Below are 72,089 nucleotides of genomic sequence, written 5' to 3'. Positions count from 1 at the left end.
AGACAGGAACTGAGGCTTCCTGTGATGCTATCACTTCATTTAAACCCCAGGACATCAGTTCCCAGAATTTGTCTTCCTTCAAGAGACCCTTTGCAGTTGCTCCAATTAGGGCATTAAAATTCCCACAAAGAAGTATAAATGCTGCAGGAAATTTATGACTGAAGTGCTCCAATTGTGATGTTAGATCTAACCATAGCTTGGTGGTCAGTGGCAGACTATTAGTAGGGGGAAGATAAATGTTTATACAGAAAAGAAAGATTCCTACTTCAGTTTTGATTTGCACCAGGAAAATATAATTATTTTGAATTCAAAAAAATCTATCCAAACTTCCCCTGCCAAATCAAGTGATGTAAACAGCTTTTAACAGCTGGCTGGCGAAAAGAGTTATAACTCTGTAAGTGTAGGGAGGTTTAAGTTTGTGAAGCCAAGTCTCTTGCAAATATATCAAATAGCCTAACCCACCAGGTTCCAGGAAAGAATGTTAATACCTTTCTGGATGTTTTCTAGTCAGTTATGGTAACTTAAGAGCTAAAGATATTGTAATTTGCATACGATGCAGGAATTCAAGCCATTGTAGGGGCTTCCCTGGATTTTAGGAAATGGTTTACATTGAATTCCTACTTACAATTCAGATTCTATTTTCATTTTTCCACTGGATTTCTTCACTAGCCAGATATGAATGTCCACCTGTGGAACATCTGGAGAGATCTTTCTAGATTTGAATTTGGATTTCCCCTCTCATTCCCTATCTTTCAAAGTATGTTTATTAATTCACCATTCACTGCATTTTCCTCCCATCTGCACTGTAGGACAGGAAACAGCGAGGGCCCACACGAAACCCCCAAAGTTCCATCAAGAGACACTAGTTTGGGGCTTGAACAAATCCAGTTAGGTGACAGGCTGAGATCATGGGTTATCGGCATCCTCCTCCGCTATCCAGTAACCTTAGTGGTTAAGTTAAGAATGGAGAGTGATCCACATGACAGCTAATAATATAAATATAATTCAAGACAATTACGAAAAAACCTGGAAAGAGATCAAAAGGAAAATGGAAACGTGGACTAAGTTAAAAATTTCGCTGTTAGGTAGGATCTCCATTATTAAAATGAGTGTGTTACAAACGATGATGTTTTTATTTCAAAACCTACCAATTTTGGGAGGGTCTAAATGCTTCGATATTTGGAAAAAAGATATCAGTAAATTTATCTGGGATGGGAAGAAGCCGAGGATTAGATATAAAGTACTAATTGATAAAAAGGAAAGAGGTGGATTAAATTTACCTGATTTTAAATTATACCATGATGCGGCTGCCCTGTTCTGGCTAAAAGAATGGATTGAGCTAAAAGACAGTGAAGTTCTGAAGTTCTGGATCTGGAGGGTGCTGGACTGGGGTTCGGCTGGCACTGGCACTTATCAAGAGAAAAATTGAAAGTACATAATGCCTTATGGAATAATATCATTAGGAAATCAATTTATAAAACATGGGTAAAATATAGGGGGATATTGGAGCCAAAGACACCACGGTGGATATCACCTAAAGAAATAATATCAGTTAAAAGAATAAATATGGAAAGCAATTGGCCGATATATAATGAATTATTAGAGGAGGTGGATGGATATTTAAAATTAAAGGATTATAATGAAATTAGAAGATATTGCAATGTGTGGTTACAATATTTTGAAATTAATGAAAGATTTAAAAAAATAAGATAATCGGTTTTGAAAAGGAAATGTCTAAATTTGGAAAAATAATATTGGAAGGGGGAAATAAATTTATAAAAAAATAAATATGAATTGATTTTGGAATGGGAAACCAAAGATGAATTAACAAAAGATGTAATGGTTAAATGGGCGCAGGATGTGGGCAAACCAATAATGTATGAAAGCTGGGAAAAACTGTGGTTAAGGGACATTAAAATGATCACTAGTTACGATTTGAAGGAAAACATTTATAAAATGCAATTTAGGTGGTATCTAACCCTTTGCGTCTGGCAAAGATATACAAAGGAAACAATAATACCTGTTGGAGGTGTAAGGAAGAGATCGGAACATTTATACATGTCTGGTGGTGGTGTAAGAAAATAAGAAATTTTTGGGACGAGGTATATAAGGGGCTAAAAAAGATAGTTAAAACATCATTTAAGAAAGAACCGGAGATATTTCTTTTGAGTATGGTAAGCGAAGAAATCAAGGCCAAAGACAGATGCATGGTAATGTATAGGTGCTAGAACTCTAATCACACAAAATTGGAAAAGTGACAAAATTCCAAATATTAAAGATTGGCTGATGAAACTAGTGGGATATAAAAATTTGGCTATTCGAAACGGGATATCAAAAGGATTGGGTAGGGGAAAAGTGGGCAAAAACTGGGAATCCTTTGAATCATACATGAAAAATAAGGCAAAATAAGCGATGCATCAAGGTCTTTTCTAAGGATTCTTCTCTTCTCATGAGGTGGCCAAAGTATTGGAGCCTCAGCTTCACGATCTGTCCTTCCAGTGAGCACTCAGGGCTGATTTCCTTCAGAATGGATAGGTTTGATCTTCTTGCAGTCCATGGGACTCTCAAGAGTCTCCTCCAGCACCAGAATTCAAAAGCATCAATTCTTCGGCGATCAGCCGCCTTTATGGTCCAGCTCTCACTTCCATACATCATTACTGGGAAAACCATAGCTTTAACTATACGGACCTTTGTCGGCAAGGTGATCTCTCTCTCTTTTTTTCTAAGCATAGGTCTGGGCTTTTCAGGTCCATGTCTGAACACTCTTCTTTTTGCCCTGGCACTTCCCCTGTGAAAACCCATTCTTGGCTGCGAAATTGGAGCAAACAAATTGGCCTAACTATACAATAAGTCATTAAACACATCTGCATCTTTAAAAATGATGTATGGCAGCATGAGTGGGGAGAACACCTGATTCATGCCAGAACCCAGTGGAGGAGAATTTGACTAATGTATTTTAATGTATTTTTAATATTTTGTTGAAAGCCGCCCAGAGTGGCTGGGGAAACCGAGCCAGATGGGTGGGGTATAAATAAATTATTATTATTATTATTATTATTTGCAGAAAACCCAAATTGCCATTTGTTCTGATTCAGTGTTGAAGAGCAGGTTTTCCTGGGGAAAGTGGCAAAAAAAAGCAGCACTTGACTGTGGACTGCAAAAGTGTGGACCTGGGCCTAGAAATCACAGGGCAAAAGGTAAGAGTGGATGAGCCTTCAGTCTCTGTTATGCCGAGTCTATTATGCCAAGATTGTTATTACACACAGTTGAGGTTTCATTGCCTGGGAGCATATATATCAGCTCCTAACAAGTCCGGATCAATTGACCAGTTAGCTAAGCTTTCATTAGAGGAATATGTAGCAAAACCTCTTGCTTGTGACAAGACATCTCCAGCCCCAGTATTTGCACACTCACCATGTAAAGGACCTGGGCTTTCCTTGTAAGACATATTAATGACATCTTGCCACAATAGCATTGCAGTTATCTCTGCCTCCCTTGTTCCAGCTGCTGAGCCAGTATATAAATATTTTAATAAATAAATGTCCTTCCCTGGTGCATGAGCAAAGGTACAGCCTGCATTTCAGACTCTTGATGCTTCCTCCATTTGAGTCTATTTCTTGCTGGATTGCTTCTTTCATCCCCATTTTATCTGGTGAAATGTCTGTGCCATTCAATCTTATCTCTATCCATTAGTTTCCAGTCAACTTTCAATCTAGAGCTGTGCCAACCTTTCAAGAGCTCTTTCCATTTCCCTCCTCCCTTCCCTCCCTCCCGTCCGCCACCCGCAGGACACTCTGCAACAAATTCTATAATCCAAATTCTATAATACAGTTATGCAGTACTAATATCAAATTCTGCAGTGCACTGAAAGAAGCTTAAAGAGCCAAGTGGGCTTACTATTAGATTAAGTAGCAAAGGGTAAACTATAGCTGATTGCATTATTTAATAAAATCCACCTTTTATTTAGCGTTGCTATGGAGTTTAGTCTCCTGTACTGGAGAGCTAAGGAACGATGGGCTCTCGCTGAATAGTATAGTTCAGATATGCTGTTGCCAATGCAAGACTTTCTGTGTAGGAATAGAAGAAGGATAATTGCAGCACAAATATCCATTATAGAGCTCTGAAGAGGTGCCTCAAGAGAGGGATTATTCTAACTGCTCTCCTAATAACTTCTTTCTACATGCAGTCAATTAAAGCCATGAGAAATGCAAGAAATGCAAAGCAAGCAAACGATGGCTCAGTGGTAGAGCATCTGCCTTGCATGCTGAAGCTCTTGGGTTCAAACCTCCAGCTAGGGCTGGGAAAGACGCCTGAAAAGCGGCTGCTGGTCAGAGTGGACAACACTGAATTTAGTTCCTATGAGACATTGCTATAGCAAGCCAATGTTTTGAACATGAACAAATGACTGATCCCCAATTTATGGTCTGCACTATCACATTCACAGCACTCAGGATGGGGCATAAGCTCATCATATTGAGCATTAGTGATTTCAGTTCTGTGAGTGCCATTGCTAATGTAGCCAAAGTAGCATGAGCCATATAAGAAGGATTTCTCAGCAGGTTTGGGGGAAGTTCAAAATTTGGAGAAGTACACACAATTTATATTCATCTTCTTCATCATCATCATCTTGCTCTGCCCTTCCTTTCATGAAAGCAGAAGAACCCCTAAGGGATGGGGGATCCTAAAAACATTCCAGTGAGGGTGGAATGTGCTCATTGGCTATGAAATTCTAACAGACTATTGGATTCAAGATGGCTATGGTGATGGAGGGGGGGGCAAAAGGAGGGGGGGAATGGAATGGACCATCTTGAATCCCGAACAGCAGCACTTCACACTGCAGCACTCTGTTGTGCTTTCCATTTGTCAAGATCGGTTGTTCAACACAAGCTGGACTGAAAGTGAGTATTGCAGAATGTGATGTGATGATGAAAGACACCACAGTTAATCCTGATGGATGCCAGTCTTTCAACATCTTCCTGCCTGCAAACCTCCGTCATTGTTCAGTGCCAGCATTAGCCCAGAGGGCTGAATTGTTTCTCAGCATGATCACATGGTCACTTTCTAGAATGCCAGCAAGAGATCACTCTTTCAAGGTTCTGAGTTGAAAGGCATCTATCTCCCTAGTAATTTAACTTGTGATCTTTCGAATGAGGATCCCCCCTTCACACATGCTTATGCGGTTGGCACATAGCTGCCAAGTTATCCCTTTTTAAAGGGAAATTCCCTTATGCTGAATAGGCTTCCTCGTGAGAAAAGGGAAAACTTGGCAGCTATGGGTTGGCAGGCTTTTTTAAAAGCAAGTGTCTAATGGATCTGGCTGGAGGGAAGCTTATTAATGCAAGCAGCAGTTTTGTCATTTTCTGGATACCTTTGTACCAACTTTGTACAATAACTGATACTCTATAGTATAATTGAGGTGTAATATATTCCAATTAACATGGTTAGTTCTATATATCAGGCAAAAACGTGCAGCCATTTAAATGATGGATAATGATGAATACTTTTACCTGCAAACATTTTTTTAAGTCAGTGTAATATAATTTTATTTAAATAAACCTTAACTCGATTGTGTTATTCAGATATGGTGCCCCACCGCATACGGTTTGTGAATGCACAAGCTTTTCATTAGCTATGCCCCTTCTCTATGTGGAGGTGGGACTTGTTAGCTCTAGTAAACCACTAGAGAAAATCACTGTTGCCACTTTTAGATATCTCCCCCCACCACCCCCTGAAGGAGCCTCAGTTGTCATGCCATTGAAACTACTTATTATAATATTTCAGGCATGCAGGCTAAACCAAAATGGGTTTTGAGGTGCTGCACATGGAAATGATTACCAGACTCATTCCATCCTCAAAACTGGGAAATCGGATCCTCCCTAACAAGAGGGCATGTGTTGCGGTGTGACCTGGCAACCCAACCCTGTGTTGTGGGTGGGAACGTTTGGATGGCCACAACACCCTATTGGAGGTCCCTCGATGCTGGGTGCAATTAGACCAATGGGATGCCAGCTAAAGTCCATCGAGGGACCTCTATTTAAGCCCAAGCACATGTCCCTGAACTTCCTCTTTTGGGCCAGTGCATCGGAACACCCACCCACCTCTCCCTATATTTAGGGTTTGCACGCATGACCTTGCTATGCCATCGTGTGTCGGCTGTCGTTGGGACAGGGGCACGGCAGGAATTTTCCCCACTTGGCTGATTGGCTCATGCCATTTGGGTTTCGCCTGCCGCATAGCAAATTGTGACAACTTGTAAGGTTGCGGATAGGCTCTGGTTCAGGTAGATAGGGGTGGCAGAGCGGCCTGGCCATCCCTATGCGATGGGTATTCCGTTAAAGGAATCCTCAGACTCTTTGGTTGGTCAACCCTGAGAGGGGTTCAGAGTCCAGGGGGGCATCTGGCTGGTGGACTGGCTTGACCCCGCCTTCCACTTTGCCCGGTGTTCACCCAAGGCTGACCTATGGTGTGCCCTGGGTCAGCGCTGCCTGCAAACGTGCAGGGAGCTAGTCGAACCAGAGCCTATGCAACCACTCACTTGATTGTAATCAATGAAGTTGTGGCCTAAATTCTGCCAAAAACCAAACCAAAAATATGAGTCTTGTCTGAATTTATTTTGGGCTGGTTAAAAGGTCTACACATGCAAAACAGGGAAAATATTATAATGCAATAGCAATAACTGTATTTTGAGTGTGCCCAGTAGTTGGCTAGAAAGGTGTTTTGTTCTTTTAGAGGTAAAGTACGTTTCCAGTACGTTTCCGAGCATAGTTCAAAGTGTTGGTGCTGACCTTTAAAGCCCTAAATGGCCTCGGTCCAGTATACCTGAAGGAGCGTCTCCACCCCCATCGTTCTGCCCGGACACTGAGGTCCAGTACCAAGGGCCTTCTGACGGTTCCCTCGTTGCGAGAAGCCAAGTTGCAGGGAACCAGGCAGAGGGCCTTCTCGGTGGTGGCGCCCGCCCTGTGGAACGCCCTCCCAGCAGATGTCAAAGAGAAAAACAGCTACCAGATTTTTAGAAGACATCTGAAGGCAGCCCTGTTTAGGGAGGCTTTTAATGTTTAATTGTTTTATTTCATTTTTCTGTTGTAAGCCGCCCAGAGTGGCTGGGGACACCCAGCCAGATGGCCGGGGTATAAATAATAAATTATTATTATTATTATTATTATTATTATTATTATTATAAAAGTAAAGGGACCCCTGACCATTAGGTCCAGTCACGGACGATTCTGGTGTTGCGACGCTCATCTCGCGTTATTGGCTGAGGGAGCCCGTGTACAGCTTCCAGGTCATGTGGCCAGCATGACTAAGCCACTGCTGGCGAACCAGAGCAGCGCACAGAAACACTGTTTACCTTCCCACCGGAACGGTACCTATTTATCTACTTGCACTTTGACATGCTTTCGAACTGCTAGGTGTCAGGAGCAGGGACCGAACAATGGGAGCTCACCCCGTCGCAGGGATTCGAACCACCGACCTTCTGATCAGCAAGCCCTAGGCTCTGTGGTTTAGGCCACAGCACCACCTTCTTTTAGAGGGGTTGCTATTAAATCAATGTCAGTTTTATCAGCTTTATTACACACACATGGGGCCAGATTAAACTCACCAGCCAGCTAGCAGATGCCTGCTCAATGACTTCTGCTAATACAGTGGGTCTTTCTACCCCTCCATGTGTGACCCCTTCCCCCAGTGCATAGCAAGGTCAGGTGGTACCCGGTGCGGAAAATTTCTTGTCACCCCACCACGTTGACTTGACTTTATTCCACATTTTGGGGGGAGCCAGAGTTGTTTAGCTTTTTGGGGGGAGTCAGAGTTGATGAGCTGTTTTTGCAGAAATTGTGTGCCTTGCAACGAGGAGCCTGCCTACCGCCCTACAGCAGGTGGACCGTTTTGGCAGCAGGAAGCCTGTGTGCCACACAACATTTTGTCACGCCCCCCCCCCCTGGAGGTGACACCCGGGGCAGACTGCATCTACTGCACCCACCTTGCTCCGCCCCTGCCCCCCCATCAGTGCAGGTTGAGAATGGGAGGAGAAGGGAGGTTATTCCATCAGGCAAGCAAAGATGCTCGTGCAGATGGAAGAATCTCCTTAGCACTACGTTGAATTCCTCCATTTTGTCTAACCATCTTATACACAGCTTCTATTTTACCTTTTTTCAATGTTGCAGGTGAAATAGTTCTGACCCACTCTGCTGGTGAAATCCTTGACCATGTCAGCTCAAAATGCCGATCTAACCACTACCACTGCTTGTATTGTTGCCCCCAAGAAACAGTCATGTATTTGGTTCTAAACATTAATTTGCCTGGTCACTCTGTTTTGAGACTTCGAGCAGCTCCAGATTTTATGTGTCACTTATATTTTTTTCCTACAAATTCACTGGTATAAAACTAGTCCTTCCTGCAACAGACATGCAAAAGGTAAAAATCACACATCCTAAAAAATACATTTTTTGCCCAGACAGGTGCATGATGCCACATCCTTTAAAATACATTTTTTTCCTCATGTGAGCATAATCGGTGCTCCCAGCCCTATGTATTTGAGTGTCAATCATACTTTATGCATGTGTACTGTGGAGCTAATGGTCAACTTCAGTGTTTCTGTGGCCAACGCCATTACTCTCTAACACAGTGATTGCAAACCTTTTAGAGACTGAGTTCCCAAACTGCAACCCAAAACCCACTTATTTATTGCAAAGTGCCAATATGGCAATTTAACCTGTATATCTCATTTTTTTCTGTGGGTTTCATGTTTCTTCTTTATGATTGCTGTAATAAATAATCCTTCATAAAAGTTATTGCATTACATTTTTCATTAAATTATCTTTCTATTGATATATAATTTTGTGGTATGTTGTTGTTTAGTCGTTTAGTCGTGTCCGACTCTTCGTGACCCCATGGACCAGAGCATGCCAGGCACTCCTGTCTTCCACTGCCTCCCACAGTTTGGTCAAACTCAGGTTGGTAGCTTCGAGAACACTGTCGTCCCCTTCTACTCCATCTTTCCCAACATCAGGGTCTTTTCCAGGGAGTCTTCTCTTCTCATGAGGTGGCCAGAGTATTTTGTGGTATAACTCAGTGCTTTTCTTAATAATAATAATAATAATAATAATAATAATAATAATAATAAAATTAGGGGCGCCATCATTTTGACTCAAGAAAGTCACCACCGGGGAAAAATAAATACAGTGAATTTCTTCTCCCGTTAAATTCACAAAATGTTTAAGGGTCTGCGTCCCCACAGAAAAAAAGCACTGGTATTACTCCAAAACAAAGTGGTGTTAAGAGCCATCAAACCTCAGAAATACATTTTTTTCAGAAGGTCCAACAATTCTGGCCACTTGTGTACACTGGAGGGCTGTACTAAGAGCCACCCTCTCCCAATTTTTAATATGAGATAATAACAATTGCGTGTGCACATACAAATAAATATCAATCAATCAATCAATAAATGAACCCAGCTAGATGGACGGGATATAAATTTATTATTATTATTATTATTATTATTATTATTATTATTATTATTATTAATTTTGCCGTTTCTTCAGCTGCCATTTGATTGCAGCCTCCACGGAATGAATTTCTCTGTTGGCTTCCCTGGGAAAGCCCAGTGAACATGTAAACCCAGCAGCCCCTTCTTAGGTTGCTGTATTTATATGCTTATTAAGCCCTGCTGAACTCAAGGCGTCTTACTCCTGAGTAAGAAAAAGAGACTGACGGGAGGCCCTGGCGCATCAAAGGTCAATGCCTGCTCAGCCCCTTGATGCTCTCCAGGCCCTGGTGGCGCAGGCTTTGGACAGCACGCACGAGCCCTCCTCTCCTCTCCTCTCCCCGCCCCCTACCCCCAGCTATGGCCCTGCTGGGACGAAGGCACGCATGTCCACAGTGAGGACTCTGAGTGCCCTCTCTGGCATGTTTGCCATAGGTTCGCCACCACAATCAGCTCATACCAATGCAATTGGAAAAAGTAGAGTGTTATCCTAGAAGTATTTTTAAAATGCTCTCCGACATTGGTCTCAGCCTAGCTTAATTTACCAGTTATTGTCTGCATCAATCATATTTCCTGCAGCAACTTAAAATAAATTTTGAATCAACACTCCTTCATGTAGCAAACTCTCCTTTTTCAGTTTTTCCTCTTGGGATGAATTCGCCGTCTTCCTGTGGTGGCAGAATATCAGTCAAGTCTTGAGTACATCGTGCAGAAACGTCATTTGAGATGACAAGGATTATTCCTTTTAAATAAACTTTTCAATTCTATATGTGGAATTGAAAGAGCAGCAACATGTTTCCCACCTCGATTTATCACATACCAGAAAGTAATAATTTGTGTCTCTCTTCCTGACTTTCTTCCTATTGTTTATTGTTATGATTTGGGTCTGATTTAAATATTAGCCCCCTCTAGTGGTACAACCTCAAATATAAGCACATGAGATACATCAATTTGTTTCCCACAAGTCTCTCAGAATCTATATTTCCCCTTCAGTTTTCTTATTGGGCTCCTGTTAGCAAACTTGGAGGGGCAAAGTTTTAATTACCAATACATTTTCCAAATAATTGTGATTGTGTGAAGCAGATCAATAAAAAGTACCCATTCTAAATAGCATGACATATTGGGTAGAGAAGCTTGAATATAAACCTGTTAAAAATAAAAATATAAACATACCACCATGAAGTATCAAGGGCAAAAATTTGAGTAATAAATGCTGGTGTGTTTGTGTTCCCCTCCCTTCCCTTTTCTTCCATATTTCCATATTTTGCCGCCTTTGTAATATGTAAGCTGCTATGGGAGTATTTCTGGCTGGGGAACAGAGTAAAATAATTTTAAAATTCCAATTAATATCAATGGGATTTATTTCCGAATAATTACGCTTATGAGCAAAACATAAGCTCTACCCAAAGCAGAATGTTTTGGCTACCTTTTGACTTCAATAGGAGTTGGTGGAGGCTACCTTTTGCTGGGTTGTGCCCCAAATGTGGATATAACTTATTTCCACTGAAATAAGTTGAATTTCTGAATCCCCTTACTCTCTGAGCCTATATTATCCATTTCTACCCCAACTTTTGTGTCAGTCTACAAAAATTAAAAGCACTGATCACATGTAAAAAGTGATTCAGTAGTCCATGAATAGCTCTTAAGAATTTTTCACTGGGGGGGGGGGTGTTGCATACATGCAAAATATGATCTATGGCTCTTCTAGAACAGATCAATTCTAGATTGGACCTTGCTGTAAATGAAAGAAGTGGCAACATCTGGAATTAAATAATTTAATAACCAACTTGTTATTAAACTTGAGCTTGTTGCATTTTTTTGCAAGGCATCACCATATATTTTCAACATGCACTGTGAAACAAGAAAATTTTACAAAGGACAAAAACAAGGTGTGCAGTTCAGACATTGAAACATTCCTGCCAACAGGGCCCTGAGCCACATTAGTGCCATTGTTTGACAGCACAGACCCTGGAGAAAGACCACAAGGGGTTATCCATTTAGCGTCTGCTCTCTCCTGTTCTATTAGGAGGTTCAAAGCCTTGTGATCTTTTCAAATGTTTTGTCAGCACAGGCACTAATGACAGCAAGGATGGAGTCAATGAGTTTAACAGACGCCTCGTGATGAGCGATGCCCTGAGAGAAAGCCCTGGGCTCAAGCAGTATTACTCAAGCACTCTTTCCCAAGAGGTGGACCTCCAGGGTTACACAGGTGACAAACCTACACGGTTCTGTCCACTTTTCACCTTTCCCCAAGTGAAGTTCTATTTCATTACAACAGTAGTAGCGGCAGAGAAAACTGCTTATTTTTCAAAACTATTTTTTTCTTACACATCAATTCTAAAGTGTATTTACTCAGAATTGAGTCCTATTGGTTTATTTAAAGAGGTGGGGTGGGAAAAAGAAAGGACAGTGAAGAATTAGAACTACACAACTCATGAGGGTCCAAATTCTTTACCTGTTGTGGGCACTTCCAGCCTGTCCCAATTTTGAGGTGAGATTCAGTGACATGCTGGAAATTCAGATTGCAGAGTTATTGTTGACTGGATGGTCTTGTGAAACCCTTCTGCTTCCCCAGAAGACTGGACTGATTGCAATAAGGACAGTGAAAGGAAAATGAACCAGAAAGTGTGGGGTAACATTTGATTCGATGCCACATTACCTAACCCTGCAACAAATCAGAATGAATAATCATTAAACAGTAAACATCATCTAATCTCAGTGCAAACAGATCAGGAGGAATATTAAATACACAGGCCTTCCAAATAGCAGAGATGGGAGAAATACCAAATATTTTAGACCCAAGGTTCATAAGCATTATTCTCATTTCACTGAAACCAAGGCAACCAGGGACAAAAGATAAAGGATCTATTTGGAAAAATATGGAAAGCATTTATTTATTAACACACTGAGGGAGAGTGGGTGGGAGGCTGGCAATGTCAATGCCAAAGCCATGGACTGGACAGAATTTACATGCCTGGTGTGGACCAGAAGGAGCAAGTCTCCTAGATGGCAGCACCCAGGCACTGCCCTTGGGAGCCAACTGAGGCCTTTGATTGGCTCTCAGGTCTGGGCAGAGACTAGTGTGGCGGCAGCACCAACCAACCAAGCAGCCAGATTGCTCCCTCCCACCCGTTTGTGCTGCTTGTGAAGGCTAGCAAGCTTGCAATGGTTATCATAGGCTCTGCATCAAGTGAGCAGACAGACATCTTACAAACATACAGAACAGATAACTTGAGAAATTGAGCTAAAGAACAGATTGTGTAATCTATGTGAAATTAATTGTAAATAATTAAGTATGCCTAGAACATCTACACAATTTACTGATAGGGAATAGAGGCCAATATTCCTTGATCGATGGTAATGATTGCTTTCTTTCTCTGTCTCTCTTACACAACTGCCCTTCGTGTTCAAACAAGTACTAGTAGACACACCACCAATGCAGCAGCTTCTCTCTATTCCCCATTCCAGAAGAAATTCCCATTTCCTATCGAAATGGATGGAGACTGTATGAAAGAAACCCCCATTCTTTTTAGCCGAATGTGCACAGAAATGTTTCCTGGTGGATTGTGAACCCAGGAATTGTTGAAAGGCGCAGAATTACAGAGCAAGAAAGGGCAACGAAGACATGCTGGACGGCGACCAGTGTTCCTCATCACATTGAGGTGCTTGAGATCTCATTTGCCACTAATGAAATCAAACCTCTAAATTACAACTGGCAAAATATATTGGTCAATGAGTTCATTACGTGTCATATATATATATATATATATATATATATATATATATATATATATGACCTGTGAAGGGGTCTAACTCAAACACAAGATTGTGCATTATAGTCCTAATTTAAACAAAATGCCATTTGCACAGGATAGTACCGGTAAGCACTTTTAAGGTAGACTTAAGATGTTTCTTTTACATACTTGGCTTGCAAAGAGCTGGATGATGACTTGCACAGCATCCTGTTTTAGACATTTCTTACAAAATCATGCACAAGTGTGATACATCTTGTTCTATGCGGAGTGCTAAGTGCTAACAATTGCAAAGCTAGTCATGTTCTCGGTAAGAAAAGAATGTTGTTGTTTTCATGCTTTTACTTCCAGGAACTGCTCTTAAACAACTGACACAGAAATAGGTTGTTTTAGTTGGCATTTTAGGCACATGTCTCACATCCCTGAAGGCAAACATGCTGTAAAAGGTGTCAGGATGAAAAAACAGTGTGTGTGTGTGTGTGTGTGTGTGTGTGTGTGTGTGTGTGTTAAAAACAGTATAAAGGGAAGTTGCGTTCAGTCCTTCTATGTTCACTATTCAGCCCTGCTGTTCTTATTCTACAGTTTTGTACATTCTGTATTATGCTATTGCAAATAATACTGCTATGAAAAAGCATAGCCTTAAATGGACATTGAAGACAAATGGCTTTCTCAGGGTGAAAAAAGGGCTCTTAACTGAGGGGATGGAAAGAACTAGGAGAAATGCAAGACCATCACCAAAGGATAGAGAAATTCTTTTGAACTTCTCTATCTCTTTTGTTTTCAGATAATACTTGATCCCCCACCCCACAGCTAAATATTTGTTTGTTTGTTGCATTTATATCCCACCTTTTTCTCCAAGGAGCTCAAGGTGGCATTCTCCCCTCCTCAGTTAATTCCCACAACAGTTCTGTGGGGTAATTTCGGCTGAGAGGCAGTGACGGGCCCAGTGAGCTTCATGGCTGAGTGGGGAGGTGAACCCTGGTCTTCCAGGACCTAGTCTGATACTCTAACCATTACACTGGCTCTCTGGTGAGGTCATGAAGCATTTCATCATAGCACACTTCCTTTCTGCTCTAAATTCCTACGCTTGAGTATGAATCTTTTAAAATTGTGACATTATTATTACAAGCCACCCCAGGATTCCAGGGGCCCAGGGTTTGTGTTTCCTTTGGAAATTAGGCACAGTGAAGACTGCAGTGTCTTTATTATATATGGTTTATTTACACTTATTTGCAACCTGAGCCTACAAAGGATAGAGGATTCAGAGCAGTCACATCTCAAGATGGTTATTTTCTCCTCTCCTCAAAACAGCAGGCTTAGGTCTACAGAGGAACCAGCCATACTGCCTGCCCCTACTCCAGCCAGCCTGCCAGATGCCTGCTTCTCTCTGACTTTACAAACTTCTTGCAAAACACCACAATTTTCCTTCAGCCTATCTTATCCATGCTGAAACCCTAAGGCCTTTTCTTCGCTGCCCACTAACACACACAGCTGGAGGAGAAGCCCCACAGCTCCCTGCCTCTCACAGGCTTAGTCCTACTGATAACTTTTCCAATATGTTGATGAAAGGCCACCATCAGTCTTCATTCCTCTTGACAGCTTATCTCTCACCGATACCCTGGTCTGGAGAAACAAGATTAGCCTGCATTCCTCCCCCCCCCCCATTTTTAAAAATTCATTTTATAATAACACACATAATATAACATGAAACAAAACATAAAGGAAACAACAAAAACAAAAAACATCTAAAACAAATACATTACTTTTGAGCCATCTATTTTCCTTAACATTGTTATGTGGACTTCCTTCTGATTTTCATTTTAAATCATCTTTAGCAGTTCTCATACCTCATAGCTTAAAATATAATTTTACAATCCTTCCTTTACTATAAACTCCTCACATCTTAACTTTATCAATTTTCTACTTTAATCAAAACTATCATCTACTTTTACACCTACAGCCTATGTCTACCTCCACTGATATCCCTATTTCAAATATTTCAATATTTTTTCAATTGAAATTTACTTCTTCCAAATTTTCTTGCACCTCCCATTCATTTAGGCTTTTTCCATAAAAACCATCATCTCTATGATCAATAATTTTTAATTATTCCAAATCTTAACTATTAGCATATTTAGACATTTTTAGTTTCTTTAACCATCCATTCCATTTCCAATCTGAGTTTATCCATTAAAGAGAAAACAAAAGAAAACAATTTTATTCACCCCACTCCCAATCTAAAATGTTTTAGAATCCAAAATTCCACCTTTCCCCCCTGCTGTCCCCCAAACAACACCAGTTCTTTATTTGGCCAACCTCTGTTAATAGCCTTTTCAATTTCAAAGTCCAATCTCCATCTCCAATATGCTTCTTGCTTCTTCAGCTGGGTGAAAACAAAGTCCTTTAGTGCTTTTTGCTGGTGTTTTCCCACATCTCGATCTGATCCATCTTCATGTGTTGTTACTTTCTCACCAACGCTCAAATCCTCACATTTCTTCTCCTTTTTCTGCATTTCCCCCAATTTGTACTCCTTTTTCTAAGTCCTCAAAGCAGTCCTTAAACTTTTGACACTCATCTTTGCATGCTTTCACCTCCTTTCTAGTTTCCAGCAACAAATTAATAACTGTCTCATAAAACACAGACATTATGTTGCTCTTTGAGATATTTCCATCTTGCAGGTCACAGCAGGGTTTAAGAAACAGGGAATGAAGGAACTTGTAACTCCAATCTTGAAAAACGAAAATTATGTTTCAGTTCAAGCCACCACAATAGCTTCAAAGGGCTCCAGCAAGGAAACGAAAGTTAAAAGTATCCCCTCTATTGTGATGTCATAATGATGTCTTGACGCTCTGAACAGGGTGTCATTTTAAATCCTTATGTAATAGCTTCGCAGGGATTTAATTCAGTTTAAGTTATTCCCCCCTTACCCTGCCTTTGGGGGTGGGATTTTAAGGTTCAATCTTTGGAGGTTTAGATCTTTCTAAATCTTGCTTCTGGCTTTGGTACACACAACTTTTTTTCAGCTCTCTCAGTGGATAGGAATCAACTTCCATTTTTATATCCTTTTCCTGTGGCCGAATTTTCCAAATTTAATCCAATAAAAAAGATACTCATGGTGCAGTCCCTAATTTGATATTAATATTAGAAGAATTGACCACTGATGCCATTCAAGCCTGGACCTTAGTGCTATCAAAGGAAGCGTTTGATCCGATATACTGTGGCTCCAACCCTCTCACTCTCAGGGCTCAAAACAGAGCTTCCTGGGAAGGGGGGGGAGCTCACTTTTTGCGCTCGCCGGATCACCAGTCTCCAAAACACCCAAATTTGGGGTTCTTCTATGGGTCCGCTGTGCTGTAGCGGTTTCCCCCTGCCTTTGAGACACAGAGGTCCCTTCAACCGAAGGGATCTCCGCCTGAGATGGCCACGTAATCAACCGGAAGTCCTAGCCTGCATTTTTACACTACTGAATTCAATGTTTGTCAGTTCATCTTAATTCTCAAAGCACTGATCAAACCCTGGCACCCAGGAATCTAGAGGGGGTCAGGGCACCCACAGATCCAAAAGTGTGGAGCTAGCGTGGAGCTCTCCAGATGTTTTAGGCTACAACTTTCATCAGCCACAGCCAACATGGCCAATGGTCAGAGATAACAAGAGTTGGAATCCAGAACATTTGGAAGGTACAATAATGGCTATGTGAGACTAAAGTAACAGGTTAAAATCCAGGCACATTTCCAGACTATGAATCTGTTCCTTCAGAGGGAGAGCCATGTTTCCCAGAATAGCTTTTCCACCCAATTTTCAGATATGCTGACTGCCTACCCACAGCATCTCCAACTCAATCAGAATTCAGCCTCAGTTTATTGCCCCCCACTACCAGACCATCACTGCTTGGCCAAGGATTGGGAAACAAGTTTAATTCATAATCCTATTCCTAGAAAAGACCAATGAGTAGGTACATGAATAGCTATGGAGAGTCCACTCGACTTCATCTAATTGCTTCTGAAAATCTAAAAGCATCCTAAGCTAGAGGGGTGATCTGACCATTCTGAATAGGTGTGAGTAACTTTCTAGTCTTTCCATAAATTGTTGTTGTGCATAACCTCAGCTCCAGTTATTCACACCAATTGGACATTGCTTTAGAGGGACACAACATTATTGGAAATGCTATCTTGTCAATCAGCTTTGTGGTGAGATGTTGAAATATTATAAAGAATAAACTCAAAGGCATCCAGCAATAATGACCCGAGGTGAGCTGCACCACAAGAGGAAACTAATTCAGAATACACATTCATCACATTTATTACCATACTTTTATTGTTCTCCAACACCTCAAGAAAATAAAGAGCTCAGCAACAGCAAACTCATTTGCTGATGTTTTACATCACCAAAATAAACCCCAATTCAATATCCTGTGGATTGAGATATGTATTATTCTTTTTTAATGCACCTAATCTGTGTATGTCTGACAGCAAGAAATATTTTCCTCTATAGTCTTCAACTGTTCTAAAAGTTTTTGTTCTACTGCTAGGGTTTGACTTTATCCCACCCATAATGCATTATGAAAACCAAGTAATGTCACTTATTTTGCTTTCCAGTTCACAAAGTACTTAAATAGAATCATAGAATCACAGAGTTGGAAGAGACCACAAGGGCCATCCAGTCCAACCCCCTGCCAAGCAGGAAACACCATCAAAGCATTCCTGACAGATGGCTGTCAAGCCTCCGCTTAAAGACCTCCAAAGAAGGAGACTCCACCACACTCCTTGGTAGCAAATTCCACTGCCGAACAGCTCTCACTGTCAGGAAGTTCTTCCTAATGTTTAGGTGGAATCTTCTTTCTTGTAGTTTGAATCCATTGCTCCATGTCCGCTTCTCTGGAGCAACAGAAAACAACCTTTCTCCCTCCTCTATATGACATCCTTTTATATATTTGAACATGGCTATCATATCACCCCTTAACCTTCTCTTCTCCAGGCTAAACATACCCAGCTCCCTAAGCCGTTCCTCATAAGGCATCTTTTCCATTTTGGTTGCCCTCTTCTGGACATGTTCCAGCTTGTCAGTATCCTTCTTGAACTGTGGTACCCAGAACAGTGAGTCTCACTGCAATATTAATTAGCAACAATAATATAGGTAGTCAAAACTTGAAATTAATATTAATGTCCTGAAAGTGTTTCAGTATCTCCCCGCAGCTCATAGTTAGAGGTTCTAGCATTTTGAAAATGTATTTCAAGCATTTAGTGTACAGTTATGGGTACTGAGTACACCTTTCTGTTTAGCAATGTGTATATGGCTGATCACATGAGCACATGTAATGAAAGAGATGTGGAGGTATGCACTTATCACACATTTTTCCAACTTCGCCGCATTAAGCAGTTGGTCCCCCACCTCTCTCAACCTGATCTGGCCACAGTGATCCATGCGATGGTCACCTGTAGGCCTGATTATTGTAACTCGTTCTACGCGGGGCTGCCTTTGAAACTGACCCAGCGGTTGCAGAATGCCACAGCGAGACTCCTTACGGGGTCCCAGCCGCGGGATCACATACATCCAGTGCTTTACCAGCCAGAGCCGTCTTAAGCACCTCTGGCGCCCTGGCGTTGTGGTGCGACAGATCCCTCCGGCGCCCCCGCCCCGTTTCCCTGCGCAGCGGGTGGGCGGGCTCAGTGTGCAGCACAGCTGCTGCGTGGCGGACTGGCCAGCGGGTGGGCGCAGCTGCATGGCGCCCTGCGCCACCCAGCCTAGCCATAGGGCCGGCCCTGTTACCAGCTACACTGGCTCCCGGTGGAGTACAGGATCAGGTTTAAGGTGCTGGTTTTGACTTTTAAAGCCTTATGCAGCTTAGGACCCTCGTACCTATGGGACCGCCTCTCCCGGTATGACCCGCAGAGGACATTAAGGTCCACAAATAATAACTTACTGGAGATCCCGAGTCACAAGGTGGTTAGGCTGGCCTCAACCAGGACCAGGGCCTTCTCAGTACTGGCCCCGACCTGGTGGAACGCTCTGTCTCAGGAGACTAGGGCCCTGCGGGATTTGTCATCTTTTCGTAGGGCCTGCAAGACAGAGCTGTTCCGTTTGGCCTTTGGACTGACGCAGTCTGACCCCGGGGTTACCCTCCCCTAGGTTTTATCTTATAATGGTTTTATCTTACTTGTAGATTTTTAATTTTAAAATTGAATTTTAACATTGTATTAATTTGCATTTTAACTGAATTGTTTCTTTTATACTTGCGTGGATATTTTTGTTGTTAGCCGCCCTGAGCCCGGTCTAGACTTGGACGGGCGGGGTATAAATATTATTATTATTATTATTATTATTATTATTATTATTATTACTACTATTACTATATCACAGGCCGTCCCCTGGAGATGGCAATGTGCAGAAATACAGTAAGTTGCCAATAATACAATGCTGGCTGCTTGATAATGCATGCATTACAATTTGAGACTACCGTACATTGTTACTAGGGATGTGATTAAAGACTCAGAATGGGTGTTGTACAACCTTACATAAATTAAGATTTGTAAGGCCAAGCCATTGTCATCGCAAAAAAACATATGTATTTTTGTATAATGCTTTACTGTTGACAGTTCTTTATTCTCTTAATTGTACCTCTGTTCTGGCATTCAAGACTACGGGTGTAGGTCTTGGTGATCTCTGGTGATCTTTGTTCAGTGCACACAGGAGACTTCCGAAATCTGGAACAATGCGGGAAGGATGTGCTTGTGAAAAGTGTGAGCCTCTTTGGTCAAAGTTGTTGAGCTTTGACCCACTTCTGACATGAGCTGCCATACTTCAGATTTCCACCCGGACACTGTACTGTTTCCAATTGCCAAATTCCAGTAATGTCCAGGAAATGGCAGCCCTTTGATACATAAGGCTCTGCTAAGGGAAGAACTGCACTCCCACTACTATCAATTAGGCTAAGCAGACATAAAAGAAAGCACTTCGGTGTAACTTGTAGGAAGCAGATATTTATGGATGCTGCATCATGAATGAATGACCGAAACTTTCTGCCGTTACTTGAAAATTGCGTATAGACAAAGTCATCCAGCTAAAGCTGCTTAGTAGTATTTACTACTGAACAATGTTTACTACCACAGTATTCGAGAAGTATATATGATGCCCTTTCTTGCCAGGGAGCAGCAGCAGAAAAATATTCCAAAAGGAGTTTGTCCTGCCTTAGGGGTCTATTTTCCTGCCCATTTATTTCCCTATGTTATCATCATGAGAGGAATATTTCTTGTACAAGGGAATTCATATTACAGTACTTTGCAATTCCACTTTCTGGAATAATTGAGTTAAATTTCACAGAAGTCTCTGTCTTTGTTTAAAAGATGCTAAACAAAAGAAAGAAAGAATCTCACACACAACTTGATTTAGTAAATGTGTTTTATTAAGATTTTCACAACTGTTTGCCCTGTACCTGCAATACAAATAAACAAATGCCTGGCTCTTCCACTAAAGCCAGAGGTGAAAGGCCAGAGTCCATTAAGTTGTCCAAGTCACATTCCATGAATGGTTCATTCTGTACTCAAGCCCTCCCCCTTCTAGGATTGCTTTGCAAGGCCTGGAAATAGCTAGAGATTCATGGCCTGCCCTTTTAGGAGACAAGCCTTGGTAAGCCTTCTGATGTCTCATCAGTGGGTCCGAGGGAAGGGTTTTTAACTGCCTATCTGGCTTAGTCTCCGGTCCTCCACCGGGGAGATGTGTCAAGTGGAGAACTAGATCACAGATTCTTCAGCTAATTACTAGACTACAAACCTATTAACACAATTGACTTGGGATTTGTGTCTTGAACCTCTGTCTACTCCAGATGTGCACTGCAACCACTATATAATAATAATATTTTATTATTTGTACCCCACCCATCTGACTGGTCCATCCCAGCCACTCTGGGTGGCTTCCAGGATATATAAAAACATAGTAAAACATTAAGCCTAGTGGTTGCCAGAAGCACCTGTCTGTAAACTAGGCCAGACGGGCCACACATACTACTTGTTTTGACTAGAACAGTATTCGCGTCTCAGAAGAAAATCTGAATCTCTCAGCTGAGTTAGCATGGTCTGACCCAAAGCCTTTTGTGCCCCTCAGATAAGAATTAGACAGAGGATCTTCCCTCCATCTTTAGTTTTGTGTGTAGTCCCTTTAACCTTCCCTGAATAAATTCAGACAAGACTCAAATTTTTGGTTTGGTTTTTGGCAGAATTTAGGCTACAACTTTATTGATTACAATCAAGTGAGTGGTTGCATAGTGTAAGAGAGAGGGCTGGCAGAGAGCAGCCCACTCTGCTTACTTCTACCAGCTGGGAGAGCAGCAGCCAGAGCAGCAAGTCTGGGAGGGAAAACCAGGAACAGGAAGTGGTAAAGAAGGGTCCAGGGCTCTGCAGAGTCCTGGAGGCTCAGCTCCAGGCTGGGAGCAGGGAAGCAGGGGCGGAGCTAGCTTCAGCAGGGGCTGGAAGGGAGGGGGTAGGTAGAACGGCACCTCAGGAGCTTGGTTTGGGACCACGGAGGACCCGTAGAGCAAGGAGGAGGGGTGTTTGGATGCCCAGTCTTAAAAGGGAGATCAGAGCCCGTGAGACGCCATTGCGGGCTTCTGCCCCATGCACAGCAGACATGATTTGAGACATCTCACCACTGTATATAGCATGCACAATAAAACTCTGAAAATCCAGAGGAGGTGTGGAGTGCTTACTCAGGAGTTGCCAACACCCATCTGTGACACATAGGCTCTGGTTCGACTAGCTCCCTGCACACTTGCATAGGTCAGCCTTGGGTAAACACCCAACATAGTGGAAGGCAGGGTCAAACCAGTCCACCAGCCAGATGCCCCCCTGGACTCTGGCTCCAGGTACAACCCCTCTCAGGGAAGACCAACCAAGAGTCCCAGGATTCCTTTAATGGAATAGGGTTGACCAGACCGCTCTACCACCCCATCACCTGAACCAGAGCCTATCCGCCACATGAGCATGAGCCCTCTCTGCCAACCACTCACCCTTGTAACCTTAACCCTGCTAACACAGAGGTCAGCCACAAATCATCCCCAGTCACAGACAGATAAACCCCATCATGCCTGTAAATGGACGCATTGCGTGAGGTAATGCCCGGGTGACGGATAACCGCTCCCCGCAAAGCCAAAACCTTCTTGGCCACTGTGCTCTGAATGCACCTCCTGGCCCTCTCAATGGCAGCTGGGCAACGGCTCCCTCTCCATTTGCGTCGCAGCAGAAGTTGCGACCAGAATATTTTGAGTTCCGGAAGAGCTGCCTTCAACTCTTCCAAGTCGTCCTGCATGCGGGTCTGCAGGCATAAGCCGGGAGCTTCCGACAGGTTGTTCTCACCCAGCTGGAGCACCATTGCCACAGGCGTGCCTTCCGCAGACACCTTCGCCTGCACCGTTGGAAGAAGCTCCTCCCAACGCATTCCTCATCTGGATATCCAGGACAGCCACACATGGCCTGGAAGCCCGAGCCTCTGTCCAAATCCAGACTCCACCACCCTCTTGCCGGCCCAGTGGACAATGCTGTGTCCCACTATCCAGATGTGCATGGGAGGCGGCCCTAGGAATGAACAAAAGAATGTTAGCAACTGCACCTCAGTGCCGCTTCCGAACATAACCCCTGTATGCTTCGGATTTCCAACGGCCCAGATCAGGCACCCCCAAACTCAGCCCTCCAGATGTTTTGGGACTACAACTCCCATGATCCCTAGCTAACAGGACCAGTGGTCAAGGATGATGGTAATTGTAGTCCCAAAACATCTGGAGGACCGAGTTTGGGGATGCCTGGCCCAGATCCTTAATCCTGTCAATGGACAGGCCCCAGTGCGCAGCAGTAGTAGCTGCCACAATGTGAAAGGAATGAGGTGCGAACTCGCTGGCCGACAGGCCACATGCTGCGATTGCTTTACACATTACTGCAGCAAACCAATGCCTCTTGAGCAATGACCAATCCTCATGAAGCAGTAAGTGAACATCCCCAGGCAGGCAAAGAGATACTGTAAATATCTCCTGACATCTTTGACCAGACAAGGGTCAGGTTTGTTAGTGGCAGGCAGCCTCATCAAGGCACCTCTGCCCAGCTGGTTGGTTTTCAAATTGCAAATAGTAATAGGACCCGATTAAACCACAGAGCCTAGGGCTTGCCGATCAGAAGGTCAGCAGTTTGAATCCCCATGACAGGGTGAGCTCCTGTTGTTTGGTCCCAGCTCCTGCCAACCTAGCAGTTTGAAAGCACGTCAAAGTGCAAGCAGATAAATAGGTACTGCTACAGCGGGAAGGTAAATGGCGTTTCTGTGTGCTGCTCTGGTTCGCCAGAAGTGGCTTTGTCATGCTGGCCACATGACCTGGAAGCTGTACGCCGGCTCCCTCGGCCAATAATGCGAGATGAGCGTCGCAGCCCCAGAGTCGGTCACGACATGACCTAATGGTCAGGGGTCCCTTTACCTTCACCTTTAAACACAATGAAGTGAGGTAAGGGCTTAAATTTGGGTGAAATGCCCCAGGTTGGTCTTCATAGCAACTAAATGTTTTAATACTTTGCAGATGTTGAGAAAATATGTTTTGGAGAACAGGAGAGATATTTTGGCTATATAGAACCAGCAATCACTGACTGTTGGTTGATCCTTTTTTATTGCTTTATTAGTTTTTTAAAAAAAGAAAAAACAGTCATCAAATGAAAAACCAAAAGATAATACAAATTAAAAAAAGTAAGTAGATTTCTTACAACACAACTTCTATTATGACTTCCAGTCACACCACCGAGGGTCCTGGGTTACTTTTATGTGGTACACTTTTCGTTACCACCCCAATCTTATCCCATATCATTAATTTTATAAGATTCTCTATGTTTCTACAGGGGTCCTTCTAAGCCTGCCAGAGAATTAACATTTTTACAATGCTCTTTATGATATTTTCTGTCAATATCCCACTCTCTGTATTATCTGTATTCTCTCTAATTTTTCCTCTTTTCTTTACTAATTCTGTAAATTCTAATAATTTAGTGTGCCAGTCCACTTTGGTTGGGATAGAATCCCTGTTGCATATAGGAAGATCTTCCTCATATTTTGGGGAATATCCATACCTGTTATACCCAGTAGAAAGGCTTCAGGTTTCCCCCCCAAAGATATTTTAAACATATTTTTGAGCTGATTATATATTAAGTACTAAAATTCCCTTATTTTCCTACAATTCCACCACATGTGTATCATTGTACTCTCTGCCTCTCTACATCTCCAACAAATGCTTGACCTGGTTCTGTACATTTTTGCCAACTTTGGTGTCAAATACCTGCATATCTAAAATGTATAGAGAGTGACTCCACATTGTTTTGAATTAGTTCTTTTTTGAGTCTAGATATTTCTGTGGAGAAACATTTCCTTTTATCTAATTTAAATGTCTCGTTAAGTTGATGATATTGTAACCAGTCAGATAAGTGAGTTCGAATTTCCTCATTTTTTAAAAAAAAATAGTCAGTTTTCTTCCTCTTCTAGAAGCACTCTGTAAGTTGCCCAGTTTCCTTTCATGTTTTTTTTTTGACAGAGAATGCCTCTATCAGAGATAGCCACCAGGGTGTTTTAGGCTCTAATAGGTCCTTATATTTAGACCGCCCCAGATATAAAGATTTCCTAATGATATGATTCAAGAAACCTTTATGGACCTTCACTTTGTCATACCCTTGGTAGGCATGCCATCCATACCAATTATCAAATCCTTCCAAGTCAAGCAGGCCGGTATTTTGTGACAACACCCACTTATGGATCCAGGAGAGACAGGCGACCTCGTGGTATAGTTTCAGGTCAGTAATTTATAATTAATCTTTGGGTTTTTCTCTGCCTCCAAGAAGAAGATGGGCGGGCCCGCAAGATGGCGCTCCCGCCAAAATGCCTGCCCAGTACCCTCGAAGGAATAAATAATTCCCCAAATGCACAGCAATGGAAGGAGCAAAATTAGCAACTGGGGAGCAGCTAAACGAGAGGGGAACTCTCAGCAAAGCCAGCAAAATAAGGAGCGAATTAACCCAAGCCGTGTTTAGCAGCAGCTATGAGCCTAGTGAAAAGCCAGCCTCTACACTGTAGCTGCAGCGAAAAGCACAGCCCGGCACACGCTCATATCCGAAAGCCGATAAGGTGCCGAATTAATGTAAATGCCGGGCTGAAAAGGGGCTGCAAGGGGCAACGCCCCCAGGGCAAAAAGGCCCACAAATAAAGGAGGGGTGTGTGGGAAGGGTTGTTGTTTAGTCGTTTAGTCGTGTCCGACTCTTCGTGACCCCATGGACCATAGCACGCCAGGCACTCCTGTCTTGCACTGCCTCCCGCAGTTTGGTCAAACTCATGTTCGTAGCTTCAAGAACACTGTCCAACCATCTTGTCCTCTGTCGTCCCCTTCTCCTAGTGCCCTCAATCTTTCCCAACATCAGGGTCTTTTCCAAGGATTCTTCTCTTCTCATGAGGTGGCCAAAGTATTGGAGCCTCAGCTTCACGATCTGTCCTTCCAGGGAGCACTCAGGGCTGATTTCCTTAAGAATGGATAGGTTTGATCTTCTTGCAGTCCATGGGACTCTCAAGAGTCTCCTCCAGCACCATAATTCAAAAGCATCAATTCTTCGGCGATCAGCCTTCTTTATGGTCCAGCTCTCACTTCCATACATCACTACTGGGAAAAACTATAGCTTTAACTATACGGACCTTTGTCGGCAAGGTGATGTCTCTGCTTTTTAAGATGCTGTCTAGGTTTGTCATTGCTTTTCTCCCAAGAAGCAGGCGTCTTTTAATTTTGTGACTGCTGTCACCATCTGCAGTGATCAAGGAGCCCAAGAAGGTAAAATCTCTCACTGCCTCCATTTCTTCCCCTTCTATTTGCCAGGAGGTGATGGGACCAGTGGCCATGATCTTGGTTTTTTTGATGTTGAGCTTCAGACCATAATTTGCGCTCTCCTCTTTCACCCTCATTAAAAGGTTCTTTAATTCCTCCTCGCTTTCTGCCATCAAGGTTGTGTCATCTGCATATCTGAGTTTTCTTGGCAGGGATACTGGAGTGGGAAGGGTAGGGGGAAGGATTAAGGAAAAATAGATCTAAAGGGAAAAAAGAAGCGAAAAGGCTAAATAAACAAGATTAAGCTAAGGGATGAATGGAAAAAATTAAAGGGAAATTGAAACGATTCACCATCTTGGAGGCTGCTCTCCTCTGGAGGATCACTGTTTTCCTTTGGGTCAGCAGTGGGCAAAGTGCTGTTCCGATGCAAAGAGCCCGAAAGAGGAAGCTCAGGGAACGTGCATCAGGATATATAGTGGTCCCTTGAACTGCTTTGACTGGAGTCCCACTAGCAATTGTTCCCTGGTTCGAGGGACCACCAATAGGGTGTTGTGGTTGCTCCAATGATCCCACCCACAACACAAGGCCTGATTGCCAGGTCCCAGCGCAACACATGCCCTTTGTTTAGGGAGGACCTGATTTATCAGATGGGGCCAATTCAGAAAACCATGCATGGACCATGCATATTCAGTAATCCATGTAGTTTATCAGATTGCATAGTAATGTAGTTATTAAGAAATGACTGACTGACACTCTCAAAGGTGTAATATTCTGTTGTCGACATCAAGGAAGTATAGTGAATACAGCAATTGGAATTATGAATATAATGGACAGGAGTAAAAGATAAGCCTGGCAATATTAAAATATAACTGTTGTACAAGATGTCTTGGACAACCCGACAAATCCACCATCTCTAAATTGGTCACTTACAAGTCGTTTCAGAATGGAAATGTGTTCTACATCTGTATGAATATTAACTGTTATTGAAAATAACCCTCCAGCCCCTGAAAAGAGCTTTCTCAGATGCTGACACTCACTTTCTATACTGATTCACATGCAAAAACCTTTTGGCGCAGATTGGTCCCGGGTCAAGGGACATAACAGTTCATATGTACATTCCAACAAGACCTAAGTGGGAATGCTTGAATTATATGAGAAAAGGTAGAGGGTTAGGAAATCCACAAGCCCTCTTATGCCTTTCCTGAACTGTTCTTTCTTTAAAACACTAGTTGATGGATGACTATTTACCAAATAACAAGACCAGAACCCCTCTGACAGCTGCCATGCAAATGATTAAAGCCAACAGAATGGAAGAACCAGCTTTAGCACATGGCACAGACTGAATGACAGAGTTGCTTACTGGTAAAACTTTTGGCTCTGCCAAAGCAAGTTGTGTCTAGGAACAGAGTAAGCACATACGTACAGGCAAAATTGCATTCTGTGGCTCTTGTTGAGCGCATATTGATTTATATTCCAGTTAGCAGTTATCCAAAGATTTGACTACCGTAGGCCAATTGTTAGCAGCAGTAACTCCTACAAAATATTTTTGATTTATTTCAAGCCAGTTCAATTCATAATATCGCACTCATTCAGCAAGAACTTGATTGCATTTGCCAACCTGATTCGTGACATGAATCCTCTCGTTCTACTTCATATAATATCTCAACATCACAGAACTGGTCCATTCTGTCTACATCTCTCAGATCACTTTTAATCCTGCTCCATTGGTGTTCTCTGCATTCTTTCCATGGAACGAACCTGGTCTGTTTGTTCTGCTGGGCTGGTTTCCTTTTTACAACACACTAGACTAAGACTAAACATGTTGAGTATGCCTGACAAAATAGCTTGCTTGATAATATAAATAACTGCTGCTTTTGATGGAATGCTAATTATGAGTCAGAGATTTACAGGAGTTTTATTCAATGTTGAAGTTCTCTCTCTCTTTCTCTCCCTCCGTGTGTGTGTGTGTAATAAACTTCAAATTGATTACAGACATTTCCCCCCATTTTTCAGTCAGTGACATGGACTTTAACTTTTCACAGTATTATTTATTTAGTGATTTTATTTTATATACAGTGGTACCTTGGGTTAAGAACTTAATTCATTCTGGAGGTCCGTTCTTAACCTGAAACTGCTCTTAACCTGAAGCACCACTTTAGCCAATGGGGCCTCCCGCTGCTGCCGCGCCACCACCGCACGATTTCTGTTCTCATCCTGAAGCAAAGTTCTTAACACAAGGTACTATTTCTGTGTTAGCGGAGTCTGTAACCTGAAGCGTCTGTAACCCAAGGTACCACTGTAGTATTATGGGGAAGATATTCTTCAAATAACGAATATTCTTATTTTGCTGTCGAGCTCATCCCACTATTAATATCATATTATTTGTCACAGCAATGGGTAAAGAAGTTGTAGACAAGATATGTATAGCAGGCTGAACACTTAAGTACCGTGTTTCTCTGAAATAAGCCATACCCCGAAAATAAGCCATAGTGATAGGCAGTTTAACCTTGTAGGTTAAACTGTACCATACTTAATAAAAAATAAGACATCCCCTGAAAAAGATGGTGTCTTATTTTTGGAGAAACACGGGTAAGTAGCCAATGTTTGACATACCCATTTAAACCAATGGAAGTAAGCAAACTTGGGTAACATTGATTCCAGTGCATCTGCTCTGAGTATGACTTATTTTTTATGCATAAAACAATACCAATAACCAGGGCTTTTTTCTGGGGGGATGCAGGGGGACACATACCCCTAAACATTTTGTGAATCTTTGTACTTTTGTCCATTTACTGTATTTATTTTTCCTGATTTGAACTATAGTCAAAATGAGAGTACCCGTAAACATTTTTTTTAAAGAAAAAAAGCACTGCCAATAACAGCAAAATGAGCCAATAATACAATATTTGTTGCTTTCTAAAAGCAACAGCTTAAATGCAAAGAAGGCCAGGTGTGGTGTTGTGGTTGATAGTTGCTGTAGATAACAGAGAGAGTGCAAACATTTTGCTCCTCAATTTTTAACAGATGAAAACCAGTTTTATGATTTTGTATGGTCCAATTGGTTTTTTCCAGCCTCAAGAGTGAATGAAATGAGAGCATGATCTTTCAAGCACTGCATTTGGCCTCATACACGCACTTCCCCATTTCAAAGAGGCTTCTTGAAAAGAGCTAGTGGTCTGTGGATGCATCTATGCTGACATCGCAAAGCATGTGCACCACTGAGAAGGGTTGTTTTTTAAAAGAATAGTTAAACTACAAGTCTCCCCTTTTTTTGCACAAAGTCAGCTGTGTGAAGTGCTTTTATAACCTAAATTTAAGCCTAAATTCCCTAGGTCTCATCAGAAATTAAGATTTTGCATTATAAAGGGAAGATTTAAGCCCCTGTACGCTGACAAAGCAAAACTAGAACGACTTTCACTTTGATGCGGGTATGTATGATCCAGTTAGGGAACTCCAAAGCACACTCGGAACTTATGCATTCACAGATGTTTCCATAGTCATTCTGAGGAAACAAGCTGAATCATTCATGCCACTGAGGAGGCAGGTTTAGGGTAGCGTGACTGGTTCCCCCCCACAGGGTGCCGAGCTGAGGGGGCACCTTCCCACCTTCCCAAAGCCTAGTAAGTGCTTCCTTTGGGAAGGATACTCAAACAACTATCAGGTGTTAGAGTAACACCTAGAGTAACAAAACCAAGACCATAACACCAAACCGGCTAGCAAATGCCAAAGACAATTTACTCAATAAACCATATTAAAGTGCAACATGCATATCAAAGCCTGGAGAAACTATGAACAAACAGTTTACTGAAGGCACAACTCTGTCAATAATGATGGTATATCTTAGTGCAGTGCAGAAACACAAAGGTGCTGCAATGGTACAACTCTACCAATAATAATAGTGTCCTAGTGCATTGCAAAAGGTGTTGCAATGAGTTCACAACTGGACGTGCAGAGTCATACAAGAATGTCACAATGTGGACTGTGAAGCAAGGTCCTACGAGATAGCGGTCAAGAGCAGGTGCCTCCTCTCTGTCCTTCAGTGAAGATGGATCTGAAGACCTGAACTCCGGATGTTGATCAGGTTTCGCTAGAGCTTCTTCAGTTCATAACGCTACAAATAGTACAAGATACAATGAAATCATAAATTCTTCACAAGCACAGCACCTCTCTTACCTAGCTTTAGCCTTCACCAGGTGCCATATTACCAAGTTCTGACCCTGCTGAAATTAATGGGGCCTCCCCCCACATAAGAGAAACGAGTGGATCCACAAGCCCGTGATTTCATGTGGAGCATCATACTGCAAACAAATCTATTTATATACAGTATTTATTTATATGTATGTATGTATGTATGTATGTATGTATGTATGTATGTATGTATGTATGTTTATAGCACATAATAGCATCATTCATAGCATATAGTAGCATCAATCAGGCATCAAATATTGTTAAATATACAATATTGCCCCATCTCAATGTTTTTAAATAAATTGGGGGTGGGGGGGGCCACCCATGTGGCCTGATTTTACACATCTTTGCCCCAGCTTAAGGCCTACTGTGTTCATTTGGATTTATTTCTTAGGATTGCAACTGTTGTGGAGAGTGTACTTTCTCCAAAAATATGCCATATCTCTGAAGGATTAGTGTTTTCAGTGTTGAAAGTTGCAGCCTTGTGCACTCAAAGTAGGTATTTTTCCTTCAGCAGACTTGATGCAAAGTAAATTTGAAAATGTGTATGCATGCCAGACACTTTACCCGTGGGTTTGTGCATTTCCACGCAGATCGACATTTAACTGCAGCCCTCAGTACGGTAAGTGAACACCTGAGGCCTCATTTAGCTTTCTCAGACCAGAACCATCCCTCTAACATACATATTTGGGGCTTGTTTGGTCACAGCCAAAAAGTAAAATCTCAGTAGACAGCTTTATTAGAAAAGACCTACAAAGTATTTTCATTCTATATCCACCTGGTTCCAGATCTGCCTCCCTACCCCAAGAACAAAGTGTCATTCCCCCCCCCCCCCCGCCCATCATCTGCACAAAATATTTCATAATGCCATAACAGAACATTTTCAGAAGAGCCTTCTTCAACAGGCAAATTGACAACATTTGGAATACTTACTGACTCATCTTAACAGTGTTCATCTGAACATTCCAGAGACTACAAACTAGTTTAATATTGCTGGTTGTTAGTTTTGATATTTTTTAGGCTGTACTCATGCGATAATTAATACCTCACGCTGTCTATTTTCATTTCCAAAGAACTTTCAGTATGTCTGATAAAATTCTTGTGTGAAGCTCTAGCATTTTGGTCTGTCAGTTTCCAGTAGTGGGTTTATGACAGAGAGATGCGTCATAGCTTTATGGTTGTTCAGCGCATTGTTTTATTTGGAGCAATTGCATGCATTGCAACGCAACACGCTATCTACCTGACAGTTTCTTGGTGAATATACTTGTCCTGGAACAATGACCTACACATTCTTTCTATCCCGAGGAAGAAACTTACAAACACAGAGAGAATCTTTCCAAAAGTAAATGCCACAACATTCTCGGGAGAGTCAAATATGTGCTTGTCTGTACTGATAAACCTTTCATGCTGGCCATTGGTCTCTTTAACCTTCTAACCAAAGTAATGCCTGAGAATTCCCTTGTCTTAAAAGTGAGTACAAAAGCATTTCTATCTTAAAATGTTGCTGCACCAGCAGGAATTGCAATGCCTAATCCAATAAAACTGGGTTAATTGGAGAGCGATCCTGTGCCAGGAAAGCGTCTGTCTGTCTGTCTGTCTGTCTGTCTGTCTGCCTCTATATGAATTCAAAACTCCAGCCTGTTTCTATGGAGGCTATGATGAGCAACTAAGACAATCAAAAATCCAGACAGAAGAAATAATAATATGTATTTCAAAGTTAATACCAAATGTCATTTGAAAAGTTGTTTGAGATACTAGTCAATGGCAAAATGAGCATACCTGACTAAGACATTATCTTTCCTTTATATAAATAGTCTATTGGTACCTTTGAAGTGAGAAACTCTGCAAGTCTAGACTCTTTAATCTTATAAGGAACCACAGCTGAAGAATCTTAAGTGAATCTTATGCGAAGTCTAACTTCAAAGGAAATACTCTTAACAAGTAAAGCCCTTCAACAAAATGTTGCAGTGTATCCCTGGGGTACATGCATTACCTGAGCCTGCTGTTGAAGCAGGCTGTTGGCTCAGGACTAAGTGAGCAGTTCTGCTTCTGTCGAGGGCTGACATTTGACAGTCTCCTTAAGCAGAAGGCAGGAACATGTTTCCTCAATGGCAGTGGCAGAGCATATGCCCGCGCTGCCCAGGGCGGGCACACTCCTGAGGGGGGGCATGGAGGGTGCCCTCCCAGGCACAGGGTAGCCGCCTGGGTGTACAGAGCGGTGGGTGTGCCCCACAGCCAGGGCAGAGTGAGCCGCCCATGGTGGACAGTCAGCGCGCCGCCCACCCGTGACTCCCAAGCCTCCCTCAGCTGTCAAAACGAAGGGGGAGGGGGAGGGGGGAATGCCACTGGCAAAGCGGCACAGCTCCCCCCTTCCCCCGACGGCTCAGGGTGGGCTTGGGAGTCATGGGCAGGTGGCACGCCAAATGTCACCCCCCTCAGCGAAGACACCTGGGGCGGCCTGCATTCACTGCACACCCCTTCCTCCACCCCTGCTCAATGGGCTATGGTTCTGGTTTTCTCCAGGAAGTCTCCTTCCTCAGTTCTCTCAACTCCTTTGCTACTTGGTCATCCTTTTCCTTCTCCCCCATTCATCTCCTTGTCTTGCCTTGGAACAGTCTGGTTTTCTCTCACTCCTAAGCTTTGCCTCTCTCTAGCTCTGTTACATTTACAATAAAAAAGTTGAGTTCTCCATTTCTGAAATGAGGAAAGGAAAAACCTCCACAGACAAGTCTTGGTCCTGAACTGACCATTGTTTTTTTATCAAGATTATACATGAAAGCCTCATCTCACCAGTGAAAATGCCCACAGGCATCAGACACTACTTCTACGCCCATGACACCTTGCTATTCTGATCCCAATTATTCACAAACATGTGCAGTGGTACCTCGTGTTATGTACTTAATCCATTCCGGAAGTCCGTTCGTAACTGGAAACTGCTCATAACATGCTTCTGCTAATGGCGCCTCCCGCTGCTGCTGTGCCGCCGGAGTGTGACTTCCGCTCGCATCCTGGGGCAAAGGTCGCAACAAGGGGCAATCCCTCCCTTTAGAAAGCCAGTGTAAGCTACAGCTATTCCAAACTCCACGCAGGAAGATTTTGACTTATACTACCTTTTTTGCCAGTCTTTTTCTGCCATGTGGCTAGGTCACATGACCAAACTGAAAGGGGTTTGAATTAAGCATCTCCCCTTGCCCTGCTCCCATTCCACCCCTGAAATGCCCCCTTTTAGTGACCTCTGGTGGGTAATGCGCCAGCTTAGGTTCTGCTGATTGAACCCGGATGAGGCCCTTAAGCCAACAGAGCACCAGCTCAGCCCGAGTTCTGCCAAATCAAAACTCTTCTCATCCCAGAGGATCCTGGCCTTGGATTGCACCATCAAACCGCAATCTTGCGCAAACATTTATGGGAATAAGCCCCACTGAACAAAATGAGACACACTCCCTCTTGTCCCGCTGCTTTCCCCTGGGCAAAACCATTATTTAGCACTCAGTCAGAGCAAATGGCTGTTGGGGTTTCTCCCGGATTGACATTTGTTCTGATGGATCACTATAGAGCAGGTTTTCCTGTGGAGAGGAGTGGGGCGAGGGGAAAACTGCTCAGACCCATCCGTGCTTTCTAGGCATGACACAAACAGAAGTATGGACAAGCCCTTACTTCTGGGTAGACATGCATAGGGTTGTGCTGTAAATTTCAGCAAATATTTAACATGAAGCACTTGAAAAAGAAGTGCTGCTCCTTTACAGAAGGCAAATATGCTAAGGAAGTTGCTATTTAACTGTCACATAAAATAAGCATCATCTTTCCGCAGGGCCTGCAAGACAGAGCTGTTCCGCCTGGCCCATAGCTGCCAAGTTTTCCCTTTTCTCGCGAGGAAGCCTATTCAGCATAAGGGAAAATCCCTGTAAAAAAGGGATAACTTGGCAGCTATGGCCTGGCCTTTGGGTTAGACTCAGCTTGACCCCTGTGTTTTTCCTCCCTCGTGGCTTGGATTTATGGAATACTTGAATTGAGGCTGCATTTTAAATTTTAATACGGTATTTTAATCTGTATTTTAATTAATTGTTTTTATGTTTTATTGTAATTCTGTTGGTGTCAGCCGCCCTGAGCCTGGTTTTTGACTGGGGAGGGCGGGGTATAAGTAAAAATTTATTATTATTATTATTATTATTATTATTATTATTATTATTATCAAGGCTACAACATATGAGTTGTGTCTTGTTTTTAAAAGTGCTATTTTTAATAGCTTTTGTGAAGTAGTATTAGTTTACAGCAAGGGGAGGTTCAGCTTCCCAACTGCTCTGGGGACATTAACTGTTTTTTTCAGTGTCTGCAACAGAGCGCTACACTTGCTTTTGAAGTTTTAATAATTATTTTTAATAAAGACTTATAAATATTACAACGATCATGATGGTAATAATATTTTACCTCTTGCCTTTTATCTCAGCCTTGCTTATCTTTATTCTGAATGTTCTTTCCCCCATTCTGTACAAAATTCCTTTCTGCTAATCCCTTTTGGGTTTTATTTGCAGCTCTTTCCTTTATCTGCATGCTTCCCTCCCCTGCTGAATAGTCTGCCCCCCACAAAAATATCCTTTCTCGCTTCCCTGTGTTGCTCATTTTATTCTGTTTGCCACTTTGCCACTTTTTATATTTTAATATCAAAAAACCTCTTCAGTTACCTCCCATTTCTAATCATTTCTTACTTCAATTAAGATTAGCATGACAATGATCTGAAAGTTGATTGTAAAGAGCTTGTAAAGATTGACAGAGCAGGATTACTGTTTCAGCAACTATAATTAGGTTTTGTGGGGGATCTGACTTGGAACGGAAAGAGGCAATGGTTTTTGCAATGTGTTGAGGATAATATAATAGGAGATCATTGCCTACTCATTCAATGACTTTATCTGATAGACTTCTTGGTTTGGATCCAAGCCTGGAGGACCACAAACAGAAGGGTTCCTCTTGCTTATGGAAGGACCTGGGATCCAAAGGATGCTCCCTGCTGGAGAAAGGACTGGGTAGCAACTTTTGCCAATTCCGTCTTCCCACTGCAGCATCACTGCTCACGCTGTTTCAGAGGGTTCCCCAGCCTTCCAGAGCAACTTTTTTTATACGCTGCCCATCTAGCTGGGTTTCCCCAGCCACTCTGGGTGGCTCCCAACAGATTAATAACAGAATAAAACATCAAACATTTAAAACTTCCCTAAACAGGGCTGCCTTCAGATGTCTTCTAAAAGTCAGATAGTTGTTTATTTCCTTGACATCTGATGGGAGGGTGTTTCACAGGGCAGAAGCACACTCCTCCCTCTCCGTATACAGAATGTTCATATTGGAACAAAAACTGTAGATGTAAGCATGGAGGCGCCATACTTACAAAGCTCGTTAACCCCATAGGGAATAATGAGTGTTGCGGCCGGAACCTAGCAGAAAAGCCTGTGTGTGTGTGTTAAGGGGTGCGTCTAAAATAAAAGGAAGAAGGTGATTGGAGAGCTGAGTGTTGCTGGGCTAAGTTGCATGTATCCATTTCTTGATTGACAGGGCGAGTGCTTAAGTACTCAGCGTTTCCGAGTTCAGCTCATCCTGGCTAGTGATTTTGCATCTCCCTCCCGCCCACCTCCTTTTATTTGCTGGTTTAGAGTGACCTTGCTATGGCGCCGCCTGTATTCAGGGGCCAGTAGGAATTTTTTCCATGTGGCTGATTGGCTGTTGCCATTTGGTTTTTCGCCTACTGCTTAGCAATAGTCACAACTTGTTAGGTTGGCAGGTTAGGCTTTGGTTGATGAGTTTGGGAGGGGCATCGCATGGAGGTGCATGCCCCTCAGTGTTGCTCTTATAGAAGTATTCCGTTAAAGGAATCCTGGGGCTCCGGGGCTCTAGTCCTTACACCCCCGCAATGGTGCGGGGCTGGGGCCAATACAGAGCACGAGCCTTGGGGAACATTTCTGGTGGGGGGAGATTGCCTGGTCTCAGCTATCTCCTCCACCATGGGGTGTTTACTTGACTTTCCTACCGTAGGAAGTCAGAGCTGGTCCTGTCCCACCGTGGGGCAGAAGATTAACTAAAGCCTAAGGCCAACACTCAAATTAATTTGTAATTTTGAATAAAGTTGTGGCCAAAATTATGCCAAAAAACAAAAAGTAAAATAATGTGTCTGTCTGAGTTATTGGGGGGAATTTTCTGGGGGGCCTCGGCACGCAAACATGAGACACCCCTCCCTCTATGCAACCATTTCAGGCAAGTGAAGGTCAAGGGAGCTGCTGCTGTGACTGTCATTCCCTCCTCCGTGCGCAGAACCCCTTTGAATTCCTTGTTCTTCTCTGTAACATGATTGAGGGCACCATCTGTTTCTTTTCTTTTCTAAATAGAATATTACACTTACAAAGGGAAATAATGCAGCCTACAGTTCAAAGGATGTTGAGATCTTCAGGTAACAATCACTGAGGAAATGAGAAATACATCTGCACATATTGCCATTCTTACATAGTAAGTTTGCCAATATGGACAAGCCATTGCAACGTTAAACTCATCTAAACTTTTTAGATGAGAAGGTATCGGCCAACATTAAAACGAGGTGAAAGTGGAAAGCATTTGTTGACGGGTGATAGTTTGAACTGTTTTTCTGAAATACAATTCTTGAGTATTGATCCCATATTATTACCAGCTTTTGCCTGGTTTCCTTATTATCTGCTTCACCGATGCTTGCATGTTAGACATGTCAGTTGAGTTCCTTCGTTGAGGAGGATTCCCCTCCCCCTTTCCCAACAGCAACATCTAGTGTGATGGCAAAACACATGTAAACCAATAACTTCGCCCCAACCCTCAGCCTTCAACAACAGCTGCCGGCATGTGATCCCAGCTCACTCAAATGAGTTTCACAGAGCACTCATGAAGGAAAACATAGTGGGTGGCACCAGGAACAATCAGGCCTTGACTAGGTTTCCGGAACTGGGGGTGGGATGTAGATCCTAACTTCAAGGAGAAGTTCCTTTGCAGTCAAACTGTTATTTTCTCTCACCGATTGATCTAGCCATCCCACCTCTTGATTTACATTTCTTGAGGTGCTCTGCCTTGAACACCAGCTGCTAAAGTCATTAGTTCCCTCTCTGGTGGACGCTGTACAAAGTCAAATGAGTGCAAGTTTGGTTTCCAGGCAGGCAGTCGCCAAGTCTGGATATTGAACCATGGAATGGCTCCCACTCCCTTTGTCACTTCTTATAAACAAGTTTTGATTTCTTCCAGTGTCCAAATTTGCCATAATCAGTTACTTTTACTTTTAAAAAAATATTAAAGATTTTCTTGAATTACAAAAGAATGTGCAATGTCTCTTAGTTCTGTTCAATGTAAGACCATGTTTTATCTAGTCTAGGGGTTGAAGGGGAAGAGGGGGGGAGGAGAGAGGGGGGAGAGGGTAGGGGGTTAACTTGCATATTATTTCCCCTTTAAAAAAAAAACGGTATGTGTGTGAGGTTTTGTGCCAGTTACAATTTAACCATATAGTTAGTGATTCTTTGCACATAATAACTGTACATTTCATGACAATTATTACTAGACCTTTTTTTTTAAGAATGAGATTTTTTTTCAGCCAGGATTTCTGTGCTCTTAATTCAGCTAGTAACTGGGAATTCATAATGTGTCTGCAATCAAATAGTGCCTCCTGACTGTTGTGATTTTGCGGACATTATTTCAAGCATATACCAGAAAGATTGTGTAATTAAAATGGATTAAAGCACTCTGTCAGCCTAACACAGCAAATCCATTTGTAAAAATGAGTAAACGTCCTGCAAGTAAATCAGGATCAATGCTGTCTTATAACTACCCCATAAACAAATCAGAGTGAATGCTCAATATGGACCGGACATATTCTGACCTCCACTTAGGTTTTCTGGAAGCAAATCAGTACAGTATTTCTCAAATCCAAGGAAATACATTATTTTTGTCTGTTCAAGTTTGTCACTGTGCCCTATGAATTGAAGCCACTTTCTTCCCAGCTAATAGAAGGCGTAATGTAGACAGGAACTAGTATTTTATTATTAAATGTGTGTTTCATGTTCCCCGTTATGCTTCCCCCGCCCCTCTTAATTGGCTCTATGTCTGGCAAGAGTTGACCTACCAATGTGGGCTAGTGTAGGCCAGGGTCGCCATAGGTATGGTTTTTCCCAGACACACCCTCTTTTTCAGGGCTAAAATGGCCACCCAAGCGGATTTTTTACATTAGGCAAATGTCTGGGTTTTTTTTTTTTGTTTGGCCTTTTGCCTCCCCAATTTTGCACGCAGCACCTGCCAGGGCTCCTCACTGGCAATCCGGTGGCATGCAGGCCCTGGCGCAGCGGGCCCTCTCTGTTGGGGCAGCCTCCACAGTGGGGAGCTGCTAGAGGCTGCTGCCCCAGCCAGGCTGTCACGCTGCAAAGATGCCGCTCATCTTCCTCTGCCTTGTCCTTCTTCGATGGCTGCGACGGCAGCTCGGAGCCCACCTCGCTCAGACCCAAGGAGCAGGAGCTGCTCGACCACCAGGTGGTTTGGCAGCTCCTGACCCCTTGCTGCCACCGCCTACCTGGAGGTAAGCAGGAGCAGAAGCCCCATGGGACATAGCGGAACTTACTTCGAAGGAAAGTTGCACAGGAGGGGGGTTGCAAGCGCCAGTGTTTCTTCATTGACTTGTAGAGTTGGAAAGGGTTCCGAGGGTCATCCAGTAGTCCAAACCCCTGCAATTTAGTAAGTTGGCAAATGTGTCCTCTTTTTTGCTCTTCAAAATATGACAACCCAGCTAGTGGCAGCATACAAAATTTCTGCTACTGGTGAATAGCAGTTTGCTCCCTAGCAGCCACCAGGGGTTGGAAATAAATGGGTGGGAATCAACTAATGAGCCCTGCTTGAAAAAGCCCACACAAGGACTTCCACTTGTGCAGTGGAGTTTCCCCCCTCTCCTCTTCTCCCCTCTGTGGGGGTCAAGGAAACTCCCAGAACAGCATGTGGGGACAGGAGAGGGGGGATTGTTCCATCTCGAAAGCTGAAATGCTTCAGCTTAAGGCACTATTAGAAGATTTGGGAAATTCCTCCCTAAAATGTCCATCTTGATGAGTGTTTTGCTCATTATGGGAATTGAACTTCAAAGGGGTGCAGTGAAGAGGAAAGATGACAATAAATGTTATTAATGGGTATAGATAGCACTGGCCATAATAATAAATAACTAGATAGGATGTTGCTTAGCCCCATGAAGGACGTGAAAACTATGCACCTCCAGAATAAGTCCTGCTACCCTACAGAGCAATATAAGCTACTTCCATAAGATGTGATAACACCATTTCCAAATAGTATGTGGCAATTTTTCTGCTACTTGACCCCTACACCACCATAAACCAACTATGGGGTTGCGGTGCTCATCTTGCTTCAGGCCACAGACAGCTTTTCGGGCCATGTGGCTGCTGGCGCAACGGAACAATGTGACAGAAGCCGGAGCGCATGGAAACACCATTTACCTTCCCACCGCAGTGATCAGGGCTGGCTCTAGGTAGAGCCCCAGTGGCGTGGTGTGCCAGGGTGCCGGGCCGGTAGGCAGGGCGCTGTGCGGCAAAGCCACGCGGAAACCATGCTGCGCCCTGCAAGGGCGGGGGCGCCGGAGCGATCTCCGCCCCTCAGCGCCAGGGCGCCCAACCTGCTCGAGACTGCCCTGGCAGTGATACCTATTTATCTACTTGCACTGGCATGCTTTCAAACTGCTATGTTGTCAGGAGCTAGGACAGAGCAACCGGAGCTCACCTCGTCACACAGATTTGAACGGCCGACCTTCTGATCGGCAAGCCCAAGAGGCTCAGTGGTTTAGACCACAGCACCAAGTGGTCCTCCAAAGGTGTCATGGCCTTTGAATGAGCTCGACCTCATGATGAAAGGGAGAAATGTGCTAAGAGGAAGGCATATGTGACAAACTCTCACCATGTTCAACTCCTGCCTGGCAACTTATGTGGAAGGAAGTGTAGATCCAGAATTGGCCTCCACAGTCACTTATGGACTCACTGTTAAAAACATGTTCATGGAAGACGATCTTACTCGGATACGAGTGATCGCCAAAGAAGACCACAAACCAGTTATTCTAGCATTACTCCTATTGCTTCTACCATTTTCTGAGTTGTTTCTGTGGGGCTTGGAGCAATTTTGGCTCATCTAATTAAGTAGACTGAGAAGAGCCTGATGCTGCTGGTTTAGCACATCAGACGTTTGTATGCATTCATCTCTCTGGATTGTCCACATAGAGAGACAGGCACATAGATCTTGCTGCGGAGATATGGCAGCTCATCCCTGAATATTCTGAACACCCATAGAAAGAAGCAATGTCACACACACAAATTTGCTTTTGCATGAAAACAACATTTGAAGCCACTCCCAGAAGTTTAGATTTGTTGACAAGACTTCAGACTGTATTTTTATTTATTTCATTTTATTTTTTCTAAACAATGTTATATGAGGATAGGCCTTATGGAAAGCTGGTAAGACAGAAGCAAGTATAATGTCACTTTTATTATATTGCCTGCTAATATATATATCAAACAACAATTAATGTGCCCACTGTTGCCACATTATTCATTCCCCATCTAGTACTATATTTTGATTACATTTTGCATTTCATCTGCAGTTTTTTATCATAATTTAAAGTCTTAATAACATCATTCTCTTTACTATTGTTTATTCTCACCACATCTGAAATAAGATGCATTTTTATGGCTTGTTTTTGTTTACTTTAGGTTAGGCAATGAATCAGATTCTATAAAAGCATTATAAAAAATGGCAAGGCAATCATATAAAATAGATAAGGGAATAGAGAAAAATATGAGGCAGAAAATTTGTACACCAATACAGAATACAAAACGATGGTGGATTTGATAGGATTATTTTTACAAGCAAGGAAAGTGCTCAGACCTGACAATTGGAAAGGTATAAAGAAACCTTAAGTGGGACATGTGAGTGTAAAGCAAAGTAGTTCTTCCTTGCCTATGATTCTAAAACCTAATTATGCTTTGGTTTTGGATTTTCACGGATTCTTGAATGCCACTGTAAATATGTTAAGTGACAATGATTGTTCCAAGTCAGGAGTCATTGTAAATTACAGTCACTGTAAAATCTCACTTTCAATTTATTTAGGAAAATCCGCTCTGTATGTCTTCAATGGCAGCGACAGAACCTCTAAGGTGAGAACAGAGCAAATTAATATTTTTGCTTCTGTAGCTGCAGCTGCCATTACTCATTAGCAATGCAGTTCCATCAGTGTGTGGGGTACTTAAGAGATCTAAACTAGCTGCCCACTGTTTGTGAGTTGAGGCCCCACTCCCTGCTTGTGATGAAATAAGACACATGGACACAAGTATTTTAGGTTAATGAGCTAAAAAGGGCACAACTTTATCGGTGCTGAAAGAAAATCTAGAGGGAAGGAGGGAAGGTGATCTGAGGAAGCCAGAAGAAAACAAGGAAGAGCTTGTAGGCTCATGGCCATTTAAAGGCCCTGGCACACCACGCCCCCCCCAGTCAGCAGGCATGGCGCGGGCCCAGGACTCTAATGACGCAAGGGCCCTGGCCATGCCCCCCCCCTGTGAGCGCAGGAAGCGATTCCCACTCACAACCCCTCCCCTCTGGGAAGAGGAGAGGCTTAAGAGATATGGGACCTCCCGTCTTAAGAACTGGATAGCTGGTATGCTAGCATTTGGCAAATTGCCCTTCTTTAAAAGATATCTCTGTGGCATGCTCTGTGGGAGTTTATTTCTTATGCAATATTGAGGTATGCAGTTGCTCAGAATCACTGGTACATTCAAATGTCTGGCTCATCTAAGACTTTATTTAACCTTTATCCAAAAGAAAATAATGGTGAATAAAGGTGAGGAATACTTTTATTTTTACATCTCTTTGTTGTTGTTTTTGTAGGAAATATTTGTATGAGTCAATATCTCATTATTCCTTTGGAGCTGTGCTTATGTACTTTTGTCTTTACAGGCAGTGATGTTCTATGGTTTACATTTTTATTTTTGTTTTCTTTCTTCTTGTTATGTTTGTACTTTTTATGAAAATCAGTAAGATGTTAAATGTGAAAAGATTTAGGTTACCACATCCATCACAGGCAGATTTTTGTGCCCTTAATAGTTACAAAGAAGAGAGGGTTCCAGCTTCTATCATCATGAGGGGAAGGAGGTAGCCCCCCTCAGCTGATACCCCCTGGCCCTGGTCACTTGCCCAACCTGTTGGTCTGTTTCACCAGTTGCAGCCTGGATGGAGAGCTCTTGGCACTATTTAGCAGCCCTCATAGAACGTTGGATGTCCTCTGCAGCAAACATTCCAGTTGTCTCAACTTTGGTAATGGTTGGTTGCTGGCACTGCTCTCTGGAATGGTGAAGTTTCCTGCTCCCCGGATATCTGAAACCTATTCTGGCAGAATTCTGGCTCCTGATCTGCCTGAATTCTGGAATGCTGTTTTTCTTATTGGAGACCCAAGTCCTGAGGGAGATGGGATTGGACCTCCATCAAGGTGGGAAGTGGGAGTCACTGAGCAGGGTGGATGTATCTGCAGAGTGGGTGGCGAGGTCTTGGTTGGGTGTGTGTGTTGAGGGGCTGGTTCATATCCCGACTTGCATCACTGGGATGTTGGAGGGTATGTTATGCTAACTAGGATATCTGCTGCAGCTTCCAACATCTGCCTTAGCATTGCATTGAGAAGATCAACAAACTAATTGCTTGGCGTCTACTGCATCTCACTAGGGCCTAGAATATGAACATAGCCGATGGTGACCATTAGAGAATGTGGCCGTGTATACAGGGCTGGAGAACAGTGCTTTGTTTTGCTTTTACACTGCACAGCGTATTAGTAGATCTATAATCCTGCTGTGAGCATAAAGAAATGCTGCTGAATGCTCCCAAATGCCTGTTAGTGCACTCTGGTTTTGCACACCGTCTCTTGCTGCTTGCTGAGATTTTTCATCAGTCCAAATGATCCTAGATTCTGCATAGATAATATACTGATGGAGTATATTTTATATTCTTACTACTAGAGGCCAGGAGCCCAAACTTACTCTGGTGACTCAGGGGACCCTTCTAAACAAAGTAGGAAGGAAGGCAGCTGCCGAAGCAAGTGGGAAATCTCATCAAACTCAACTTGGATCTTAAGAGAAGCTTAAGAAAGTTAATGGGAAGAAATTACCTGTCCCCCTCCTTTACCCAGTGGCCCCTACCCACCCCAGACTTTGCACCCCAATTTGTTCAGAAGGGCCCCCAACCTTTTGAAGCAGGTGCTGCTTGCTGTGAACTTTAGTAAGTCAACTTATCTTTGAGTCAACACCCATGTAGCAACCATGTTATTGTTATCATAGCCATAACAAAAAGCCATTTCAGGAAAGTGTCTGCCTTTTGTTTGGACTTTTATCTAATGTAGAAGTCAAGCAGAAACTCCCCAGCCACCATCCCACCTGCTTCTCACATGGGTGTCTGTGGGAGGTGTACACACAAAAAACCAAGTGTCTCTTGGAGTCCCCAAATCTGCCCTTGAAGTGATCATGAGCATGAGGAATGTCAAACATTTCCAGTGCAGCACTTTGCCACAAGCAAAATTTATTTCCTCTGTCCTTGGGAAATAGGCATGATTTGAAATACTTGGCATAGCATGAGGTACTACACTACACTTGATCTTAGCCAAAAGGCCAAGAAGCGATGAGGTAAAAAATAACACAATTGCACAAAATAACAACTGCAATTTTGACTGCTCCATTCAGCGATGCCTATGATTTCTTGTCCTCTATAACTACATAGCCTTCAACAAACATAAATTCACAGACACACACACACACAAAGAACTCACAAACTTTTGCATTCTGCATTTGGAATCTGTTCTCTGGTACTTCAGAGAGGTTCCTTGTATTGAATTTGAGAAAGTCTCTGTACTTCATTTTCTCCTACCTTCAAAATATTTTAATTTTTAATATGAATTTTAATATTTTATTAATTCTAGAAGATAAAAGAAGAGAATCTTGTACAGCAGGGAAAAGTCGTGTACTTCATGACAAAAAGATCTGGTCACATTTGACAATGCAAGCTTCATTAACTAAATGATTTTGATAACTTCACAGATTATGTTTTCATATTTATTCTTGGGAGAACAAAGAGTTCATTTTGAAAAAAGATGATGTGATCAATAGTTGCCTCACATTAGCAGCCAAGCATGCCACTTGCTCTCCTGTCAATTAAATGATCTGTTCAAGTGATTATCTTGTTCTTAGAACTCCATTATATTCTTTATCACATTCAGTTGTACAAATAAGATTCACAGTGATCATGTATGATGGAGCTAACCTGCCTTGCATTGCCAAGACCTGAGTGAGTAGGCTTGGCAGAGTAGCTTTGACTCAGTTTCACCTGACAGAATATTCAGTGCAGCACCAGGGGCCATGATAGAAGGTCTAGTGACAGACCTTCACCTTGCTTAACATCTTGGGTTAGGCTATGAGGGCCTGTATCTGGTGTTGGACCCAAGAGACAAAATAAGGGTGCTGTTGGCCTGCTGCCCTTCCCATTGCCTGTTGACTTCCTGATCAAACTGGCTGAGCTGGTCTCAGATGTGGTGTTGGAAAATCTCAAGACACTGGTCCTGGGGGATTTCAACATCCATGATGATGTCACCTGACAGGACCAGCTTAGGACTTCAGGTGCTCCATGGCGACCATGGGGCTGTCTCAGTTTGTCAATATGAGAACAAACTCTCAATTCAACTTTTGTATTAGGTGTGAAGGGGGTGGTCTGGATTTTGTTGGCATTCTGTCATGAACAAATCACTGCCTGGTGTAATTTGGTCTCATAATGCCAGCCCCCTTGCAGGGTTGGAGAAACTATTGAGATGGTTATCTCCTGGAAACTAATGAAATCATAGAATTGTAGAGGTGGAAAGGACCCTAAGGGTCATCTAGTCCATCACAACTAAAGCATCCCTGACCCTGGGAACTCTGCCGCTGGGCATCTAGACGGCCACTGTGAAAGAAGACACAGGATTATATAGGTCATTGGCTTCATCTAGTAATATATATATATTTATGTTCTTATGCCCTGTTCTATTTAGTTATTAATATTTTACTGAATGTTTGATTGACAGACTCTCTCTTTTTATTGATGTATTTATTTGTATTTTTAGTTATACAGTAATGTTGAACATGGATCACTGCCTTGTTGTGGCGAAGGGGCTTGAATAACTCAGAGAAGCTTTGAGCTATGCCATGCATGGCCACCCAAGATAGACAGGTCATAGTGGAGAGTTTTGACCAAATGTGATCCACCTGGAGCAGGAACCGGCAAGCCACTCCAGTATCCCTGCCAATAAAACTCTATGGACAAAGACAACAGGAGAATACACAGAGGAATTATACCAGAAAGATATGGAGGTCTCGTACACCCCAGGTAATGTGGTTGCTTGAGCCAGACATCATGGAGAGTGAAGTCAAATGGGCCTTAGAAAGCACCGCTAATAACAAGGCCAGTGGAAGTGATGATATTCCAGCTGAACTATTTAAAATTTTAAAAGATGACGCTGTTAAGGTGCTACAGTCAATATGCCAGCAAGTTTGGAAAATTCAGCAGTGGCTAGAGGATTGGAGAAGATCAGTCTGCATCCCAATCCCAAAGAAGGGCAGTGCCAAAGAATGCTCCAACTACCGCACAATTGCGCTCATATCACACGCTAGCAAGGTTATGCTCAAAATTCTACAAGGCAGGCTTAGGCAGTATGTGGACCGAGAACTCCCAGAAATGCAAGCTGGATTTCGAAGGGGCAGAGGAACCAGAGACCAAATTGCAAACATGCGCTGGATTATGGAGAAAGTAGAGAGTTCCAGAAAAACATCTACTTCTGTTTCATTGACTATGCAAAAGCCTTTGATTGTGTCGACCACAGCAAACTATGGTGAGTTCTTAAAGAAATGGCAGTACCTGATCACCTCATCTGTCTCCTGAGAAATCTCTATGTGGGACAAGAAGCTACAGTTCGAACTGGATATGGAACAACTGATTGGTTCAAAATTGATATAGAGTCAAGCAACTGGTCCATCTAGCTTGGAATTGTCAACACTGACTGGCAAAGATTCTCCAGGGCTTCAAGCATCCCTACCTGAATACGCCAAGGACTGAACCTCAGGCCTTTTGCACATGAAGCAGATGCTGTACCACTGAGCTACTGTCCTTCCCCTTCTGCCTTAGCAGGACTGACCCAAGACATTTCACTGCCTGAGACAAAGGACAGGATGACCCAAGTCCACAGAAGCAGACTGTACTCACGGACTGGCAGCTGAATCTTTTATCAACACTGCCCACAAAACATCATCCTTCACCACACCTGAATATTTAGAGGACACAGGGAAGGGCATGTGGAACACATAGTTTGGTCCTCTAACACCTTGCTGCTCTTCCCCACTAACTGGTGCAGATCACTATCAAATGGTAGGACTGGCCCTTTGCATTCCATGCTCTGTCTTCAGCTCCAGCTCCCAGCCCCCAGCTCCAGAGACTAACTTCAGGGTCTCTAAGTTGAAGAACTTCATTTCCAGACCTGGCTGCCTATGGTGATGAGGAAAACCCATATCTACTGAAAAACATTTTCTTCTTGACTTCATGTTCCTGGACTGTACCATGCCACTGAAACATGGTAGTGTGCTGTGGCTCAACTTAGCCATTGAAATGCAGCTACTGTGGCCTTGGAAATATGTCCTAGTTACCTCTGATCTATCCTACACATTACATTGGGAAACCCTGTAATTGCAGGATAAAAAGTCCTCCTCATTCTGCACGGCATGTGATGTTTTTGAACAGTTCAGTAAATTGTCCTTGAGTTTCCAGCTTCCCACATGAACAGCACTAGTTGTTCTCTATGCAGACATGCGCACGCAATTTTGTGAATTAATTTGGCAGTTGGAAGCATGTAGGCTTAGACCTTGCCTTCAAAGAGTTGAGGGGTGAGAGAACAGCTAGCATATGGCTCCAAAAAATTTTAGGTTATGCCCAGCTAACGATCCCCAAAGCAAACGAAACCTACTGACAAAGTTTGTTGTGCATTTTTCAAATGAGCATAGTTATTATTCTGTCTCTGCAGTTCATTCCCAGGCAAACACATAACTATGCTTTATCACAGACAGGAAAGTTATACTATTCAAAAGCTCAGTTAATGAGTTTAAGAAGTGATTATAAGCTACCACAATTCTCGATGCACTGGGCTCTACAGTAATAATCCAAATTGCCTGTGACTTATGATTATATTTGGCAACAACTCCGAGCTCCCACTCTAGTGTGAAATTAACACCACAGACTGTAGCAATGGTATTTATTGAGCACAAGGGAGTAGATTATGGCCTCATAAATTCAGAGGCAACCTCTGCTATTACTTAATTAGAATCAGAATCTCTGCATTAAGTTCACAACTGCACTTGGCAGTTGTAGTCAGGAAACTGTCGGAATATTCAGGATACAATTTAGAACCCCCAAACTTTTGATAGGCAAATTCACAATTAACTATGAGAAACAGAGCTAGAACTTGGGTGGACTAGTCTGTGCTTAGCCTAGAGCAAGGGAAGGCAACCTAAGGCCTGTGGACCGGATGCAGCCCCATCGCCTTCCCAGTCCAGCCCACGGATCAGCGTGTTTTTACATGAGCAGAATGTGTCCTTTTATTTAAAATGCATCTCTGGGTTATTTGTGGGGAATGCCTGGTGTTTTACATGAGTAGAATGTGTGCTTTTATTTAAAATGCATCTCTGGGTTATTTGTGGGGCATAGGGATTCATTCACTGTCTGAGGGACAGTGGACCAGCCCACAGCTGAAAAAGGTTGCTGACCCCTAGAGACCATTCTGAAATCCAGGTGTGAATCATGGTCTGGATCCCTGCTTACATTATAAACAACATGGTTACTTCTTCCCCTATACTCCTCACAGCAAAGCTCTCTTTTTCCTGATTCGTTCTGTGCAACCAACTAAACTACTGTAATTGGAAAGGGTATTGGATAAGGAGGCAAAAAATGGCTAAAATATGGTTTAAACTTTAAAGCATACTCTGACAGTGTGGAAAGGTCCTAAACTAAATTTGTATGAGCTAATCTAAATTCCCCCATTTTTTATATAAAAAATTATTTTTATCAGCAAATTTAACAAAAGGGAAAGAAAAAATAGGGGGGGAAAGCTGTGGGAAAGAAAAAGAAATAATATAAAAGTCAGAGAAATATTTGATTTCTGTTCGAATCCAAGGCTGTGGTTATGGGAGAAACAAGACCCTATTGGGGTGTGGATGCTGTGACCCCCTCCATGGTAGAGGCTTAAATTGTAAATAAACCATATAGGCACCAGAGTCTCCACTGTGCCTCATTCTCCAAGGAAACACAAAACCTGGGTCACCGCCTGGATCCCCTGGAATCCCACAGCGCTCAGAGATTAAGGTGCTGAACAACACCATCATGCTGCTTGTCCTTAGCTGCTGCTTCTGTCCCTTTTGGTGGGCAGTTGAGCTGAAGACTAGCTGAAGCAAGGCCTGCACAGAAAGTGCCCATTCAATGAATTGTTTAGAGCAGTGCCAGCTGCAGTGCCAGGCAGCTCTCAGGCCCAAACACCCTTGCAGGCCACTCCAGCGCTGACAACCCCGATTGTGGACTTATGTGGTAGCAGCAATGAAAAACCAAACACCATTTTGCATTTCCCACAGCGACCCAGAGCAGACAACATAGCATTGCTCCTGGACACTGTAAAATAGTGAGCAACTTCCCAGGCAGAGCTGCCACCGCCACATAAGGCTATGGCTGGGCAAGCGGGAAGTCGGCTAGAGAAGGAAGGAAGGAAGGAAGTGTGTCAGGAGTATGGGCAGGAGTCAGGCTCTGGGGCCTGTAGTGCTTTGTAGTGCTCTGGGGCCTGCCTCAGCTTGTGCTGGAGAAGCAAGGATTGGCCACTCAGATGAGGCCTCAGCTTGTGCTGGAGAAGCAAGGAGTGACCACTCAGGTGAGGCCACTTGATACCTCACTGCACCTGGTGGCAGGAGCTGGGAGGGATAAAAGCTCAGCATTTCCCTTCAGCTCTTTGCCACAGCAACGCTATCCCTGCCTGGTTGCCTCTGGCTCCTTGGACCCTTGCCTTGCCGATGCCTTGCTCCTCGACCCTTGGACCCTTGCCTTGCCGACGCCTTGCTCCTTGGACCCTCGCCTTGCTGACGCCTTGATCCTCAACCCTTGGACCTTTGCCTTGCCGGCGCCTTGCTTCTCGACTCCCAGACCTTCGCCTCTGCCTTGCTCCTTGACCCTGCGACTGCCTGCTGCTGGACCCTCAGCCCTGCACCTGTTCGTGCTTCTACATCACCATCTTGCCTCTGGTCCTGATGTCCTCAGTCAGGGCTTCAACTGCCCGCCGACTGGACCGTGACATAGTGGGTGCGTTAGTGCGTGGGACCCAAAGTCATAGGCAGGAGGGAGGCGTCTGCCGAAGAGCAGACAGTCAGCCCCCCAAAAGCAGCATTTTTTATAGATTCCACAGGCATCTGGTTGGCCATTGAGAGAACAAGCTGGTGCGCTAGACTTACTAAGTCATTTCTAGCCACTGGGATGTTTATATTGTGGCAGTCACTGTCTGTGTATGTGTTCTTCCTTGTTCCCCAGATTAATGTTATATCTTCTCTTGTTTGCATTTGCAGCCTCTTCAAAGCAAATTTGTATCCTTCCCTCCTTCTGTTTATATGAAGTGCATCGCAAGAATGCAAATTCTCTGTGGTGATCATAATAATGAATAATAATCTTGTTACTTGCTTTCCTTTGGGCATTGAGTGCAGTAGACATTTTTGAAAGCTTCCAAGAAAATATAATGTGCTTACAGGAGCCAGGAAATAACATTTGTGATTTAAACTTCTTTTATTCAAGTGGCACTATATTATGTGCATTCACACTCCAACACCATCCCTCTCTCTATATGAATGTGTGTGCTATAGAAAATAATGCCGTGCTGCTTGCTCAGGAGAAGGTGCATTGAAGAGGCGGCTGTATAAATCAGATTCCATCTGCCTATTGCATATATCTGCCATGTTTTAGCCTAACCATGTTTCTGCCATTTATCTGTTGATGACGAAAACTCCCACTGCTGTAATATGGATGTCCACAAGTATTATAAATATCCCTTTGTGGATCTCCACTGAGGTATAAAGCATAGGGTCAATTCAAAGTCAGTTCCACATTTTTAAGAGCAAACAAGTATATCATTTGCATGAGGGGAAGTGAAAGCCTGCCCCTTGCTTAAGCAAAGATTTACAGGGATCTTAAAACTGGTTTGTGATTTGCAAAGCAAAACAATGGTTTATGGACCAAACAGGAATATTTGTCACACCTCCAGAATCCCTTCTGTAGATTGTGCTGAAAGTGAGCGTACAGCGGTACATCGGTTTACAAACACAATTGGTTCCGGAAGTCTGTACTTAAACTGAAGCAAACTTTCCCATTGAAAGTAATGGAAAGTGGATTAATCCGTTCCAGACGATGAAAAACACCCCCTAAAACAGCAATTTAACACAAATTTTGCTGTCTAACAAGACCATTGATCCATAAAATGAAGGCAATAATTAATGTACTGTACTGTACTGTATTATAAAATAAATAAGAGAGTATTGTATCTTCCACTCCCCCCCCCCCAGGGTAGGTGAGCTTACCTGGCTAGGTGCCACCCATTTTGCTACAGCTGGGGGTGGGGCAAGGGTTGGTAAAGGGCTTTTTGGCCCAGGCTCATCTTTGTTTTCTTAATGGCTTCACTCCTCTTGGTCTTCGCTAAGTGTTCCTTACCTAACTTTGGGGCTGGGAAGTTACCTGCTGGGCATCCTGTGGATTTCAAGGCTTGGCTTGGGGCAGTTGTAGAGGCCTCTCGCATGTTGGGGTTTGTTGCTGTTTGTCTTGGGGTTTGTCTTGTTGGGGCCTTCGCAGAGCAATCCAAGGGCCTCCAGTGGTGCAGTGCCTCCGCGGAAGCATTAGAGGGCCTTCTCTCCAGGCCTTCACGGAGGCATTGGAGCGCCTCCGCAGCTGTGGCCCAGTCACGGAAGCTCCGATGCCTCCACAGATGCCGGGTCTTCGCGGAGGCATCAGAGCACCTCTGCAGTTGCGACCCAGTCACAGAGGCTCTGATGCCTTCGCGGAGGCTGGGCCTTCACTTCAGGCCTTCGCGGAGGCCTCCATAGGCCTCGGTTTACTCGGAGACCTCGGTTTACTTATTTCCGGGTTACAATCGTTCGTAAACCGAAAATTCGCAAACCAAGGTGTTCGTAAACCAAGGTTCCACTGTATCTGTGTGTGTAAAGAAATTGGTTACCTTTTCTCCATGAACTAGTTTTAAGGCAGATGTGTCGCAGATTATTTCTGCCTTGTTTCTAAAGCTTTAATGCAATGCATACTTGTTATGTGTAAAAGGCACTGAAATAAATAGAAGTTGGTTCCAACTAAATGCAGTAGGCTAGCAGGCTTTCAAAAGCACCTACAGTACTGGCCTCAGCAAATTTCAGCACACAGTAGCACAGCCATGATGGACCATAATGGATGATAAGGAAGGGAAGTTCATCTCTGCACCACTCTATGCAAGCTGTTGGAACCTTCTGCTGATTCTCAAACACAGTTATGTGAGACCTTAGCCTCCTGGAAATATAACATCAGTTTAATAAAGAGCGCAAAAAGAAAAATGACAATGACCCTTCAGTGTGGAATGTGACTCTTCAAATGTGAATCAGAATGTTGTTATTGAACTGTTAAAACCTGAAATGTGTGAAAGTTACCTAAATAAAGAATTGCCAAGAATGTAGGGTCCCAGTTACACTTGCATCCAGACAGATTATGAGCATCCACAGTCTACATCTTATGGAAGTAATGAAATTGATGTAAAAAGTGGAAAATTAAATACTCCTGATCCAGTTGCTGATCAATATAAAAGGTGCTGAGAATCATATTTTTCTGCTTTACATCTAGATGGGCTAGAGGAAGTTATTAGACCAAATATTCAACTAGGACAGGAAATAAATTTTGATTGCTTTGTCAATGGAATTACAAGGATAATCTTATTTCATTTTTAATCCATAATATTTTCTAAGTACCATTTTCCTATATTGCATTTCTTTATTTTGCTATGATTTGCTTTACTATCTTCCATATGAAGATAGAAATAGGCTTTGAATGAAGCATTGCACATTAATAAACCAATCAATTCATTTCTCTTACAATCTGGAGTCTGGCTTTGCTTTGCTCCCTGTCCCACTGGGTTGCTCAAGTGCACATTCAAACCCTGAATAGACCACAAAATTAACAACTTCCAGCCTTGAAAAATGATGCTGTGTCTCCCAGAGCTGGTGCTTTCTGAGTAGCAGGGAAAGGAAAGGAAAATCCTTTCATTTGTATGGTGAAGAAGCTCCATGGTTGACCCCGTTTTAAGGGTCAGTTGACATGACACCAGGTGCTGAGACCCTTCTAATGGCAGCTGGCTCCACAATGAAGTAGGCATCCAATTGCTTTACCATGTGACCAGGTTTCCATTCAGTGCAGAATGAGTTGAGAGTAATAACATTTCCTTAGTTCCCAATGCTCTGAGATAGGATGAAGCCATCCATAGCTGCCAAGTCTCCCGTTTTTCACGGGAACCCCCCACTTTTAAAGCCGTTTCCCGCTGTTATCCTGAATGGCAAAATATCCCGTAATTTACCCGGATTTTCAAAGCAGCTCTGGGTCGGTGCTGCTGCTGGGCTCTCCGTTTAATAAAGGGAAACATGATGGGAAACATGATGGGAATGCAAAGTGGGCGATGAGGAGGCCGGGCTGTGCTGGGAAGCGTGGATGATGGTGGGTTTGGGGGTGGGAGGGTTGGTGGAGGGGGGCCTGTTTTCCTCCTGCGGGGGCTATATAGAGCGCTGAGTGGTGGGAAAAATGTTCACTTTCAGGGGCAAGGTGCTGAGCTTGGGCACAGCCGCAAGGCAAAGGGGACAGGTAGGGCTAAGGCGCAAGGAGCGTGAGAGGGGTAGTAGTAGTAGCAGCCGCTGCCTCCGAGGGAAACTTGTCCCGTGTGCTCCTTTAACTTGCCGCTCACGGTGGTCACCTCAGGGTAGGAGGGCGCTGAGAGATTTACCCTCCCTGTGCACCGGAAATCGGGCAGCGCCGGCACTGGAAGTTACTTCTATGCATGTCTGGAAGCCATCAGGCAATCGCTTGGCTATAAAGGGAGCTGCAATAAGGATCAACTGGTCCCATATCTTGGCATGACACACAAGTCACTTGGATCGACCTTAATATCCCCCTCCCTTTTTCATACAGTTTTCATTGTTTGCAGACGGGACCTTAATTTAGAAGAATGAAGTACTAATTTCAGACAGGAAACTACATTTGGAAATAGGGAAATGGGACATAGTTTAAATCCAAACATTGTGCCTATTTAGTAAGAGTATTCACAAGGCAATTAATGGGCTTGACTTTTAAGTGGAGAATGAACTGGATTGCTTGGCTGGCTATAAGCATCACCAGGGTCACCAGGGTGACCAAAAGCCTTAAATGGGCATGATGTGTGGGTATCCAGTCTTTCATGCTAACTTGAGCTACCATATTTCTAAGTGGGGTTTGAAAGGGACATACAAACAATTATTTGCTCCTAACTAGGGTTGGAGCAAGACATTTTGTTCCTGAGGTCCAGCAGCAGATAACATCCCTGCCGCTCTCCAAGTCCTGATGCCTAGAGCAGTGTTTCCCAACCTTGTGCCTCCAGATGTTTTGGGACTACAATTCCCATCATCCCTAGCTAGCAAGACCAGTGGTCAGGAATGATGGGAATTGTAGTCCAAAAACAGCTGGAGGCACAAGGTTGGGAAACACTGGCCTAGAGCACAAGCCGCATTAGGATGGTGTTACTGAGAAGCTCATTTCAACTGCAAATCTGAGCGTGCCCACATGTGTTTCTTTTGCTTTTGCTCTGAGCCATGTGGCTGGCTCTACTGCAGTTGTGGGGAACCTTTGTCCCTCAAGATATTTGCCAAATTATAACTCCCACCATCCCTGGCCATTGGCCATGCTTTACTATGGCTGATGGGAGTTGTAGTTCAGCATCCTTTGGAGGGCCAAAGGTTCCCCACTTCTGTTCTATTGTAAGGAATGAGAAGAAGTTACAGTAGTTCAAGCTAAAAATTCTCTCAGCAGAGGGTAACACAATACAGGGCAGCTTCTGGGCAGGTGCGCCAACTCGGGTAGGAGATGGGGGGGCTGATGTTATGTGACATCACATCCAGGCGTTGCATGGCAGCTCATTTTCCATGGCCTGTGGTACCAGCAGCTTCTCCTCCTCCTGCCGTTGCCATGGGCTGGGGGCTGCTTCCCCTCTGCGGCTGGAGGAGGAGGAGGAAGAGCCACTGTGACCTGCTGTGAGCCACTGCAGCTGCACTACCACATTGGTGTTGGTGTTTTAGCAGGCCTTCCTTAGGATGTCCCTGTTTTCACTGGAGAAATGTTGGAGGGTATGGGACACTGGTTTACCCTCACATAGCTACAGTTTCCAGCATCCTTAAATAGCAGCTTCAGTCCCCTGGATTCTTTGAAAGAAACCATGTAATTTAAATGTGATTTAATTGTATGCTGTGGATATGATCTCATATCCCAATTTAAAGTAGGCTTTTTTGTTTTCAGAAAACAACTCTTCTGGGCAGCAAGCCAGTGCCCTAGAAGCAATGGTGCTTTCATTGGGCCCACTCTGACTGTACCAATGCTTGTGTGTCAACAATCCAAAGGAGATGCTTAGGTGCAATGGAGGCTGCTCAGATACATATTTGATATTATTCCTCTTATCAACTGATAGTTGCAGTTCCTAATCAGTTCCCAGTGGTTTCAAAATGATTTTGTAGAAATGACCAGAGGGTGAACATACCAAGTCAGTCAGTCTTAGCTCAGCATTGACTACACTGACTGGTAGCACCTCTTCAGGCAAGGGAAGCTTCCAGGCTTACCTGGAGATGGCCAGGGATTGAACTTCAGGCCTTTTCTACCACAGTGCTACATCCCTTCAAACTATCAATTGTTCGAGCTGACAGGTTTGTCTGTCTATCATGTCCTTCCTCCAAGGAGCATATAGAATCATAGAGTTGGAAGGGACCCAAGGGTCTTCTAGTTCAACCCCCTGCAATGCAGAAAATGTGTTGCCCCCTTCAAATTTATCTTCACAACAGACCTGTGAGGTTCATTCCAGTGGACGGCCCGTGAGCTTCATGGCTGTGCAGACATTTGACCTTGAGTACTACATCACTGCCCACCTAGCAGTTCGAAAGCACCTCAAAGTGCAAGTAGATAAATAGGTACCACTCCAAGCAGGAAGGTAAACGGCGTTTCCGTGCGCTGCTCTGGTTCACCAGAAGCGGCTTTGTCATGCTGGCCACATGACCCAGAAGCTGTCTGCGGACAAATGCCGGCTCTTTAAAATAAATAAATAAATAAATAAATATCTCCAAGGGGCGGCCAGTGTGTTAATAAAATAAAATACTTTGACTTGGTACACATCCTTTTGAAGGGAAAATAGATCATTTGGGGATGACATTACTTTTTTAAAAAACCAAGTTTGATCGTTTAACAGAGCAGTGTTCCCAAATCACCTTCTGTGTTTGTGGTAAAGCTAGAAATATTCTGTTAATGTTCCTCTTCCTCTCCCCATCCCACCCCTATTTTTCCTTTGGAATATCCCACGGACTTCCTCTTCCTCCTCAGAGTGCTAATGATTCAGAACCTGCAGTCTCAAATAATTCTCAATGAGCATGCAGAATAAGGGCTTATAATAATGTTGACTTCACTGGCTGGCGCCTCCTGATCCAAGAATAACATCCCATTCTGAAAGAACAGCACCAGATGTTATTCTCCTCACCAGACATTAGAGCTAACTCTGCATAGGGAATAATATATGCTAGTTTAGCTAGAGAGCATCCTATAATCCTCCTCTTTATGAGTCCCATGTGCTGAACTCTGCACATAGCCTAGAGTATTATCTCACCCAGGACGATGTGTGTGGCTTAGATGGTGAACCTGCTCATTAAATAAGTGCACACCTTTGCCGAGATGAGTGAAGGCTGGCATCTTCCCTTTGTGCTTTGTATCTCTTATAGGAAAAGAGTTTTGAATGAAAACCCCTTTCCCACATCCAGGGACTAATATACATGTGCCACACTCTGACCTAGTCCTAAATGGGACAGGGCCTTAATACACAAAAACAGGCACTTAGAGTCATTTCAGGTAACACGTCCCTCACCCCAAGTTAGCTAAGTATATCTAAAAAATGTTGCAATCCCTAACTGGAAGAGGCAAAGCAATAAGATTATATCAGTACTTTAAAAATAAATAAGCATCTGGTTACGTTGATCAAGAGAAAACGGAAAGTTGGACTGATAAAGCAAATCAATTTCCTCCCCATAACATCGTAGGTACAGTGGAACCTTGGTTTATGAACACCTCGGTTTAAGAATTTTCAGTTTACGAACGCCGCGGACCCACCTGGAACGGATTAATTCACTGCCCATTACTTTCAATGGGAAAGTTCGCTTCAGTTTATGAACGCTTCAGTTTATGAACAGACTTCCAGAACAAATTACACCCATGCTTCGAGTTAAGTACGCTTCAGGTTGAGTACTCCGCGGACCCGTCTGGAATGGATTAATCCACTTTCCATTACTTTCAATGGGAAAGTTCACTTCAGTTTATGAACGCTTCAGTTTATGAACAGACTTCTGGAACCAATTGTGTTCTTAAACCGAGGTACCACTGTATAGCATGCATCATTCAAGTCATATCCCCAGATGGGTGTTATAGTAAGAGTAGTACACACCATTGCTGCTTTGAGGGAGGCAAAGTGTACTCAAAACTGACAGAACGCAGCTGCTAAAATATGTAATTGTAAGACATGCAGCACAACCCTATGTTTACTCAGAGGTGCATTCAATGGGATTAATTCCCATGTAACTACCGGTAAATTTAGAACTGTGCTTGATGAATAGAAACTGGCCATAAAGGATGTCTTGCATCAAGAAGCCAGAACAGGGGTAGCAAAGATGCAGAAAAGGAGGGATATTACCTATTGCTTAAGGTGGGGCACTGTTGAAAGAAGAAAGATAGGCTTTAAAAAGGCATACTTGATGGACATTCTTGTAGCCTTAGGCCGGGCCACACTGACTTGTGATAATGATAAGGGTGTGAATTCTGTCACAGCATTTAGGAGGCCAAAATGATCCTCATGATGTTTGGCAAGCTGTTTTCAAAGCAGTAGAGATTCACTTGCAAATCATCTTTTTAGGTTGTCTTGTGCTAAGGACTGTGTAAACTGACATTCTGTAAAATAATAGTGTTAGTGACCCTCTCTCTCTCTCTCTCTCCCCCCCCCCCACGCTTCTGAAACCTCATCATTGATCATCCAGACCAGTCAGGAATTGCCTTTTATAAGGCTCATCTGTAACAAAAGGCAAACAATGGACAGAAGTTGCCAAACTCAGCTGTGCAACTGTAGCAGCTTTATTTGTTTTTCCATGTTCAAATGGCCTCAGTAGATGTAGGGCTGAGTAAGCACACTAGCCAATCTCTTCCACATATAATCGCCTTGCCTGACCTCTGCTTGCTGCTGCTGCTGCTATCTTTTCCCTACATTTAGGTCACTTCTATGGATCCCAGAAATGCTGAGCTGCCTTCCTGAAATGCCAATGGATTTCTACTGCTGTTCTCAAATGGAATGGGAATGTGTAGAAGTTTATTTTAGGAAAAATAATATAAAAACTGAGTTAGCGATCTGTTGGGATTAGAGTAGCATGGGGAAATATATATCAGGGGAACTATAAGGATGGGGAAAGTTAGATCTAGTAGAAGAACAACAAAAATGGTAATGCAAGTAATAGGAGAATTTATAAGGAAAGCGATATATAATTGGTTTGGAAGAAATTTTAATTTGAGTGTATTAATGGTTTTTTGTAGAACTGTATTGTTTGTTTGTTTGTCTTTTTTGTATTTATATCTTTTTTGTTTGTAGGTTTGTATTGGTTTGTCTGTTGATATTGTTGGTTTTAAAAGTGAGAAATAAAGTTTATTTTAAAAAAAAATTAAAAAAAGGATTTCTACTGCTGTTTCCCCACTTGGCCAAACATTCCTTAGTTGACAGCCTGAAGTCATGGAAACCACCTGCCTTCTGTAAACTACAGATGCAAATAAACTGCTTCTCTTTGCAATGACCTCCCTCCAGCGCCCAAGGAGTGACCAATTAATAATATAAAAGAATAAACAAAATCTGAGGGAGCTGATTTTGCTAAAATAAATCAAAGCTAGAAATTCAAAATAACCAACACTTACTACAGAAAGTAAAACACTTCCAATAATGCAAAGACAGAGCTATCTAGTGCTAGTCCTACTCAGAGTAAATTGAAATTAATGAACCTAGGTTAGTCAGGTCCACTAACTTCCATGGGTCTAATCTGAATAAAACTAGCATTGAATACAACCCACAGAATTGTATGATTGCAGGTGAATCATAGTGTTGTTTCATATCCAAATGCCCCTAAAAGATTATACCAAATTCAAATGACAAAATTGTGGTGTTGAAAATATAAAACCCACCTGGGTTAAGGTGAAAGATTATTTTCTTGAAAGGTACATCCTTCTGGCTTGCCCAGCTCCCAGGCAGAAACACTCAGTCAAACGGCTGCAGTGCTAGCCCAGAAAATGCCACCTCCTCTGCATGTACTCAAGAAGCATAACAAACAGGAAAAAAAATTGGTTTCTTAAATAAGTGAAATGCCAGGGTTAAAGATGTGATTGTATTGATGACTACAGCTGAGAACAGAGTCATGAATGAATCCACAGATGTAAGTGGGACTTAAATGCCCACAACTATGCCAGCTCCCCAGATGGTGCAATGAAGAGGCCCAAATCAGGTCCATTGCTGTCACATGGTGGAAGAAAAATTGGCAGATGATCCTGCAGGTTCTGTGCTATCCCTGTCATTCTTCAACCCCCCCCCCAAAAAAAACCTGCTTGGATTTATGTGTAGCATTCACTGGGGTGATATAATTCTAGTAAGAAACCAAATACAAATTATTATGAACTTCTGTTTCCATTGTTTAGTTTCCAAGACTTTCATTTTTTTAAAAAAAACAGTAGATGAGCTAGTAATCTGTATATTATTTTAATTCTGTATATGGGCATATATATTCTTCCTTTTTGAATATATTTCATTAATGCTTAAAAGAAGACATACAACAATTATTTTCAACTGCAAAAAATATTTTTATAATGCAACAAAATTAAAAAGGTAACACCCAACTATTGTACTTTCTATAAACCAGTATTTTCTTCAATCCTCAAATTCAGATATCACAAGTTCACTTTCTTTTCCACGCAAAAAAGTCCATAAGGGGTTTCTAATCACTGATAAATATCAGCAATGATTTTTTTTCTAATTAAACAGGCCATTTCCGCCAATAATTTTAGCAATCATTCCTCCATAGTAGGCATTGATAAATCTTCCCATAGTGCATATTCTTCCTAACAACTTCCTAACAACAGAATTTTGAGTGAACCTGAAATCCTTATGCTTCCAATGGCAACCTAGTCACTTGTGTAATCCACAGGATTCTATCCCAATTCTATTTTCCTAAAGAAAACCCACTGAATGAACTAAAATTTGTTCAGTTCTTTGTGCTCACTGATAGTTCACTGCTTTGTCAATTGTTTGAGATAGCATTAAAATAACACTGTTATTGCACACATTCTGTTTTGCAGTTGCACAACACCAAGGTTTGGCAGAGAGGAGCATGTCTCTGAAGGTTGTTTTACTCTGCTCTATAGTTTTGCATCTGTTGGATGCCTTGTGTTGCTACCCTTTCTTGCAGTTCAAAAAATATTAGAATCAAAATTAGGTAAACATCTGACCACAGCTGTATACATGTGGTTGTGGGGACAGGTGTTTCCAGGTGGGGATGTGTGGATCCAGAATTGGCCTCCACAGTCACTTACGGACACACTGCTATTCATGGAAGACAATTTTACTTGGCTACGAGTGGTCGCCAAAGAAGAGCATACGGTTGTGCTTATTGTATTGTATCGTGGTGCTTGTAAAAGATAAGGAAAAATCTGAAACACCCAAGCTGATGGGATATCTACCCACTTGCCTTGTAAGAGAACAAAAAGACACTGGAGTATAATTGTGCATACACATTGTATGTGGCTGATGTCCCCAGTGCGGGCACCACAGGACCTTCAGACCCCACTGTTGGACCTGCCCCTTCCCATATTTTTAAAGGAGGGCTTGAGATAGATTGGTTGCTATTGCCTCTTTTATGGCTGGAGTGTCTCCTACTTCTTTGTTTTTGGGAGGTGTAGTTGCTTAGCCTGTCTGGATTATTTGGAGGAAGTGTTAAGCAGCACTGGATTTTGTGGTGCCCACAACAGTTTATGAGATTTCCAAATCTGCTCCTTGTACTGAAAAGTTTGGGAACCCTTGGTCCATGGTTTCCAGGCCTCTGTAGAGATGTCCCATGGTATTACTTACAATGATCTAAAGCCAACAATCTCCAGGCACTATATTTGAAATGCCACTTGGCTCTAGCATATTCTTTTTGGTGGGCAGTTTTCTATTCTGCACATCTTCTCCATGTCATTAGTCTTATGCTAGCATATGCCCTGCTCAGTCACACAGGTGTTAGGTATTGGCAAGTACTGTGTATACAGCTTTCCTCTTAAGCAAGCATCAAACTCAAATATTTCTTTGATTTCAGCACACTTCATGCTGGTTGGATTGCTAGCATTTTCTTGAGGTGGCTGCTGCTTCGTTTGCTATTTTATCATACTTCTGAAGCAATAACTTTGCATTGTGAGGCTAACCATCTCTTTGTTTTCATTACACAATGCACAACATTTTTAGCAGTGCCTTCTGAGAACAAATATTCCCTGTTCCAGGAGATTACCAGCACTCTAGAGTTTGATAAAAAAAAAGCAATAACTCATTGAGGGTGAAAGTATTTTCCTGCTGGACTTAGAAATCAACATTAGTGAACCAAATTGCACTTTTTACACATCTGGAAAAGTTAAATATATTTTACACACCCTTGGTTGACAAAGATATCCTTCTGCAATCCACCTTTCCACCTTTTAACATTTTTATTCTTCCCTGGTGTTCTGCAAAACTACAATAAAATCATAGACCTACAGCCCTTAAGTAACACTGGCCCCAGAGAAGGGCTGCCTGGCCACTTTCTTACAAATAAATATAGTTTTATTTGTGCTGCTTACTATAGATGCAGCAGTCAGGTCTACGACCCAAGCAAATAGGCAAGTAGTTCTGAGCATGCACATGCCATGCAGCTTTTTAGAGCAATTGCTTGTGACTAAAAAAAAGTGTAAAGAGTAAAGCTGATGAAATCTCCATTTATTAAAGGTGAGGAATCCTACCCTCTTTTCCACCTGGCCACCGTATTTTCAAATACTTTTGAAGGCTAAGGTATACTGCAGTAGAGTAATATTGAGCAGAAGTTAGATGGGAAAATGTAGTTGCTTCTAAGCTACTGATAAATAAAAACAAGTATTTCTTTACTGTCATTAGCTAAAATCACATCCAATATGGATCAAATGTTTTACTTGACTATTCCTCTTTACTGTATTTGGCCTAGGGAAATAGTTTAAAGAGCTTCTGAGCTACATCTTTCTGACAATATTAGTTTGCAGTGAAACAGCAAATAAATTAGCTTCTCTCTAGGCTTAAACTTTCATTAGTGATGCTTTATCATTGCATAGAAAAAAAAAACCTTAGAAAACATCTATTTAGATAAATATCCCTATCACAGGTAGAAGGACAACTTTTATTCTGGTGGTTGTGAGGCAATTCAGGATTAATAATAAAACGGCCAAGGACATTTGAGGTTGAATTGTGCCTTCTGATTATTTTGAAATAAACGTTTCTTGTGCTGTAATCCTAGAGCAAGGCATCCTGAGCCAGCAATTCCCTTCTTCACACTGCATGAAACATCTTCCACACATGCTGAATCCCACTGTACAGAGAAAACAAGATCGGCTTCATTGCTCTGACTTCCTCCTTGCATAGAAATGTACATGGGATCTCACTAATCAAAAGAAAGGAATCCCATGTAGCATCTCAGGGAGGCAGTCATTTCCTTCAGACTGTATCAATCCATATTCATAATGGTAGTGCAAATACATTTCCACATTGAAGTGCAATCTGACGTAAGCCTAACACACAAGGCTTCCTGGGTAACGTCATTGCAGTAATGTCATTGCTGTCAATAGTAAGTCTGTCCTACAGAAAATGGATCAGCATCTCAACGTTATTATTTGGTTCCAGATTAAGGCACAATAGGAAATTCATCTCTGAGGTTTGTGGGAATGTTAAGGATAGTTTTGAAGATGCCTGTGTGTGAATTTGTTTTATTGGTGGAGATCAGAGCACGCTGACCAACGCACAGTCTTCACAGTAAGGCGCTATTCTGATGGCATGAGTATCACAATGGCCAGTAGATTCCTATCTGCTGCAGCCTTCATCCGCCTTCACAGCCATTGTAACATACTGCTTGTTATCTTCCACCTGTTCTGCCATTGGATCATTCTTTCTAGCTCCTTCCCTTTGACCTTACCACCTTGGGTGACCCTGATGGGAGTATGAGACTGCCGATGGCTTCGCTCACAGGGATAATAGAAACGGGCAAGCCCACTCACCATAAGGTGGTGATCCTGCAAGTGAGCATACAATGAAAAACAATAACCAGAAGAGAAACTTTACAGCTTCTATTCATGGGAATACTTATTTTGGTGTGAGCATACAGAGGTTATTTTTTACTGAACCTACCTTTGGAGCCCAAACATCAATCTAGCATTGCAGCCTTGTTTCTCTGACCTTATCTGCGGAGTGGTACACTTTAAAATAGTTCAATGTTTAGATTAGTTAGCAGCAGTTGAAAAAAACCAGTGTGCTTCTGTGACAGATGTGTCAGACTAAGACCAGGAAACCTGGATTAGAAGTCCAGCGATAGCTCAGTCGGTGGAGCATGAGACTCTTAATCTCAGGGCCGTGGGTTTGAGCCCCACATTGGGCAAAAGATTCCTGCACTGCAGGAGGTGGCTCTCGATGATCCCTTCCAACTCTACCGTTCTATGATTCTCTCTCAATATGAACCTGCCTCTCAGTGTGTCATGGGGATATTATGAGGGCTGGGAAGAAGAATCACGTACGCTGCTCTGACTTCTCTAGAGTACTGGAGGCACTCTTTTCAGCCTCAGAGCCACTTTCCCTTCTGGGCACCCTTCTGAGGGGCACATTTCTGTGGAAGGCAAAGAGAGAGAGGGAAAGCGGGTGGGAAGAAAATGTGAATTTTACTGGTAAATTTTACCAGTAGGCTTGTTTTGATACACACTCACAAACAACTCTGTATCTTCCATTAAGATAAGCAAGGTGCTTCAACAGAGTTCAAACACACATTCCAGTCAGGCAGAAACTCTCATCAAAGTGAGATGAGTGAGGGGTATGGCCTGCAGAGAGAGGCCAAGGGCCAGAGAGAGGGAGAGCTGGAGGGCCACATTCTGTCCCTGGGCCTGAGGTACCCCTGCTCTGGAGGAAGGATAGGCTTTTAAGGGGGAAATGTAAATAAAAGATAAAGAGTACTTACATATAAATTGAACCTAAATATATAGATATATTTGTAAAACTTCCTATTAAATTCATATATAACAACATTTTCTTTCTCTCTGCTCCTTCCTTCTGTTTAACACCAGGACTACTGTCCCATGTTAATCTCATTCTTATAATGCATCACTGTGCTCTAGAATTTGATTTATAATGCACATATTTATCATCAAACCACTAGCAAATGGGAGAGTTAATTAGCAGATCCATTTCTTTTATCACAGTTCACATCCCAGTGCCATCTAGGCAATATTTCAACTTGATATATTTAAATGATAATCAACTGTATAGCAGTCTATAAATGAAGGATGAGCAGGATCCTGCGCATCATAGATGAGCATAAAAACTAATCTTTGGGTGGCTTCTGGAGCTTGAAAGCAGCCCAGAGAAGGGTCAGAATTATGGTATGAGGTGCCATGCAAGGTACCTTAAAAATGCAGGTTGGGCTTTTCCAGCCCCTCTTGTAGATCTTTCCTGCATCAGGCAGCCTGCCAGCTACCTGGTAAGAACCTGGTGGGGCTGAAGCTGAACTTGTGCTGGGGAGTCGCCCCCCCCAACATGGATTGGATGCCACAACCCTACACAGGCCACAACTGGGAGAGGTGCATTGGCCCATTGGTGCCCCAGTGGACGGAATGATCCCTCCTGGACCCCTCTAATGGGGTACCCATGTGACTAAGGTTCCAGCCTAATGCCTAGTCGAGCTGGAAGATGGCAGCCTCCCTGGACCCTCCACAGCCACTTCATGCAGCAACGGCCGTTCTCCCAGAGTCCCAGGTGAGTGGATATTTCAGTCCAACTGCTCAGAAAACACTTGTGGAGAATTAAGTGATCCATTGTTTACCCGCCTTAAACTGTAATGGCTGTCATTGCAGAAAAAGCAACTTCTGAACTCTGGCAAGATTCATGTTCTCTGAGGAGGTGACAGTATCTGCCAATTTCATCCAATCCCACCCCCAAAGAAAAAGATTTTTAGACATTTCCTTTTAAAAGATAAAGCTTTAAAGTTGTCCGGCCCCAAAGCCCTTGGACCTATTTGCCTGTAATTTTTCACGCTTTATCTACCCTGTTTCTCATATTTTAAGACATACCCATAAAATAAGCCATAGCAGGATTTTTAAGCATTCAAGGAATATAAGCCATACCCCGAAAATAAGACATAGTGATAGGCGCAGCAGCAATGCCGGCCACGGCAGGAGGAGGAGGAAAAAAATAAGACATCCCTTGAAAATAAGCCATAGTGTGTTTTTTTGAGGAAAAAATAAATATAAGACATGTCTTATAATATGAGAAACACGGTAGTCTGTAGAGGCTACTATTACTTCACATTTCATCCACTTTTGTCAAAAAGGAAAAAAGGTGTAGCCTTCTTTTATTTCCCAATGGGGTGGGGGGAATGAAGCAGACTTGAACAGACATCAAGCCAAATCAGGCATCCTACAAAACACTTTGGGTGGAGGTGAGCAGTTTTCTGAAGTGCCAAATTAGGGTGCAAACAAACAAACAAACAAACAAAGCCTCCCAGGGCAGCTTAGAAAAGCAAGACATTTCCCCTGGTTATGCTATTGTTTGTTTTGCAGCTTTCCTGTTTCCAGGTTTCCTGGTGTAAAGTATAATTCTTCCTTATTTTACTCAAGAGTCAAACGAGCATGGCTAGCATGGAAGGAAACTCAATTAAAATGAATAGATGTATTTATTGTTGCCACCAGCAAACAGTCTGAAAGAGTTTGAAATCCTAATATAGGATTGCACAATGAAAATAACAAAATAGAACAGTATTATTTGATCAACCATTTCCAAAGTCACAATACCAAAATACCCCTCCTCTTTCAATAGCAGCAGCAGGAACTCCCAGATTAAGTCAGAGTGACACAATTCTCTCTTTTCCCCTGAAAGCAGTGTGGCAAAGAAGACAGCCAGAAGCCCCCCAAACAGAGAAACCTCGCTGGGTATGTGCAGCTTGAAGTGATTACTGCCTTCTATAATCAAAGGGCAGGGTTACAAAAGCTGTTAGGTGTGCTCCCAAAAAATTATTTCCCAACAATTTGCCGTTGAAAGCAATTGGCTCAGGAACTATCTTCTGCTTTATCTCGGAGAGTGCTAGAATCTAGTTTTACATTCCTCTGCTTCTAGGTTTGCTTATTTTCAATGTTTCTGTGCCAGGCTTTTCAGCCTTATCTGCCTCTAAAGTCAGTTCATTTCATGGAAGAAAAGAACACAATTCACTAAACTCATTTTCTACTGGACAGCTGACGCTATCAGAAAAAGGCACCATCATCATCATCATCCTCAGAAAACCCAAGCACCAATGTAGAAACTGAGGTTGACATAACATCAAGAAAAGCATGTAAGCACAAAAACTTTTATACCCCAAAGAAAACATGGAAAACCCCCTGGGTTTTGCACTACCACATGAAGGTCTGCAAGATGTCTGGGGAGTGGGGATTAAAATTTAAACATTCACAAACATCAGGAGCTTTGGGTCTAAAGATCTTTACATGCAAAAATCATACAAGCTTTTTTTTCCTTTGGGGGACAAAAATTAAGGAGCATACTAATAATATTACAAAGCATGGCATTGTGTTGGCAGGCTCAGCCTTGAGGTACATGCATTCTTTCTCACGTCTGCAGTGTGCCTTCACACATTGCATGTTGTAACATCTGGTCGAATGCTTGCATGCTGGATGCAGAGCCTGGCCACCCCCCTGTGCATGAGGATATAAAAGGATATTGGCTTGGATAACTAGCATCGCTTATTCCCCATGTGCTGTGGAAGCTGACCCATTAGGCCAAATGGGTCTGTCCTCAGCCAGCTCCCACCTGCCTGCCTTCTTACTAGTGACATAGTTGTCTGGGGTTTGGCTCCGGCTCTCAGCTTCATCCTTCTTAGTCTCAGTGTTGCCATTATAGAACTCAGCAGGGGCAAAACCTGAATGAGTTGGCTTGCTCTTGGCTCGCCCTGCCTCTCTATTTTCCACCCTAGTGGTTCCAATGGGCCTCAGGCTTGTGTCATACGTGGATCACACTGGGCTGTCCATTCCAACAGAAACTACAGGAATCTGAAAACAGTAATGGAAGGATAAGGAATAGAAGAGCCCCAGGAGCTCGAAATCTGATTCTTTCCAAACTCTTTCACTACAGCTTAATCTTGCTCATTTTCAACTGTTTCTGTTTTTCTACTTTTTCCCTATGTGTTATTGTCACTGTGTAGAAGTCCCAAATGTCTTTTTGGCCAGAGCACTCAGAATAAGGAATTACCACCCACAGAGTCCCTAAAAAGACCATCTGGGTAACAACATCAAACATGAGCCAGGAGGTCTTCACAGCTGGCCTAGTGCACAAACCTTCTGCCACTTCATTGAACCTTTGCAGACTCTCCTCTGGTTCCTTTACATTAGTCACTTGTCTTTTTCTCACCCTGGAAATTCTTTAAGTCACTTGTCTTTATAAAGTTGTCTCTCCAGTAACCTTTGGAGTGGCATCTTATTTGTTGAAGTGGAGAGGTGCACATGGAAGCCTTACTCCTGACTTATCACCATCCGTTTTGGCTGTGGATGGAGTCTCATCTTAGCAAAAACCATTAAACAGCTCAGAATGTGGTTGGGCAATCTGTGCCTGCACTAGTACACCTCTATTAAAAACCCTATAATTTTTGCTCCGTTCCTTGTTTTCCCCATGTTGTAACTGCTGATGAGGGTGGGGGAGCATTTTTGGAAGGGGGTTAACCCTTTCTTCCCCAGATACATTGCTCCAGAAAATGCCCCCCCCCAAATTAGGCTTGAAAAATGGTTTTCAATGGTTTTTTTCTTTTATTTCTGCAGGGAGGGTGGGTGAGGGTTAGGATGAGGCTAGTGATGGGGCTGGTGCTGTGGCTGCCAATGCTTTTTTTCCTCTCTCTAGAAAAATAGGTGCTGGTATTCACCATGAAGTTGTTATAGTAAGTGCCATACTTTTTAACAACAAAAAGGGTGCTGGTACTGCGTACCCTTTAGCACCTCCTGAAAAAAAGCCCTGGTGGCTGCAATGGGCTTATTCAACACTATTTATTCAACAATCACTCTGTTTTGCTTTCACAGAGGTTAGACTGCTACAGTCCCCATTCCACAAATAAAGCATATTTTCACTATCAAGCTGTCATTGCCTCCTAAAAGAGGAAGAAAAACACTCTCACCCTGTGTATGAGCTCTTGGCTTGATTTTCTGTGCACTTCCCAATTGTTTTGCCTTGAAGAGCACTCGCAAGGAACAGCACTGAAAAGATGGCCATTCTGACTATGTCCATAGAATTTCAACATACTCTCATTACATTGCATAGAACTACTAAATTTCAGCTGCCATCTGGTATCAGGCCATAGCTTTTATATACTTTGCATGAGTGTTCTACTTGGCAGAAGTAACAGGCACATAATTCAATCATTTTTCATGAGATCACCAGTTTGGAAAATGATCCAGGTTAACTGTATACTATTGTCCTTATTTTGGGATGGCTCCACAGGGCTCTCTGTAAACTGAACAGTGTAGCTTAGACAGACACCTATGGGCAGGTAACCATGTCACAAAACTATTCTTACTCTATAATTGATATCTTGTGGGCTTGCATGAGACAAGGATACTGAACTGCATCATTATCCTTTTTCAGTTTCTTCATTGATAAAAAAACTGGTGTACTTTATAGGCCTTTGGGAGCAGATACACACAGCTGCTGTCATTTGCCTAGACATACTTTGCATTGATGTGAATTTCTAAACTAGGAATGTCAGCTCAGCATTGCTCAAAATATTTAGTCATGGGGCAGGGGGCTAACAACCCACATACATCATTAGCCTCAATGCCAGTGGTGGTTGGTAGCTATTGGCCATGACTTCATTTCAGCTGCAGCCTCATTTTGTGTGTGTGCATCCTATTCAACCTAAGAAGAGCAACTGCTGGATCAGACCCATGGGCCATGTAGTCCAACATGCTATTCTCACAGTGACCAACTGAGTTTCTTGCCACTGAGTTTCTTGCATACTACTTAGAAAGAATTGTAATTCAGCGGTATATAATTTGTTAAAACAAACAAACAAACAATTGGAAGTAAGAATCCTGATCTACCTCCTGCCTGCCTACCCCCAGTGTCAATTGCAGATCTGTTTTCCAAAAATGATATATTAATTGTTATTAAACTAAATGGTGACAGAGTCTGTCCTGGGTTTACAGGCAGTGTTGGGCTTTGACTACAGGAGGAATCAAGGAATGAGATTCACAGGGAGACAGTTCAGTGGGTTGACCCAGTGTCACCAGAGTTCAAGCTGGGGTCAATAGCCAGGAGGTATGTCCAAGGGGTTGGGGGTTGGGAATGTGAAGCAAGTCTTGGCAGACAGGTAAACAGAGAAGAATAGCTGTTGAGGGACAAGCCAGCAAGGCTGAGTTGGAGAGAAGCAGCAGAAATCTGCTTTGGGACAAAGTTGATGCTATGACAGCATCTAATGGCGGGGCAGTGGCCACTTAAATCGCAGCCTGGGTAGCAGGAATGAAATGCTGGATCCCCACCTGTACATTTTGCAATGAAATCTTTAATATGGATGGTGTTATCTCGGTTCTTATACCTATACCAGAAAAAAGCACCTAGAAAGAGGCAGTTGGGGATGGGGGCACATGGTTCAGACCCCCCCCCCCCTCCAGGGTGCTAATGTTGACCTCTAAATCACACCAGGGGTGTAGCATGGGGGGATGGACCAGTCGGTCCATGGCCCCAGACATGATTTTTTTTTTAGTGGGCACAAAGCAGGCACCCCACACATAACCCAGCATGGCCTGGCCCAGCCTAACCCGGCACTCCTCTTCCGGCATCGGAAGAACTAATGCTCATGGAGAGGAGCACTGGGCTGGACCACACTGGGGCAGCCAGTGTGGGATCGCCTGGTTTGCACCAGCCAAGTTCCGCATCAGCTGTCTGGGCTCTCCCCTGCGCAGGTGGGAGGTGGAACAACACAGCTCTTCTTGGCTCCAGTGTGGGTGGGTTTCTCCGGTGGTGTTGGTGTCGAGGGCTGGGGTGTCGTGGTAGGATCCTTCACCCTCCGTGGTCTGTGCCCTGCCCCCACATGCATACCCCACCCAGCATGCATGCTTGACCCCCAGTTTGTGCATGTGGGCATACCACCACTTTATTTAAAATCAAAGGCAACTCTCACACACACCGATCTGCCACGATCACATGTAGTTTGCCTCTGTGTTCACTGTGGAGAATCTTAGGCCCAGCGAGTAAGATTCAGTCTTCCTGTCTGGCCCTAGAGACTCTTGCTAAGACTCTTCATTTCTCAGAACATCTGCCTCTCCTCACACCATGCCTCTCCTTGGCCCTCCTCCTTGAACACTGTTGACTGGCTGAAGTGTGTCATGGAACTGAAATAATGTCTCTTGCTTGTCTGGATGGAGAGAGTGGTGTGTGCGTTTAAGCATCTTTGATTTTTGCATGACTGGAATGTAAGCTACTATATAAGGAAAGAGGCACTTAGATTACTCCACCTACCATTGTCACTTGCCCGTTGGAAATGTTTGTTGTTGTTGTTTAGTCGTTTAGTCGTGTCCGACTCTTCGTGACCCCATGGACCAGAGCACACCAGGCACTCCTGTCTTCCACTGCCTCCCACAGTTTGGTCAGACTCATGTTCGTAGCTTTGAGAACACTGTCCAACCATCTCATCCTCTGTCGTCCCCTTCTCCTTGTGCCCTCCATCTTTCCCAACATCAGGGTCTTTTCCAGGGAGTCTTCTCTTCTCATGAGGTGGCCAAAGTATTGGAGCCTCCGCATCAGGATCTGTCTTTCCAGTGAGCACTCAGGCTGATTTCCTTCAGAATGGATAGGTTTGATCTTCTTGCAGTCCATGGGACTCTCAAGAGCCTCCTCCAGCACCAGAATTCAAAAGCATCCATTCTTCGGCGATCAGCCTTCTTTATGGTCCAGCTCTCACTTCCATACATCACTACTGGGAAAACCATAGCTTTAACTATACGGACCTTTGTCGGAAAGGTGATGTATTTGCTTTTTAAGATGCTGTCTAGGTTTGTCATTGCTTTTCTCCCAAGAAGCAGGCGTCTTTTAATTTCGTGACTGCTGTCACCATCTGCAGTGATCATGGAACCCAAGAAAGTAAAATCTCTCACTGCCTCCATTGCTTCCCCTTCTATTTGCCAGGAGGTGATGGGACCAGTGGCCATGATCTTGGGGGTTTTTTTATGTTAACCTTCAGACCATATTTTGCGCTCTCCTCTTTCACCCTCATTAAAAAGTTCTTTAATGTCACTTTCTGCCATCAAGGTTGTGTCATCTGCATATCTGAGGTTGTTGATATTTCTTCCAGCGATCTTAATTCTGGCTTGGGATTCATCCAGTCCAGCCTTTCTCATGATGAATTCTGCATTTAATTAAATAAGCAGGGAGACAATATACAACCTTGTCGTACTCCTTTCCCAATTTTGAACCAATCAGTTATTCCGTATCCAGTTGGAAATGTTCCCCTCCACCAAAGCTAAAAAAGATTCACTACCTGTGCTCTATGTTGACTACTGTTCAGGCAAGCTCATAAAACTGCTCCATAACCATAGAGATGAACCAACCATTTTTTCTTATAAAAGAATTGAGTCCCTTCTCCTGAAAGCCATGCCTTAACTTGGCTCAACAGGGAGGAGATCCTGACTGAGTTGCAGAACACCTGGTCCTGATACAGAAAGAGAAAGGAGGCTTTGCTATATTTCTAAAATTAATATGATTATCAGTAGATTGATCTTTAAAACCGGGCTGAGAAACCAGCAACCCTCCTGCTGTTGGTGGAGCTCCTCCTGTCATTCATGACATTTGGGCATGTTGGGTTTTGCTGTTGGGAGCTGGAAAGCCACAGGTTCCACATCCCTCCCATAAGTGAACATAATTCTGATATTTTAAAATACAAAGCCAATTCAGTATTTCGAAAATACATTCAAATATCTATTAGGGCCATGCACCTTGTCTCATCCTCTCAATAATTTCCCCATTGTATACCACCTCTCCTTTAACTTTGCAGCATTTTCCTCCACTGCTATTTTCTCATACAACAAAGACAGATTTTACTTATGACATGCTGGTAACAAAAGCATCCAATGATGAGAATACTAGCATAGCAGCTGTAGTGAAGAAACTGCAGGGAAGTCTGATTCAGAG

At 43.0% G+C, this 72,089-nt stretch overlaps 1 pseudogene; it reads right to left on the bottom strand.

The window, feature by feature from the left end:
- Window positions 1-43,745: 43,745 nt before the first annotated feature.
- On the bottom strand, window positions 43,746-43,917 carry LOC118077047 (U2 spliceosomal RNA; annotated as a pseudogene).
- Window positions 43,918-72,089: the final 28,172 nt, after the last annotated feature.

The sequence above is a fragment of the Zootoca vivipara genome, chromosome 11 (assembly GCF_963506605.1).
Source record: "Zootoca vivipara chromosome 11, rZooViv1.1, whole genome shotgun sequence".
Classification (NCBI taxonomy): domain Eukaryota; kingdom Metazoa; phylum Chordata; class Lepidosauria; order Squamata; family Lacertidae; genus Zootoca; species Zootoca vivipara.
Note: the sequence above shows the minus strand (reverse complement) of the source record. Positions and strands in the feature narration are given on the sequence as shown.